We start from the raw sequence: 64,659 nt of genomic DNA, 5'->3' as shown, positions 1-64,659 counted from the left end.
ATTTTATTTGTGGCACTTAACTCCTGGGCAGGGTCACATGGTTCACAAATTCTGTATGGAATTTTGCAGACTCAGTCTCATGACATGTTTGTAAAATTAGCATAAAACCTGCACAGACTATGAGTCAAATTGTAGTTTTAACAGCTTTAGATTTTTAAGATTATGTCATGCTCACATGCATGATGTTCCCATTGAAGTTGTATTTACACATTTGCCTGAGTAACTTTATTTATATGGTGTTTGCACATGATGTCACGTCCCCCTGAAGATCTGCAGATGGGGGGAAGGAAGTGATTTCTGCATGTTGTGCTGTTTAGAGCTACTTTTAAAAACTGCAACATTCTGAGGATGTTTTGGTGATGTTTTGAGGTGACGGATCATAGAATGTTCTTTTCATGAAACGTTTCCACAATGTTACGATAACAAAGGAGGAACATTTTCAAAGCACGTTCAGAACATGATTTTGAGACCTGAGATTACAGAGCATTTTTTATGCAGCATTCATGTAATGACAAAAATAAATAAATAAATTTAACATTTTTTGGTGTCCATATAAAATGTTACCCTAACTTTAAGAAGAACATTTTTCAAACTAAAAGAAAACTTGCTGCTTACATTTTTTTTTCTAAACTGCACATGATTGAACAGTATTTTCATAATTTTTTTTGAAGGTCAGATATGTTAATGTGAAATCAACAACCCCGTGGCTGAATTTCACCTTTATGATTCTTCTATTTGCTCTATTAATATTTAAAAAAAAAAAAAAAAAAACTATAAATGATTAAGCTTAGTATTAAATTAACATTTCTTAGCTCCCTGACTAGGCCACATTTTCTCTTATTGCAAATTCTGTATTTGACAAATAAGCATGCAATGATATGATCTAAAATCTTTTATTAATTTAATGTTAAGATCACAGTTTATAAATCACCCTATGTCTTCCAGAAGAAGTGTCTGCAATCAGTAAGAACTACTCTTTTGCTTGGGTAGATATTTTTGTGGCATGCAAGTATCTAAGTTGTCTATTAGACTAAAAAAGCTAAGAAAGCTTGTGGAAACTGTGAACTCACCAAATCGGAGTGTACAATAAGTTTCATACCGCACAAAAACCAAACAGAAAAAACAGTGTATCGTAATCTTTATGAGTTGGCCTAGAAGGAGCTGCAGCACCTTTCTAAGATCAGGTAGACCAGGACCCCTCCTGGAGCCAGTCCTAGGAGGGAGATGCAGGGATAGACATTGGTGTTGCGAGCACTATTAGCCAAGTGCCAGGCAAAGGAAGAAACCCAGGCCTCTTTTGGAGAGGGGCCAAACTCTCTCTTTTCTTGGTGGGTGGGTGTGAAGACACTCATAACCCCTCCACAAATGGCCTTTGTGTGGTAGTTCTCCCCAAAAGACGAGACGCTCACCTCCATGGGACTGTGAGTGACTGAAACCAAACATACACTGTACAATTTTAGTGCGTTTTTTACCTGATTTTGGGGCCACAATGACCATTACTAAAACATTGCATTGTGCCATTCCCAGAACATTTTTAGAAACAAAAATTGCTAGCTGGGGCAGCAGGTGGCGCCACAGACCCACTGAAGCTGCATCAGTCTGCACATTCAGGCTCACACTTTTGCTCTTCAACCTCATTTTGAATTCATTTTATTTCCTGAGCTATACTGAGTTGAGTTTATTTACCTTTAAATCATTCTGATTACCTTAAACAATTTTGATATTTTTTTTATTTGATTTGAGTTTTACTTGTTTTGATTTTTTTTTTTTTAAAAGTTAGATTTTTTAAAATTGAAATTAGTTTAATAGTTTTGAATAATTGAATAATTTTGTTGCTGTTGTTTTAATAGAGTTGACTTGCTTTGAATTAATTGAACTGGCTTGATTGATTATTTGAAGATTTTAAACATTATTCCATTTTGTCTGCTACTTTATGAATTTTTTAACTACATACATATGACACTTTAATGATTTTTCATGTAGTAATGTCATAGTATAGTATGTCACCCAAAACATGATGAAAATGTCATAGTATAATATGTCATTCAAAAGAGGATAAAAACTTAATATTAAAAGATGTCATATAATTTAAAAAAAAAAAAAAATGTCATAGTCGAGTATGTTGTCCAAAACATGATTAAAAATGATAAAGTGTTATCGCTGGAAAAAATGATAAAAACATCACAGTATAACACTACAAAATTACATTTTTATGATTCTTTAAATGGCATACTATACTATGAAGGTTTTATGATTTTTTGAATGACATAGTAAAGTATGACCTTCTTCATTAATTTTTTAATGAACATGTGCTGTTTTTATCATTTTTGAAAAACATATCAACATTACAAATTGCTAAAACCATCATAATATAGTGTGTCATCCAAAACATGATAAAAATGACAAAGTATAGTATGTCGTTCATATATTCATAAATTCATATCATTTTTCAGGCGACATACCATACTACAACATTTTTATAATTTTCTTGAATGACGTACTAGACTATGACATTTTTGGCAGGTTTTGGATGACACACTATATTATGATGTCTGTCATTCAAAAAAAAAAAATCATAAAAAGGACTTAGTATAGTATGGTGCTCAAAAAATATGTAATTCAAAAATTCACAATTTTTTTGAACGACAGACTGTACTGTGACATTTTGAAATTTTTTAATGACATACTATAGTTTGATGCTCTTATGAATTTTTGAACTATGTTCTATAATATGAAGTTCATGTTTCTGGTATTTTGGACAAGGTGCTATAGTATGACATTTTTATGGTATTTTGGACAAGGTGCTATAGTATGACATTTTTATGGTATTTTGGACAAGGTGCTATAGTATGACATTTTTATAGTATTTTCAATGACAAACTATAGTGTGACATTTTTATGATATTTTGGACAACATACTATAATATGACATTTTTATGGTATTTAGGACGACATACTATAGTCTAACATTTTTATGGCATTTTGGACAACATACTATAGTGTGACATTTTTATGGTATATGGCTGATATACTATAGTATGACATTTTTATGGTATTTTGGACGATATATTATAGTATGACATTTTTATGGTATTTTGGACAACATACTATAATATGACATTTTTATGATATTTTGGATGACACGCTATAGTATGACAATTATACAGTATTTTAGACGACATGCTAAAATATGATAGTTTTATGGTATTTTGGACAACACTTTTGTATGACATTTTTATGATATTTTGGACGACATACTATAGTATGACATTTTTATAGTATTTTCGACGACAAACTATAATATGACATTTTTATGATATATTGGATGACACACTATAGTATGACATTTTTATGATATCTTGGACAACATACTATAATATAACATTTTTACGATATTTTAGACGACATACTATAGTATGACATTTTCGTGATAGTTTGGAAGACATGCTATTGTATGACATTTTTATGATATTTTGGACGACACTCTTGTAGGCCATTTTTATGACATTTTGGACGACATACTATAATATAACATTTTTACGATATTTTGGACGACATACTATAGTATGACATTTTTATGATATTTTGGACAACCTACTTTAGTCTTACATTTTTACGGCATTTCCGTCAACATACTATAATATGACATTTCTATGATATTTTGGACAACCCTCTATAGTCTTACATTTTTATGGTATTTTGGTCAACAAACTATAATATGACATTTTTATGGTATTTTGGACAATATACTATCGTATGACATTTTTAGTGTATTTTGGACGATATACTATAGTATGACATTTTTATGGTATTTTGGACGACACATTGTTAGACATTTTTATGATATTTTGGGTGGCATACTATATTATGACATTTTTATGATATTTGGGACAACCTCCTTAGTCTTACATTTTTATGGTATTTTGGACAACATACTATAGTATGACATTTTTATGGTATTTTGGACAACATACTATAGTCTTACATTTTTATGATAATTGGATGACATACTATAGTATGACAATTTTATGATATTTTTGACAACCTGCTATAGTCTTACATTTTTATGGTATTTCCGTCAACATACTATAATGTGACATTTTTATGGTATTTTGGTCAACAAACTATAATATGACATTTTTATGGTATTTTGGACAATATACTATAGTATGACATTTTTATAGTATTCTCGACGACAAACTATAGTATGACATTTTTATGATATTTTGGACGACACATTGTTTGACATTTTTATGATATTTGGGACAACCTCCTTAGTCTTACATTTTTATGGTATTTTGGACAACATACTATAGTATGACATTTTTATGGTATTTTGGACAACATACTATAGTCTTACATTTTTATGATAATTGGATGACATACTATAGTATGACATTTTAATGATAATTGGATGACATACTATAGTATGACAATTTTATGATATTTTGGACAACATACTATAGTATGACATTTTTATGATAATTGGATGACATACCCCCCCCCTCCAGCAATGAGGCAGCTCATCAAACAGTTTGATTAATATTTTTATTGTTGAAAAAATAATGAATATCAGGTTTGTAGTTACAGAGGGACTTAAACTGTTATGTTCCTCTCCTTATGTACACTAATGATATTTCCTGTTCTGTTTCAGGCTCATTTCTAAGACATGTTAAAATTCATTCAAACACTTCAGAATCCATAATGAGGAGCTCACTTTGCACTAAAGAGCTCAACAGGGACAGAGTTGGTTCATCTCCTCACTGAGTTCCACGTGTTGGACTTCAGCCGACATCTGTGTGTCTGCAGCCGATTCACCGAAACCCAACAGCTGCACTGTCAAATCTGATCTAAAAGCTGATCTGTCATCAAATAATCTTGGAAACCAGTTGCCTTGAAAAAGGAAAGTACATGTACATATATTAATCGAAATTTATGTCTGTCTAATTGTTAAGTTTACTTTAAATTTAGCTGTATGTTGCAACTTCAAAATGAGAAGTGAAATTAACCTTAAGATAATACAAATATGACTGACTACTTTACACCCAACAGCATACAGATATATAGCACAGTAAACTTGGTTTACTGAAGTTACTAAAACTTAGAAAGATTGATTTAATTAAACTTGTACTTGCAAAAACTTCACAATATCAAGTAAATATAATTTTATTTAATGTAGACTTAACAATTAGATATAAAGTTAACATAAATTATAATTAACATTCACAAGTGCTTATATTTTTCAAGGCATTCACTTTTTTTATAGTAAAATCAACTTGTCAGATTTCACAGTGTGAAGTGAACTTTCAATCCTTTAACAGGTTTTGTTTTGTAATGATGGTAGCGACACCACGCCACAGGCACTCACACTGCTCAGCTTTTACACTCCATGAATGGGATTCCAGTCAGCCGTACTCATCATTTACACCTCAAAGTTCCAACCAGGCCACACATGAAGACACTGAAGTGGATGAAAAGCTGAAGAAAAGTGTTGAGGATATCACAGCCAGTCCAAGCCAGAGATCATTTTTAAGAATGTTTTTGCTGGAATGCTGCATTAGACTCAAACAAAAGCGTGTGTATTTATTTTGAAAATGCAGCTCATCTCTGCGTTGAGCTGGTGAACGCAGCTTAGGTAATAAACATCTCGGATAAATACAGTGAAAGGTATGATGGTCACGAGGAGAGCAGCTGAACTGTAAACAAATGAGTGGAGCACAAAGAGCAGCGTGCACTGACACCTCACACAGGTTCACTATGTCTTATCTCATCACCCGGCAGGTTTCCATTACAGATTGCAAAAAATCTGTGATATTTTCTAAATGTCAATAAAACACAATTGCAAGATGACTGTGTTTCCACTGAGTGATGTTCTGCAACTTCTCCTCTGGTGATAACATTCCAAGAAGCATGGTGATGGATGTTCAAAACATTAGCAGCTTTATTTCTACTGCAGCCACCACACTTGTCGTCATTATTTCCAATCCAAGGCCACGCAGGCGTGTTATGGAGCCATAATGGAAAGGAGAGCCCCTTATACGTGGGAGCAGCCACGTATGAGGGATTTCTGGAAGGTCATAGTCTACGGTTTCACAGAGGATATAAAAGCCAAAAAGTGTTTCCATTGCAGTTTTGTGGAATATAGCTTTTTGGAATTGCCTGAAATGCGAGAGTAAGAACTTTTTTTGTGATAAATCAGGGTTTTTTTCAAATTGTTGTTTCCAATAAGTCTGTTTTGGTGAAAAGTCAGAAAACAGGTGAAACACCAGAGCAACAGTTTGACGTCTGCTGACCACAGCTGGACTTATTCCACAGCGTTATCAGCAGTCTGGAGCGCTCGGTGTGCTCCACTCTGAGATGACAAATATGATGCATATCTGTAAATGTAATGGGATCATGTTAGCCTCCAGTATAGCTAAAGGTGCTGGAACAATCAAAGACAGAGGAGGCGGGCAGTGTTACTCTTCCTACATCCACATTTTGTCTTTGTTTCATCTGGCTACAAATGTCAAATTTTAAAGTGAGCAGAGCCCAGCGGTTCACAAGCAGTCTGATCAGATTGGATCAAATCTTGAAGATGAGTTGTTCAAAAGAAAATGAGGATTCTGAAATCAAATTACATCATAGAAGGTAGAAGGTAGATTTATTGGTCTTTGTTTTTTAAAGTTTAAAAAAATGAAATTACAATCCTGATACATCTGCTACATCATTCATGCAATCTTGGTTTTGATCTGGATCAGATCTTCACTTTGTGTTTGTGATTGGGATACCTCTGATCCAAAAAATCAGGATGATCCTGATCCCAGGAGAAGGGTGGATTCGGGTGGATGTCAGGAACTAAATGTAATGAAACTTTTAAATTGGTCAAATATATGCACATTTATTTCTATATTGCTAATGATTTATTATTCTGATAAAGTAGATCAAGTTTGAACCAGATAAAAACCAGGACTGGATTACATGATCTAATCTGATTTTGAGTACAATTAATTCAAAGTGTGAATGTTGTGTGAACAAACTGACTACAAACTGAATATAATTTAGAAGAATTATTTTGTCTTCTGCTCTCTCCTAAGCAGCCACTGGTGTGAATCCACTTAACTGCACTATGAAAATTAGCTCTAGACCTTTCTTTAGACAAATTATCCATCACAGTGAGCCTGGACTGTGCCACTGAAATGATGACAGACCTTTACAGTGTTTCATTCCAATCAATGCATCCTTTAAAGTCTACATACACTGATATGCATTTAAATGGATTATGAAAGTTAAAAAAAGTCTGGAGAAAAAAAAGGCAATTTATGATTCAGTTTCCTTATTTTGTCTTTAAATGGTGAATAAATGACTGGGTTTTCAAAATGGAAATTAAAAATAAATCTAAAAATATCTTTAAAATTAAAATAGCTAGCAGCACAGAAAAAGACAACCAGGATTTTAACTGATATGGTCTCATAATGATTGATCAAAATTATTAATATAAAATAATTATTATTAATATTGTGGCTTACTGTGTTTCAGCAAATATTATACTGTTGTCCAAAGGATCAACATATCTTCTCTTGATGAAACATGAGATTTACAGCTTTAGGTTGTTGTTTTTTTTAATTGATAATTTTACTATTTGATATAAATATTATTGCATACACTGTAAAAACCTTAAATGGCACACTCTGCTGCTGCGTAGTGATTCACTGATTCAGAGTTTTTCAAACCAGTCTGCATTTTACATGAAAACAGTAAAAGGCTGACAGCATGTGGAATGGAGACCAGTGGCCGCCTGAAAATCAGTTGGTGAAACATATCCAGCAATAAAATGCACTATGTGGTGCTTCAGCTGAGATAGAAAGCAGGAATGAAGTGAAACAAAAAACCCCTGTGTGTTCCTTCAGGAGGACTGAGGGAACACGGTGGATGTGCTGTTGGTGAACGTGCCCGCCTCCACTGACAGACAACATGTCAGCAACATGAGCTGCTCTCCTGATTGTTACTGATCAGAGGGAGTGAAAGTCAGAGGTTGAATCACTATGAGTCAGTCAATCATTACATCAATACCATGAACAATGCCCTGTATACAAATGCATGATATGGTGTCTGTTAGTTAGCCATGACACAACAGGCTAGAAACACAGAGGAGATTCACAAAGCTGCCGGAATGATCAATAATCAATATTCAAAAACACAGAGACAACACGGAGACATCAACCGAAAATAAGGCAGTGATAAAAAAAAAAAGAAAAGAAAAATCAATTCCCTAACTTCTGTAAACATCCGTAAAAGACTTCTTAAGTTTCACACTGATTTTAAAAAAAATTATGAAAAAGAGACATTAGAGAAAATATTATTTTCTAATAGTCTGCAGTCTCTTTAGGTTCAGATTAAAATCAAAATACAATTAAATCAAAGTTAATTTACAAAAGATCAGGATTTTCATATTGTTCATTATATTCATAGATTACAAGCTACATAAAGGGAAGAGACCTGTGCATATTACTGGTTCAAATCAGAGTGTAGTCCTTTACTGGAGCATGGCTTTTAAAAAGGAGCTCCAGTGTCAACATCGAGAGGTGAAAGCGATGTACAGCAAATGGTCTTAAAAAACACACAGTTGACTCTCTAAATGAGAGTCATCAAATCATTAAAAAGTCAGTCTTATTTGAGCAGTTTGTAAAGACAGAGACATCACACTGGACAGTAGGGATGGACTAATATATACAGGACTGACATCAGACTGCTGTTTTAGTGGTGTAGATTTGGACTTTTAAAGCCTCCTGTCTGGAATAAAATACCATAAAACTTCTATTAATAGACCCAATCACAGTGTTTTTTTACAATAGCTTCTGGGGAGAAAACCGCAGCATCGTGTAGATAGAATCAAACAGCACTGCAGCAGCCTCCACTAAGCTGATCAGCTATCCATCACTCCGAACTGTCACCAGAGTCATTCAGCACACTGACAGTGAATATTCACACATCTTCTGTGCCTTAGATGTTTGTGTGAACGCTTTGGTTAACCCGCTGCACAACAGATTCTCAGCATTCTCTCCCGATGTGACAGCGTCTTTCTTTCACCAATAGGGAACGTGGCCATGGCAATGGCGTGATGCCAGATCTTAAATTAGTAATTCAAATAACTGATTTCACATAACATTTTATATGTTTTGGGATATTTATAAACAAATTTTAGCCTATAGCCAAAACAACGTGTATTCAGAATTCTGTCAATTGCAAACCATTTCCAGGTCTGAAAAAGTGTTTTTCTAATTTCATAATTTTTCCAGGAATTCATGACCACACGTTTTGGGTTTTTTTTTCTAGAGTTTTTAGCCACATCTTATGCTCCTCAACTGTGGATGAAATACAGTCTGTTGATGAAGGCACTGAGATGTGACTGAAAGCTCCAGACAAGTGGACCACGTGATAAAATGTTTTGTTAAATTTAGCTTAATTTGTTTTCTAGAGAATAAGGGATAGGGAGCTCATCATTACAAGAAAACACTACATTATCTCAAAAAAGTATACAAATATTGTAGGTGGTTTTGGGCTTCCATAATTCACAGCTAGCTTTGGTCTGAATACAGATGCCGTTTGCACGCCAACAGTTCTTGCAAGAAACAAGGTTTGAAATGATGTTTGGCCTTTGGTTTACATAACCACAGCGTTTTAGGGTCCTGAAAACACAAACTTCTGAAACCAGGTTCCAGAGTGTAATCTTTTATAAAGCCCACCACTTCTGTAAACTGGCAATGTGTGGATCCTGTGTGATCGGTGATTCCACAGCCGCACTCTGCGCCGGCACGTGGTCTTCTTCTGTGGTGTGTCATTACAAAGTTACAGCAGCAACTGGCATGCATGCATACTAAAGCGTTTTCAGTTGTTTTTGTGGATCCGTGTACACGAGGATCTTCTCACAGTGTTCTCATATGAACACACATTTTTTTGAAAACAAAAAGGAGAGTATTTTTTGGTCAGGCCATTCTTGTCTAAACATGGCCAGTTTGACTTTACTTAAAATATTAGAATTGTCAATCGTATACAGAATATCTGATCAGCCTATAAACACATATTAGTCCACCCTACCAAATAAGACTTAAACAATAAAAAAAAGTTAACATAGATCAGTTGAACTTGTTTCTCGAGCTGAGATTAGTGTGAAAAGGACGTGCTGACTTGTGTTTCACTGACTACCAGTTCGCTGGCACTGTGTCCACCTGCTCCACGCCGAAATAAACAGAACACAACAAAACATGACATGAAATCATTCAGTCGCTGTCTTTCTTTCTTTAGCACTCTGTCACTCTCTGCTGAGTCTTTCAGCCGACTCACATTAAAGCAGCATGTTTGAAATATCTACTACAATCTTCAAATCCTTAAGTTCTATCATGAGAACCACATGCAGCACATCGTCTGTCACACAGTATAACATGTTGCTACTGTCAGCCCCCCCCTAAACACTCCCAAATAACCATCTTCCAGAATTTGGAGGGAACTGCTTGAGTTTCCTATTGTTGCCCATTTAAAACTCAATTAAAGAAATTAAAATAACTTCAAATCAAATAGTCATGGCTAATGCTTGAGCAATGGCGCTGAAGTCCAACCCATGAGCAATTACTCTTTGATATAAATTCAAAAAATAAAACAAATCTGGAGTACAAGGTATGACTTCAGCAATATAATGCCGTTCCTAAAACTAGGACAGAAAGAGGGCGACTCAGATTAAACACAGAGGGGGGAGGGGGGAGATGATTTGGCAGCTGACCAGCAATGAAAACAGCCACGGTAAAAGATCAAACAACATGAAAGGTCACTGTAAGGTTATGCCGGTCAAAGGTCAACACGGATGAGATAAGGACAATCATGAGATCAAATCAACGTTAAGACGATATAAAACAATCATGAAGAAATGAACAAGCAGACAGTATAAGGATCATCTTGCTGAGAGGATAAAAGTATTAATATTAAGTATTTCTTCTTACAGTAAATTTACCTGAGTTAGATACCTGTCGAAAGTGGTTTAAAAAAAAAACACAAAAAGACGACCCCGCTTAAACCTCAACATCCTCCAGACTTCTAAGTTTCAGCCAATGCTCACACACTTCAAGAAGACGTTCTAAGCCCTCGTTTAACTCTTCATCTGGTGGTCTCAATAAAGATTAATAGAAAGTGTTTCTCAGCCCTGGCTTTTTGTTATGTGACAGTCCACTGTAAACCTTAATCATCCAAATCCAGTTAACAACTGTGGATGCCCAGGATGAGAAAATTGTTGGGGTTGAATTGTGCTGACAGGTACTGCAGGATGGGTAGTTTTCTTGGCAGACGGCATAATCCAATAGAACACCTCGTCTTCACCAAAACACACACACAAAACTCTTTCTTGCTGATTCTATTTTCAGCATATCACTTTTAAAACCAGTGGATCGGCCCAAATCCTGATCACATAATTTATCGACCAGCCATGTGACATGATCATTGATGATTTTGCCCTGGGGAGGGACATTTTTTGAATTCTGCTGACAACAAAATCTCCAGCTGTACCCACACAACTGCTAACATGACTAGCGAACATGCTAGCAAGCAGTGGATGTAAAAACTGTGCACGGTGCCCTTTGACCTTCTGGCGTACGTGACGTAGGCAGTGATGGAATTCATACCCAAGTGGTCAGCTGGAGATGCTCACAGACACAAGTGTGAATGGCAATGTGCCTCAGCTGTCCACTTGTGTTGGGATCACTGAAACACAGAATAAGATCAGCTGCAAAGAGCCTCTGATATACAGATGAAAAAGCTGGTGACTGGACCTGCAGTTGAGATTGTTTTGTTGAAATATATTTGAGGTGAGATGGATAAAGTCTGCTATCACAGTAAAAGTAACCATATTCTCTTACTTACTGCAATATTGATGCATATTTATATATCATGAAATAGTATATTTCTAGAAACTGTTGGTAACAGATGAGAATGTCTGTTTCTAGCTTATCTAGTGATTTGCATAAAAGAAATTTTCCTCAAGTGGATTCAAAGATATAAAACTATAAAATGGATGCTGCCACAAAACTGCAGCCTACAGCGGTCTACCAGGCACAGATATAAAAAAGGGTCAGCTACTACAGTATGAGTGATATGGAAAAATCTAACACAAATTCTTATCATCTCGTGACATACATTGTCATACTGCCCAGCCCAGACCTAATATGAGGTGTATGGAGGTGCAATTTTAACAGAAGCCCACCAGCTATTTTCACTGGATATGATATAAAAATATGTTTTTTCTGAAAGCATTTTAAAAAAGACTGAGTCCCATCTAGTCTGAGCATGGGTAAATCACGCAGCTGGAGATGTTGTGTTTAAGTGCAGGGTCGCAATGCCTTCATGGACTGATTAGTGCATGTAGTGCTGCTGATCACAGGAAAACACCACTGTAAGCCTCTGCTACCTCGCTCACACAAACACACACACACACACACACACACACACACACGACTGGTGGAGCGTCACAAACAGGTGAGATGATGATGATGATGATGATGATGATGATGATGTTTTGATATTCACTTCTTTGATTCTTCCCTCTCTCCTCTGAAGGTTAAAAGTCTTTTGAGCAGACAGGAGGCTTGACAGAGGGGAGGCAGAGGTTCACAGAGCAGGTCAGGAGGTCCAGGGAGTGTGGGGAGGAGTGGGAACTCTAGGCGGCGTCACATAGGATCTGCTCCAGCACTGTGATCAGGTGTTTGAGGCCGTAGATGTAGCCATGATCGTGGCTTTCACTCGGGAAAACATGGGCAAAATCGATCATCCTGACCTCCACCTCTGTGTCTCCTCCGCTCCCTGTTGCATCACCTCCTCGTTCTTTCGCCTCCTCCTCCTCCCCTTTCCTCCTGCCTCTGTCCTCCCTCTCCCCCTCCAAACCCTTCTCTTCCAGTTGTGATTTGTTTCCGTTTCCGTTTGGCGGTTGTTGCGACTCGCCTGTTCGTTTCCATGCCGAGTTGTCTTCTTCACACAGTGCTGAGATGTTATCTCCAGAAACTGAGCTCGCCGTCATCTCCACGGCGTCACCGTCTCCACTGTTGCCATGGAGATGACCCTTGGCACAATTGTGGTGGCCTCCTTTCCTGTGGTTGGTAAATATGGTGCTCAGGCTGAAGTCCCAGGGCACTGGCACCTGAATATTGTTGTTGTTGTACTCAGCCACATCCTCTTCTTGCCCCGTCCCTTCCTGTCTCGCTTTCCCGTCTCCGCCCCGGCCGCTGTCACCTGCCGATGGCAGCTTGGCGATTTTCCCCGCAGTCGGGCTGATGGATGGGGTGCTGAGGAGGGACGAGAGGGAAGATGAGGAGGAGGAGGAGGAGGGGAGGCCCTCATAGACAAAGAGAAGGGAGCTGGCGTAGAAGGTGAGCTGGTGCTGCGACTCAAACCAGCGGAGGATACACTGGACTCTGCGGATGCTGGCTGACACCGCGTCCTTCCTCAGACTCACACCGTTATGGAAGAATTTAGCCAACCCTGAAGGAGAGCACAGAGTTACACATGCTTTTGTCTGATTGGCTGTTCTCTCAGCATAGAGACAGAGTGCAATTAAGAGTGTTTTTACATAAGGCACAATTGATTTGTATAGTCCCCGAATACAGATGCATCGTCATCTCCGTGACATTTTTGTTGTTTTTGTTGTTTTGTTACAGTGCAGAAAACTGCTCCAGTGGATGTTCACTGCTGCCCCTGGGACCAATGGAGCAGCAAGGCCAATCTCTGCTCCTAGCTGGAGGAGGAGTCACTGCCGCCTCCACCTCCTGCCACAGCTGTGACTGTGTTAGAAGGTGACAGCAAAGCAGGATCTGGTTGAGACACAAGTAATTCAGGAGATCGGTCACCACCGCCTCATTAAATGCATGGCTGCGGGAAAAAAATTCTAAATTAGATCTAGATAAACCTTTTACGTTGCAAACATAATTTTTATGTGTTGTGTTGACATAATAATGTTGATGATTCTGTCAACTAACTACTGAGTGCAATTTAAACTCAAATGTATGTGTTAATTAATTCAAGAAAATTTAAGTTGTGGTAGGGTAATGAAATTGGCTTGGCAATTTAACTTTTCTCCACCCTCACGTCAGGATTATAAGTCCCCTCCTATGACCACTTAACATGAGCAGCCAGCCAAACAACTATGACATAAAGGACATTTCCTACTTAAAAACGTGTGTTTTGCTATCACTTATTAAGTAAACACACCTTCAAAATGCCTTTGATTGTAAAAGAGAAACTAATTCCCCTAACTCAATGTAGTGCACTCCTTGCACAGTGCACAGTGTTCACACTAATCTGACAAAACAACTTTGGGGTCCCTGATGTGAAAGCTCTGCCTACAGCGGAGAGGAAAAAAACTCCATTAATTTTGTATTGCCTGAAGGTGCCTCCTTGTCACTTGTATCTGCTAGCAAACAACAGAAAAAAGCAGCTGAGTGGTGGGGTGTAGTTTTACCAATGGGCTGAAGAACCCTTTTATAAGCTGCTAGGAACCATAAAGACTGAGCCTTTAAGAGCACAACGGTGGATGCAGGTGATCAGAGGTGAGATATCATCCCCGTTATAGGGGGAGTTTTTCCTTAGTCAATGTGAGGGTCTAAGGACAGAGGGATGTTGTATGCTGTAAAGCCCTCTGAAGCAAATTGTGATTCGTAAAAATGGGCTTTAATATAGAATGCACTTTACTTGACATCAGCAGGAAGACTGAGAAAACTGTGGGATCCTGACGCTCAAACAAGTTTCTAGCTTCAACATCTATAATTTGTCTGGCTAAATTAGCACAGTGATGTGAGGCCTGGTTTTGATCTCTGTTAGACAAAATTATGATCTTATCTGGTCAATATTTAAGTATTTCACTTCTGGCTGTTCAGTGTGATCATTTTCCAGAGATAAGCAAGGTAAGGAGGAGGGACACTGAGCCGAGATACTGAGCTTGTCAATATACTTTCTCCTCACTGATCGACATTAGAGCTATAAAGGATAATGTTTTCAGCCTGTCAGATATTGTGATTTCCTGCTTTTCTGTTTTATTATTATGTAACTGAATGTGTTTGGGTTTTGGACTGACAAAAGAAGGCATTAAAATACTCTAAGATGGAATGGACACTTTTCACTATGGTCTGACATTTTATAGACCAAAGAATTACCTGAGTAATGTAAAAAATAATTGTTTTTAAGATTATGACACGTTGCACTGTCAATGTAATTACAGAGCAACTAAACCCCCAAACCACTTTTTAGCTGCAAAGCAATATATATATGGGTATTTAGTGGTGTTGTTGATTGATTCAGGTCCAACACTTGATGTTTGAGTATACAAATATGCATAGTGACTGCCCTCTAAAGGTTGAAACCTGCTATTGTAATTGAATTTTGCTATTGGCTGATCCTTGTAGCAGGAGTTGCTTTCATCACCAACAGAGCCCCCTGTCACTGCCCTGTCACCGCCATCTCACCACCAGACTACTCTGTGTATGGGGGGGCAGGGAGGGGCTGAGGATCGAGAGGCACGAGCAAGAGACTTTTTTCACACTCCCGGGAGGAGGCACTCAAGCCAAAAGTTGGGGGTTTAGTTCCTCTTTATGCATGTGATCACTTGAGAGATATTCTAGAAGGGTCCTCATTTACTTCACTGTCATTTGCAGTGAGTCACATTTTAAATCTGTTAGTGACCTTTGACAAAACTCAGAAGTCATGCACGCACACGCACACAAGCACACACGCACAAACGTACCATCTTTTATGGTGTCCTTAACCAGTCCCCTCCCGTAGTGCTGGTCGTATGAGTCAAATGTGTCACTGCACATCTTATACACCTGAGACAGAAGACACATTGTGTTAAGAGTGTGTGCGTACGGTGTTTGTGTTGCTTCTTGTCCCTAAAACACACAATATGTCAATTTGAGTTTGTGCAAACAGACATGTAATCTTTTGCTCATGACTAAAAAAAGATTTGTTTTAGCTGTGCCTGACACCAAATAAAACAAACACAATAAAGGCTGGTTCACTCTGAAGAAAAGCCAGTGCACGTTGTAGTCATCCTGCTGACTGCTGTGTACAGTCTGCTTTTCTGTTATTTGCATTCATCTCTCAAAAGTCAGAACTTGCTACAAAATAGCAACAGATGTGCAAGGATGTATGCTGAGCACAACTGATTACTGAAGTGCTGATTCTCTAACTGATCCAACACTGACTCCTCCTAGTAGTCCATAGCTGCACTCACACCTGTTGCCAGTCAAACTGACCAGCTGTGACTGCAAACCACAACTACTATCAACCTGTTGCATGCTGAGCCATATCATGATACTCACTCACTGCAAAGTGACAAACAAGTAGACAGAGCAGAGTGGTGTGGCGTTGCATAAGGGTAACACCCCACATTTTGAAGCATGTTTACACATGTGTTACACCTGCTGCCTCAGGGATGAAGTCTGGATTTTTTGGTTTCTTTGAAGCTTTAACACAGAAACAAGTCAAACCAGTAGAACCTCCTCCACTCTGCTAGGACAGTGGTGTCCTCAGCTGTTATTACTGTATTTCAGAGGCTGTGGTGGGCTGAGTATTTATGACAGAGGAAAAAGATACTAATGTTAGAGATATCCCAATCCGATCTCAAACATGAGTATCGAGGCCAATCAAGGAATTTTTTGACTGATCAGAATCAGGAATATTTAGCTTTTAGAGTGATCCTCTTATTGTCAGCTGTCTCACGTGTTTAACTTAAATGCACAGCAATGAGAAGCACATCCTTCATCACCTCTCCTTCACTCAGCTGTCTCTGTCTCCCTGCTGTTAAGCTTAATGTGCATGTAAGGGCAGCAACTAAGCCCCGCCCACCACAAAACACCACACCATAAACAAAAATGCAGGATGAGACTGTTTATTTACATTGTTTTCCATATTTATGAACAATTGTTTTGTTTCAGCTCAGTGTGAGAGTCTTAAGTTTTGCCCTCAACTATAGCGCATGATGTTTCTCTGCCCTGCTCAGGGGAGAGAGGAAGAAAGGAGAGCAGTGCAGTTTACTACCTCACTCACCTCTGCAAGTATGGCAGCTCCACAAGCAAAAAGCCAACATGTGAGGATGACAAAAATAAACACTCACAGGAATACAGTTTATTCAGGTAACTCAGACACAGGCTGCACCGACGCAACAAACACTGGAGAATACTCTTAAAGGGACAGACATTCCACCCATTAACGCAATCTTTGTGTAAAAGGGTCTTAAATGTCTAGGATAATCACAGCCCCATGAAACTTCACAACCCCAGACAAAGGGCCTGGGGCATTCAGAGGATGTCTGGCTTTAACAGGTATTTTGACAATAAGGGTCTTTTTCAGCAGTTTCAAGAACTGAAGTGTTTTCTATCCAATCAGTGAAAAAGCAGCTGTTACAGAATTGTCCAAAAGTCAAAAGTTTTTGATACCAGATCATGTGGTTGACCACATGGTAATCTTGGTCTTGGTGTCTCAATGTGGTATTTTGGAATGGTTTTGTTAACTTTAATCAAATTCTGAGTGGTAAAGTGCTAAATCTTCAACTAAGTCTGTGTAAAAAAATGCTATAAACCCAAACTGAAACAAACTTATGAGACATAAATGAGCATATGAATGGCCATCACATACTTGCATCACAATATTCTGAGCCCCTGTACACTCTACTCAACTTTCTAAATTGGAATTTCATAATTTGTCACTTATTGATGTCTTGAAAACTTTTACTGTTGACCTGCTGTCTCCCCTCTAAAGTTTCCTTGTTGCCCTTTAAAAAAGTGTTAATTGTAAGAAGGAACGCAGTAGAAGAGGTCTGCTGGATCATTGATCATGATCAAGACATTTTAAGGTGAGAACATTAAGATTATTGGAATGTAAGTGTAATCATCATAATTTAATTTTAATAACGAGGAGTTACCTATATTTATGATAAAATATTCAAAAAATAGAAGTGACCAATCAAAACTGACCCAACAATGGGAGTTATATCCAGGAATCTGTTGCCCAAGTGCAATGTGGGAGGGTTTCCAGCATACCTGCCTCACGTAAGTGCAATCACATGATCATTTATCACTCAGGCAGTCATATGAATGCTGATTGTGGTTTCAATTATGAACTCAATTAGCCTTTATTTCAAAATAAGCGCATGCTATCATTCAATTTAACTTCATCCAGGATTTAATTATCGCTCCTCTTCCTGAGTTCAAAGAACCAGATTAGCTGGATGAGAACGAGCGTGATCTTTTTTGCCTGATAACATGCATGCTGGGTTATATCAGAGCCACATTTAGAGAAGAGGGCCCAGGTCTCTGCTGTGTGCTGGACTCTGCAGAATGACAAGGAAGATTCTCTCCTCAGCACTAAATCACCTCTTTTTATCTTTTACTTTAAATCTTTCTCCACCTCTCTCCTCCCACACTATCATCCCTCCATCAGGAAGATCATTACCACTAATTGGGCTCCTCTCTATCTAAACAAACACATAGCACAGTTAAGTATGGGAATTTTCCCAGCTCAAGGCACCTTCTGTTCTAAACTTCCTGTTCTAGGGTACAACACAGTCCATCTTTAATGATTTGTCTGTTTCCAAAAACTGATTTAAATTGCAGCCTGGGCGAGAACTATTGCTCTTCAACTCCATTCAACCCAGTTCTGGAGCAATTTTCAATCTCTTGCTGTGCTAGAAACAATATACACACAAGGCTTGGCATTATCAAGGTATTACAGAATACCAGGGTATATAGAAATCCTGATGGTCTGTTTTTCAATATCCCCCTAAATACAGGCACTCCTCTTTCTATTAAACTCATTGTATGTAGTGCACAGCATGCACCACTCAGTGTGCAGTGTCTACTGGTGGAACAGGCAGCTGAGCTGAAAGGTGGAGGGAGAAGTTACAGGACTGTTAACAGCTGGCGGCCAGCAGGCAGAGAGAGGCTGTGGGGAATAACAGCATGTTTTTTAACATCTTACTTGATGAATTAAGGATTTTTTTTTTACCATATCTGTGCTGGTGATTGTTGGAACAGCGGACATAAGAACTAGATTACTAGTAAGAGTGATCAAGATAGTTGGGGTGAGTTTTATTTTGTTTTTGTCGTATTTCTATGAAGTGTGTTTTATGATGAGTTAATGGGGCAATTAAGCCTTGTCAGTTTTGACCAAGAGAGACTTGAGTTCAAAAGGAATACAGTTGTATTTCTCTGTTCAATAAGGAAAATCAGTGTAAAAATATATCTTTCCCAGCATTTTGTGGGTTTCTATTTCGAAAAGCTTAAAGCAAGTGGCTCACTTACATTTCAGCAAATTTGAGTGCAAATTTGAGCACAAATAAAAGAATCCTAAAGATTAACACAGGAGTTGACTCTTTTGTGTTTTTGTCCTCTGGAGTGCTGCCTTCTTTGCTGACAAATATGCATCTCCTGTACATTGATCTCCACAAGCTTCCACAAAGATCATAAGTGCAAACATCCGAGCAGTACGGGAACAGTACCTTTTAACCAGTTTACAAAGGGTGGGGACATGCAGCCATAAAGCTTATGTCCCATCAGTGACTTTACACTAAAGATCAGGTTAGACAAACACTAGCAGGCCTTTCAGGACACATCATCCATCAGTGGGCTGTCTCTTTACTGACACAGTCAGTAAGACTGTCAGTTAAAAGTATATATGACTTATTTCCTCAGAACACAGTTCATGACCTCCTCTCAGGCTTGAGCAACACCCACCCTCCCCCAGATCTTCATCCACACCTCACACTGAAGAGGCTGCTGTTATCTGTCCTTCTTACATAAGCTCATGGTCAATTGTGTGTTGATCAATGTGCGTATTTAAAGCCTTTGTATATTGTTGTTGTTTTTTTTAAATCTATTTTCATCAGCTAAAACCGTGTCTTTCAAATTCAGACATTAAGTTTGCTTTTTCAGTTTTGACTAAAGTACTCATTATCAATCTGAAAATAAAAGGCCACTGGTCTGGTTCAGTTTCTTAAGAAATATAGCAGGGCAACACTGTTGAGTCTTTAGATCAGTGCACAGTAGATCAGCTCAACATACAGAAGTGCCAAATGTGTTCAAGCTGAGCAAACAATTCGCCACATGTGAAGAATACCGTTTCCACTAATAATAAAGTAAATGGACTGTCCTTGTATAGCGCTTTTCTAATGCTTTTTCTGCCACCTACAAGGTAGTAACCATTCATACGCATGCACACTCCGATGATGCGGCATCAGGAGCAATTTGGAGTTCATCTTGTCCAAGGATACATGTTACCTGGAGGAGTCGAGGATCGAACCGCTGACCTTCCAATTAAAGGACGACCCACTCTACCTCTGAGTAAATAGTGGTTTATATAGAGCTTTTCCTATTATCTGAAAATAAACAAATGTTCAAAACTGAAAACCAACTAAACTTTCTCAGACTTTGTCTATATACATATATATCTTCATGATTAGTTAAGAAATACATTTTTCTTTCAAAGAAAAATCAAATGGAATTATTGTGAAAAGATACATTGCTATTGAGTTTTTAATTTGTTTTGTTTTTTTGTGCCATCTAGTGCCATTACATTGGAGAGAAATTGGATATCTCCACACCAAATATCTCTACAACCAACACAATCTGATAATTAGCACTACAGGTAAAACGAAAAATATCTATTTTTGACTATGGAGTAAACTTTCCTTTTAAAAGCGCATTACCATCAAAGTAAAGTCTTAGTTTGAGTGAATGATTGTCAATCCTGACTTAACCACATGCAGGATAACAGAGTGCAAATAAAGGACTCATAAACCAACCAACACTTTTAAAACAAATTAAAGATTTACTGGCCGAATATATGTACAATAAAGACTTTCAAGAGAAGAAATATAAATATTGGCACAAATAATTTTCTGCAAAATTTTGAAATTCATATTCAACACTAGTGTTCATAAAATATAGTATTTGTATCTATAAATTCCAATATTACAATTCACACATTTGTCTAAAGGTGCTTCACAATCTGTACAGCATGCTTTTTTTGACATCTTCATTTCAGTCATTTCTTCTGTTGTGTTTGTCTAAATATCTTTTTTAAGTAAAGTCTTATGATACTGGCAGGCTATGTGAGACACAATGGTATTTTTCAATGTTGTAGATAGTCAAATGATTAAATATATATAAATGACAAGAACAGCTTAACGAAAAACATGCATGTTGTGTAGGAGAAGTTTGACCTGCTTTTACTTTTAATTAATTATACATTAATTAAATAAATTGTTGAAAAATTGTGCTTTTTAATGCATGTCTAACTTTGCTGAGAACGTTCTGGTATCTGTATTGAAACTGCTGTGCAATACTGTCATTAATAGTATTATTTGGAACAATACCCAGTGTTCCTAATCACTGCAAACATACCACTGACTGCATAGAACATACATATACATATAGACAGAAAGAGTTAATGTGGCTCATAGGGTGTTTTTTGTTTGCTTCTTGCTGCAGGACGGAAAACCCGAGCCAGGACACTCACTAATGATGATACCAACAGTAAGCTGCGATGGAAACTGATCAAAGCGATAAAGGTTTCGCTATTTGACTCTCTTCCTCTCCATCAGATAAGAAGTTCTCTCTTCCTTTCCTGACATCTATCTGTTTCACTCATGAGAAGTAAATAATGACACACTGACATGATGCATGTTTCCTGCTCCACCGCCTTAGGTCAGGATCAGCGAGTCTACAGAGACCCAACAAACAGCTTCATATAAACAGGTCTTTACACGGATGGTCATTGTGTACGTGTGTATGTATTTACTCAGACACATGAGAGGGTGAATCATGTGCTGTTCAGCTCAGTCAACAACATAAACATATTTCATATATCACACGGGTTAAACATTGACTCATTTCGGGGATGTTGAGCCAATTACTTCTGTTATCACTATCCTTCAGGTAAGGTATTGAGATGGAGACATGTTTTCTTTCAGTTAAGCTTTTCAAATATATTAAAGCTATGAATATGCTTTTGTTTGTAACGTTCTTAAAGATTTGTTAAAGATTTGTGTTAATACAGCAAATATAGTGAGTGGAGATGCTGGGGTTGCTTTCCCTGACATTTTGGCTGGAGACTGTGTTTACAAACAGTGACTGACTTTTTTGGATTTTCTTGCTTCTGATGAAAACAGTTGCTAAATGCAAATCTTAACGTAAAAACATTATCTTAGAAGCCTACAGGATGCACATGGATTGTGTGTGAGTGATGTCCCTGATTTCTGGTTTTAAGATTGTGTCACCAGGTGGTTTTTTTTTACTCATTACTGAGGCTATCAAACAATTATTTTTTAAAATCCTGATTAATTGCAGAATTTCTACAGTTTATTGCGATTAATTGCAGGTCCATTATTTTGCATTCCAAAACAGTTATGAAGTCCATATTCACAGGGTAAAGCAATACTTACCAGATTGTCTTGATTAAGAATCCAAAAAACTGCATGGGACTATCGTATAGTGGACATGTCCCTAAAGTTGAGACTTATGGGTACCCACAGAACCCATTTTCTTTCAGTTATCTTAAGGTCAGAGGTCAAAAGACCCCTGTGAAATGGCCGTGCTGTTTTTCCTTTGCTGAAATTTAGCCTAACTTCAAGCGTTATTGTGCCCCCTTCCTGAGACATGGCATGATTGGTAGCACTTGATCCAGCTTAAACTCAGCCCAGTACAGCCTCCTAAAGACAGGAATGCCGTCCGTCAAGTTGTCGTCCGATAGCAAGAATTAATTCTGAGAATAAAACAGGGTACTGGTGAACTACAGCTAAAGCTGTCCTTCATTTCCGTGAAAGTCGGATAATGTACGCAGAGAGTTTGGACCCTGGAGTGAGCTATTTCACATGGTGTAGTACTTTCAGCGGCCACTAATTGACAGCAGAGGGGACACAAATTTCATGTCATCTTTGTGTATCATTTGTAGACCAAACCATGTAAATATCATGTAAATCCTATGATAATCGTCCCTCAAGGCTTACTTCCTGTTGTCAGTATGGTGGTGCAGTTATGACTAGTGAATATTGTAATACAGATGTGTTCAGGGCGGGACCCTTATAAAACCGATGAGGTTTCAGGCAGATCAGATAGTGTACACCAAAGTTACAACAATGTCCTGTTTTGTTGCGAAACATTAGAATTGCATGCTTAATTACAGGAAAACTGTAAAGTTTTGTGCGGACCATTGATAACTTTCAATCAGGAAGGTCTTAAGATCATACAGACAGAATTTTAACTGGATCAGATTAATTGTGTAGACCAAGTTGATAAAAGTATTTTAAAAAAAAAACTTCCTGTGGCCACTAGGTGGCGGTATTACGACTAGTGAATATTGATATAAAGATGTGTTCAGGGCGAGACCTATAAAGTTTAAGGCAGATCGGACAATGTAAATCAAAGTTACAACAATTTCCTGCTTCATGACGAGACACCAAAATTGTACGCCACATAACGGGAAAACCGTAAAAGTTTTTTCGTGGACCTGTGATAACTTTTAATCACCAATGGGTTGAGAATGGACACACCAATTCTGAAGTTGATCGGATTAGTACTGTAGGACAAGATGGAAAAGGCCTAAAATCACCAAAATTACTTCCTGTTGGGTTTGGGGGTGGGTTCAAGAGGCTTTATTGTGCGTCTGGGCATGATACATAAGTGTACCAAATTTCGTAATTGTAGGTGAAACAGGCCATTGGGGCTACGCGTTAGGGGGCTGTGGAGCCATTTTGCCATGCCCGTTTCTGAAACCACCAATATACAAAATTTATCGCCAAGCCGGACGAGCATTCCATTTTACATGAGTTTTTGAGCATGTTTAGGCCTCCACAAACGCAATTAATTTGGCGTCATGGTCAGTCGTGGTGATGTTTTGTGTGTAAAAAAAAGCAGTCATTTTCAAAATTAAAATGATAGGCTGCTACATATTTATTGTTAACAATATGAAAAGGGGAAATAAAACCAAGCTCATTAAGAGCATTTCATGACTCAATTTTATATATGAAATTCATGATTTGACTTCATAATTGGTCTGTCCATGTCTTCTGTTATTTCTTGAGTTATTTTTATCCATTCTCTGCATATTTCCCACATGTGTGGCCTATAAGCCGGTCTGTTGCAAAATTCAGTTGCATTTTTTTTTTTTTTTTTTTTAAATTAGCCTTTGATTGGGGTGCCTGGTGGCTCAGTGGATAGAGCGGGCGCCCCATGTACAGAGGCTGTGTCCTCGCCGCAGCGGCTGCCAGTTCGATTCTAGCCTTGGCCCTTTGCTGCATGTCACCCCCTCTTTCTCTCCCCCTTTCATACTTGTGCTGTCCTATCAATTAAAGGCCAAATGCCCAAAAAATATCCTTTTAAAAAAACAATTAGCCTTCGATTGTTTTCTAGCCCGCCATCTAATTGTTTAGGAAAAAACTGGCCCGAGGCCAAACTTACTTGCCAACCCCTGGCTTAAAGCTTCTCCACACCAGCACAACTGGTCGAACTCACCCTCATGCCGAGGACCAGGAATCCTATCTCCTCCATCAGCGGGTACTTTCTGATCTGCTGCTCCCGTTTCTCCTGCGTGGCGAATGGATCGTAGCTCCGCTGGCCCAGCTTCACGTCCATGATGCATGGTTTGACGAAGCGTCGAGTCACATCCTCCAGCTTCAGGTACAGGTCTGAGGCAGTGACACAAACACTACAGTGATGACGAGTGGTATGGAGTTATCATTAGTTTGTTCATGTTTGGATTTTTGGATTATTTTAGCTGATAACATATTTCTCATATGATGTTATGATTGAGGTTCATCTTTTCAACATGAGACTTCTGACAAAAATGTTTACAGTGTGATGTGGGACGACTTTATCTGACAGTTTATGAGACCTGCAGTAAAAAGCTCACATATATCACATCAGTGATGTAAATGAACTGTGTTAGACTTCCCTCCATCCCAGTGACTAGATATCCCTTCTCTCCCCAGGGCAAAACTTTTCCAAATGATGTTAAATACCTTATTTGGAGAACCTTGGCTGGCTGTTGGGCTTCTACAGGCTGTACTTTGATATAGGTCATGCCAAATAATGTCGGCCAAAATTAGGATTTTTAAACCCCTGAATATCAATATCTGTCCATGTACACAACGGCCAACAGATTTTCATTTTACGATGAGAGAACCGAAATTGGTAAACAAGCGGTTTCCTTACTGCCATTTAAAATAAGGAAAACAAAAAAGGAAAATAATCAATTTTCTGGTTGTTGGATTTTCTTATTTATCTATGCATTATTTAAACTCGGGAGCCATTGAGGGAGTCCCTCATTTTCAGTTTATGAAGTATAAAGTTGAACTAAATGAAGTTGCATGGAATTTAAAGTAGCAGAAAATGCAAATACTCAAATAAAGTGCCAGTACCTCATAACTGAACATAAGTACTGTACTTGGATAAATGTGTTTATAACAAAACAAATTTCATGACAATTGGTTCAGAATTAAGTGAGTTACAGTCGATTTTGTAGTGAAATACATGGACCAATATCGGTATTGCCTTCAAAAATCCAGTATTAGTCTGACTATAATTTCCAGCATATCATAGACATTCATAAGAAAGGCCAACTCAGATAACCTGTATGTAACTTGAACTGAATGAAGGGAGAGATGGAGACACACTCAGAGTTCAGTCTCTCACCATTGGGGCTGTCAGGAGAGGACCAGGTGCCATAGTACTTTGGCAGATGGTTCTGGAGCTCCAGAAGGCATGGATCACAGCAGCCCTCTGCATACACCTACAATAAACACACACACACACACACACACACACACACACACACACACACACACTATCACCATCATACTACAGAGCGCACAGGTTAATACTGTTAAATTGGGGTCTTTTCACACTTGGTCTGTTTCAGCACCATTAGTGTCTGGCTGCAACTCGAGATAACTGTCATTCTGGTTAATCTGTGGGGGTTTTTTTTTGATTATTCTATTGATGGATTAGCCTATCAAATGCCAAATGTTATTGAAAATCACACAACTCTATGATAACATCCAAAGTTCTTCTTTTGTCTGACCAACAGTCCAGGTTTTTCCATATTTATAAGAAAACAATTCTGATGAAAAGTGAAAAATTTGAAGCATTATTAGCATTATTAGCATGAAAATGGTAGCAGTTCAGCACAGCAGACAGTATTACAGCCGCCTCATGGTGTTCAATATGTCCTGTTATAGTTTTTTGTCTTCCTCCCCTGTGCAGGAAGTCAGGGGGGTGCAAAATGTGTGTGCTGTTTGAATTAGGTTGGACTGGTTTGGTCAAGAGACAGGCGGACATGATGCCATGGCTCACTGTTTGTATGGGAGTTGCTGAGGCTGACAATGCTGCTAAGCTTTAAAGCAAACACAGAAGCTCTGAAACAACAGACACACGTGTGCCACTGTGTGATTATATGGACCCGTATGGAATGTCTGTTACTGATTATTAGGAATTTACATTTCTCCATGCAACCACTTTGTACTAAAAGTGCTGTTGAACGAGTCAGTATGAGAGTGGCAATAACCATGTTCATACAAAGATATTTACAGCTCTGAAAACAGGCTGCGAGACCTTACACAAGTCTATTCATCACTGCATTATGAGGAGTGGTGTAACACTCTATCAAAGAAAGATATTACGCAATAAAAAATGTGATGAAAATTTTGATAATAATTTAAGGATTTCAGTTAACAAATATGCTTTAGATATGAAGATTTTCTCTGTACAATATCTTTGTAAATTCTTTGAAACAAACCAAAACATTTGAAGATGTCAGTCTTTACTATACTCAGACATTTCACAGCAAAAAGTCAACATTAATTATTATTCATTAGTAAAAAAATAATAGAAGCCTAAATATTAAATATCAAAAATAAAACCAAATCTTACTAATTAAGTAGCAAACAAAAACTATGGTATTGGACTACATTAATAGAAGGAAGCTTTTTTGAAAAGCTTAATTTTTACACTCTTGGCCAAATCTATACTAATACATTTTTATTTTTACATTATTTTTACATACACATGTGCTTTCAGAAATAATCTATGTCCATATAACACACCTGTAAATGCATATCACATGACCATTCATGCACACTGGGTATGTGTGTGCCAGTGTAAACAGGAGGAAGATTGTCTGCTCCGTAGTTGGTGAAAGCTCTGACAGCTCAAGCACTTAAGAAATGGTGAAACTACAAACTGTTCATTCCTCAAATGGTTTTAATATTTATAAAGACAGTATAATGGGATTGTGTGAGTGTGGAGGTACAGAATGCATCTGTATTACCATGCTGTAAAACTGCATCTCTCGTGGACCTCTGGGTGGAGGCTGGAGCTGCTTCAGGACTGTTCCATCCGGATGTTGCAAAATACCTGCAACAAAAACTTAGATTAATTTAAATGAATATAATTTAGTGCTTTAGGCCGTTAAAGAATAGGCAGCATACAAAGAGCCAGCCATCTGCCTTCAGCTCTTGTTTCAGTGTATCAGTGGTAGAATACTGAAGTACAGACACCTCAGTTTCATGCTGGTCAGCGGTTCATTCAGAAGTAAATCACTGTAAATGGAAAACAGCCTTCAAACCTTAGGTTAACATTGAACACTGAATCATAAACTCTGACATTTACGAAACACACACACACGAGATGGCAGGGATAGAATGCAGACATGAGGACAGAGAGCTCTGTGCTGACTGGCTGTGCATTCCAATACCCAAAGTACTGTTTATACCCACACTACCATACTATTAGCACTCATATTGCCATACTACGGTATTTATACAACAGAAAAAGATTCAGCATGCCCCAGTATTTAGTATGGGTGCCAAAAATACCAATGTTCTGTGCAGCAGGAGATATGTAACACACACTGAGCTGCAGACAGATGACAGCTCACTGATTGCTCATTGACAGCTGACAGAAGCCCCAGTGACCCATGACAGCACATTCAAGTGACTGATGACCAGTCAGATACATAGTAAGAATGAGAATAGGTTAGGTTTAGGCGGTATCTTTTTTTCTAACATTTCTGACATTTCATCAGGGTATAAGATATGATGGCATGTGTGTGGCGCCTGCAGCATGTCGACAGGAAAAAATGATATCAAATCCAATAATCAGGATAGTGTTATAAATAAATATAACAAGGCTGTAACATGAAAAATGAGAGAACAGCAGGATGGCTGTCAACAACATTAAAAATAAGAAAGAGCAAGAAAATGCAGTGTGTATCAATATTGCTAAAAATGTGTACTGAAACCATGTCAATTTTAGAATCAAAATCTATAGATAAATCAATTTTTGACAAGAGTAACTGAGAAATAAATCTTGACATTTGGGCCTGTCACTATTTCAGAGTAGGAAATTAGTCCTGACTGACCACAAATTCTAAGTCACAAACTATTCTGTTAAACTTTTGGGAATAGGACTGGTATTTCACCAGCTTCCTAAATATTTCTATCTCTGCCAACAGTTACATTTTTAACGTTAGCAGGTGGGTGTTCAAATGCTGTCCAAGTTGGTGGGGTTGTTTTCTTTCAGGCGACGGCAAAACAACAAAACATAATCCAGGAAGGCAAGTTTAAATATGAAGTTTGTCAGACGGCAGAACACTGCATTGAGGTTAAAACACTATGAGACAGATTGATAAATAAGGGAGATGCTCTGCACACAGGAAATATAATGAAAAATAATGCTATGCAACTCTTAAATGGACATCTCAAAACTCTGTGCTTGAAAAGGGCTGAAAAAAATTGTTACAAACAGCTGGGTTTTCAGTCAGTACCTTTACATGATAGACAAAAGTCGAATTACTGTTAGTCACTGTTAGTGACTTTAACATAAATACACAATAAACAATTAGGTAGTTATTGTTTGTACAGGCCACACCACATGCGATTATAAGGGATCCAGCCATTAGTTGAGATAACATGAATGCAGTTATTTATATAAGAACTGTTCATTGTTTTATTGTTTTGTGTTGTGCTCGTGCTGTGGCTGCACTGATACTGAACACCCCCCCCCCTTGCCCTGATCGTGAGTGCATTTGATAATTTCATACCTATCGTTACTGTAATATGACATGCATCTGTTTCTATTATTGCTGTGCCTCTCTTGTTTCTACTATTGCTGTGACCTAAAGTTACCTTCATTTTTGCCTTTGCCAGCCTATAGCCAGTATAGAAAGAGAGATGCAATAAGGAAACGATGAGTGTGCTGTTACATCATCACATGCTGACCACAGCTGATTACAGATGGACTGAGTGAACCTGCGCTGGAGGGATTAGTCTGCTCTTTGATCTCTAGAGTCTTCGAAGAACACACAGATGTACAAACCAACTTGCAAATACTGAAAAATATCCAAAAACCTCAACACGCATGTAAAAATAACCAGCACACAAAAGGAGGGGGCGTGATGTAAGCCTGCGGCTGGACATCTGCTCTGCGTCTGTAAGGTCATCAGTCTGAATCCTGAGCCTGAGGAGGCAGCCATCCTTTACTCTACTGCGACTGTCACACTGCTTCTGGAGGCAGTAACAGATGAAACCTGCTGTGTGAGGGAGGGGCACCAAACAACCCAGCATCAGTCCTATCCTCACACACTTCACTCACTCATTCATGTTCCACAGGCTGCGTAGTGAGAGCAGCACATGAGCAGAGCTTCAGTGCTCTGACTGTGTCTACATGGGATGTGTTCAGGTACAGAAGGAGTGCTCAGAGCAGAACACACAATCACTGTAGTTGCACATAGGGACAGTTGCAATCACACACACATAGAGCACAAGTAAATGCTGTTGCACACCTGCACACACAGCTACATTGATGCATCTGCTCTATTAGATGTCAGACTGATGAGCTCAAACTCCTTCTGTGCTGACAACTCTATATTCTAGCTATATTATTACATCTTCAATTTATATATACTTTATAACAAGTAAAAGTCTACACACACAATTGCATTTAACAGTTTGAGGAAATACAGTATAAAGCCATGGATAAATATAAAAATGCTTATTTAAGTGTTTACATAAAAAAATTAATAAAGTATATTTACACCTTTGTGTATTTATTCTTTATTATATCAACCTTTTTAAACCTGAGCAAACAGGCTTGATATTTGGAAGGAAGGCAATGTGCAACTCGCAAGAAATTAGAAGGAAAAAAAAGTAAAGTAAAAAAAGCAAACAAAACAGCAAACAACCACCGACGAAGCTGAAATTTAACTTCAATGAGTCGTGCGGCTCAAAAATCTGGTCAAAAACTGGCTAAAATGTTACAGAGTTTGCTTGGCTTCACCGAGGGTGACTATTCCATCTTATAATAGCATAAGCGCCATGCAGGCAGGGACACACCGGACGAGGAATTGATACGAAGCGCAACGAAAATCGCGCGCGAGCCGGAGCACTCCCGTTCACACCAGATGCGCATTTGGCTGCCCCGGTCGACAAGCGCTTCTGCTCTTCAGCTGTTGTCTACTCACATTTGGAGCTGTTTTTTCATATATGTTCCTTTGATGACTTCCTGCCCGGCTTGACGCGATCGCTTGCGGCTCGCGCACAAAATAGACCAGATGCCGAAACGATCGCTTCCACGGAGATGCGCTTCTAGTGTGAACGACACAATCGGTTAACATAGGCGCCGAAAGGACACTGGTTCCGCTTCTCGTGTATCCCTGGCATTGTGTATATTGCTGACTTTGTGGATTTGGGATATCTGTTTATAGATATTTGTACTTGCACCTTTATTGTTATTTTATATTTGTACTCTTTCCTACTTTCAACAGCAACTGCTGTACAACAATCTTATCTTATCTTACAACACAATACCAGAGTGAGACTGACAAATGACAGGCTGATATTGTTGGCTGATTTTAGCTTCTTGCAAATATCACTCAGTGTATGTGCCAGCTAAGAAATGTATTTTTGCTTTTTTGCATAAAATGACCTGGTCACTAGCCTATTTCTTAAGGGACTTTATCAAGTGTTTTGCTTTTAATGCAAAACTTTTTGTATTGGTCGATACCTTGTCATTGTTTTATTTTCTTAAATCCCAAAGCAAGTGAAACATGAGACCATTTTTACATGGAAGTTGTGAAAATAACTCTAATTATGGTGAGATTCTCTGTCCTGTTGCATTTTTTTTTCTGTACATGGTATGATAACCGTCAACTTCGCCACATCACAGTACACCTTAAAACTGGTGTATCGCTGCAACTACAGTGAGAGAAATTTGATGGACAATATCAAATGCTTCTGGCTTGAGGGAGGACAGTGTTTTTTACCACCATGAAAACCAGAGGCCATCTTTATTTTAAGGTAGTTTCGGCGCCCAGTGATGTACTGTAAATATATCCGGCTGCCTATAGCCAGGCTGACTCAGAGTCACAGCTCCACAGAGCCTTGTATTCCTTCGGCCTTAACTACTATTATAACTATTCAAGATATCATCACCTCTTGCCCTTAACTGACTTGACCCTGACCTCAGGTAGCTTTGATATGGCAGCAAGGCCTGGAATTTATTTGGATCATTTTTCCCCCATTGACCTTTGCCGACTCGCTACTCTGATTTCTGCATCTAAGCTCCCAACATGCCTGCTAGACCCCATCCCAACTAAGCTACTTAAGGAAGCTTTACCCTTATTGGACAATTCTTTATTAGATATAAACAATGCGTCTTTATTAACAGGCTATGTACCACAGTCCTTTAAAGTAGCTGTCATTAAACCTCTTCTAAAGAAGCCCACTCTCTTTAGCTAACTATAGATTGATATCTAATCTCCCCTTTATTTCTAAAATACTTGAGAAAGCGGTTGCTCATCAACTCTGTGACTTTCTCCAAGATAATAGTTTATTCGAGGATTTTAAGTCAGACTTTAAACTTCATCATAGTACAGAGACAGCACTAGCAAAAATTAATAACAACTTATTAATTGCTTCTGATTCAGGTGTTTTAATCCTTTTAGATCTCAGTGCTGCTTTTGACACCATTGACCATCAAATCTTACTGCACAGACTGGAACAGTTAATTAGCCTTAAAGGAACAGCACTAACCTGGTTTAAATCTTACTTATCAGATCATTCCCAATTTGTTCACATCAACGATCAACCCTCCGCACATACTAAGGTCTGCTTCGGAGTGCCACAAGGTTCTGCTTGGACCAATCCTTTTTACTTTATATATGCTTCCTCTAGGCAACATTATTAGAAAACACTTTCTAAATTTTCATTGTTATGCTGACGATGCGCAATTGTATCTATCTATGAAACCAGATGAAACTGATCAGCTATCTAGACTTCAAACATGTCTTAAGGACATAAAAGCCTGGATGAGTCGTAATTTCTTGATGTTGAATTCAGACAAAACTGAAGTTATTGTTCTTGGCCCAAAACACCTCAGAAACTCCCTTTCTAACAATGCAATTTCTCAAGATGGCATTACCTTGGCCTCTAGCACATCTGTAAAGAACCTCAGAGTTTTATTTGATCAAGATTTATCTTTTGCCTCCCATATAAAACAAACTTCAAGACTGCTTTCTTTCACTTGCATAAATCCCAAAAATTAGACATATCCTATCCCAGACAGTCGCTGAAAAATTAGTACATGCATTTGTCACCTCTAGGCTGGATTATTGTAATTCCCTTTTATTCGGTTACCCCAACAAATCACACAGGTCTCTCCAACTGGTGCAGAACGCTGCTGCACATGTTCTAACGGGAACCAAGAAAAGGGATCATATTTCTCCTGTTTTAGCTTCTCTGCACTGGCTCCCTGTAAAATCCAGGATTGAATTTAAAATCCTCCTCCTTACTTACAAATCTCTAAATTGTCAGGCTCCATCCTATCTGTCACAGTTAATAGTTCCTTACCAACCCTCAAGATCACTGCGCTCTGAAAATGCAGGATTACTTGTTGTTCCCAAAGTTTCCAAATGCAGGATAAGAACCAGGGCCTTCAGCTACCATGCTCCTCTCTTACGGAACCATCTTTCAGTTTCGGTCAGGGAGGCAGACACCGTTTCCACTTTTAAGGGTAGACTTAAGACCTTTCTCTTTGATAAAGTTTATAATTAGGGCTGGCTCAGGCTGCCTGGACCAGCCCATAGTTAGGCTGACATAGGTTTAACCTGCCGCTACTTTCTATAGGGGTCAGAGAGCAGTGGGATTAACACTGCTCTCTGACCTTTATATTTAAGCCATAATAGCTGATTAGTGACCCTAGTTTCATTAGTGTGTATATTCCTGGAGCACAAGTTTTTTGTGCTCTGTTGAAATCCCCGTCCGTGTGATGGGGAGGAGGGGGAGGTGGCAGAGCTTTCGGCCCGATCCAGCGGGGGTGGTTTTGAGTCTGTTCAGACCTGCCACTCTGGCTCTGCTTCCTCTCTCTTTCTTTCTTTTCTATTACTGCTCTCTGGCATTTATATTTAAGTCGTAACCACTGATCAGTGACTCTAGGATCCTTATTGAGTGCTTATCCTTTTTACTGCTCATCACCTTGGGTCTGTTGAACTGCACTACGTTGTCTCTCCGGAGCATTCCTGCTCCCTTGTTTCCTAGCTTTCCCGGATCCTGGCCGCAACCCTGGCTGTGCCTGATCGTGATGATATCTATGCTGGCGCTGTGACCCTGCCTTTGGTTGTGCTTGTGCGGCACCCCCCGCTAACCCTGATCGTGGTCTTGGTCCTGGTTGTGCCGATGCCTTTGGACACCTCCCCATCAATATATGCATGAGACTCTTATCAACACCCACAATATCATCATAGAGTGCATTTGATAATTTCACATCTATCATTATTGTAATATGACATGCGTCTGTTTCTATTATTGCTGTGCCTCTCCTCCCCTCTCTCTTTCTCTCTCCTTTTTGCCATGATTGTATTTCATTTGTTATTTACGTCATCTATTGCACGTCTCTTTGTCCTGGAAGAGGGATCCCTCATCATCCTCTACCGCTATTCCTGAGGTTTCTTCCTTTTTTTTCCCCCCGTTACAGGGTTTTTTTGGGGGAGTTTTCCCTTGGGTGATATGAGGGTCTAAAGGCAGAGGGATGTTGTACACTGTAAAGCCCTCTGAGGCAAACCATGTTTTATGATAATGGGCTCTATAAATAAAATTGACTTGAATTGATAAATATCAAATTACAAAATATCAATTGGCAGCAGCTTTTTTCCAAAAGTACTATTACTGGTTCTCTAACCCATATCAGTCAAACCATAGTGACCAATCATTCCTCGGAGTTTCTCTTCTAATCTGCTGAAGAACTGTCAATTATTTCTATTCTTAAAAGTTAAAATGTCCTGCTGCCCCGCCTTGAACATGAGGAATCAACATTGTGCAGCTGACAGGTGAGGACTATCGAGGAACACAGCCAGACTTTCACCTTTGCCTTTCTGTCTTGCATCAGACTCCGTAATGACATTATGATCTAACTATTTTACACACACACACACACACCAACAGTGCTGTTGTGGATAAAAAGCACGGCCCCGGGGAAGTGCATCAGGCTCTGGAGGCAGTTATGCTGAGTCCAGTTCTCTTCATACATCCATAACACACCTCAGAGTTGCGTTTAAAGGTCCACATTTCCTGACAGTGCTGATATTAACTTTGGGCCCTTTCTAGCTTATTAAACACATTTCTTTTAAATTGGCAGGGTTGCCCAAGAACTTAGGGGAATCTGACCGCCTGCTTCAGTGGGTGTATAATCCTGCTAAGATGTTTACATGGCTAATGAAAATGAATATTCCACTAATATTTCTGTTTACATGCTACTGTGCACACAGCAATGATGCTCAAACACGTCATTCATTAAAATATGGAAAAGTGGAATGGCTGGAGGAGCTTGTGTCATTTTGCTTGTTAGGCTGCTATTCCACCAGCAGGGCAATTTGGTCAAGTTCAAGTCAGTTTGGTACCTTTTTTTTGACGTTTCCATTGTGAAAAGTTGTGGATGGTACCTTTGGTATAAAGGTTAAATAAATACAAAAAAAATGATATTTGGTGGCCTCTAGCAGCAGCTGTAGACAGAAAAAATAATTAAATTCACTTAATCAACTGTGGGCAACTTTCAAAGAGAAACGTTTACTTGTAATGTTGCTCAAGTAGTTAACCATGTGAATCCATTAACACACCTTAAATTACAATAACTTGATGTAATAAGTAATGAGTAGATCTTTAAGTGTTAAAAAATGGTATTCATTACAGGCTTATCATGTGAATTGCATATATTTTAATCCTCAAATGGAGAATAAAAACTTATTTTTTTGATTAATCAATGAATCAGATTTTTTAAAAATTAAAATAGAAATAATATGATAAAATAAGCATTTTTTCTCCCATCACTTTGCTCAAAAACATATTATCATTGGCAACAGTGCAAAAAGTGCAGTGTATAAACTGGGGGTTGCTTGAACATCCTTGAGCTGTCAAAATAATATTAAATTAAAGCTGCAAGCATTGATAAACAGGCCCTCGCACCTCCGCGCATGTCGGGGCTACTTGCTGGATGCCAACTAATGTGACCACGTCTCTCTGAGAAAGTGCAACACTGCACGCAACAGTGAATTAGTGCTTCCTTCATGTAGTGGTGGAGCTTGATACTTGTGAAATTTTATTTAGAAGAGGTGTTTGTGACTCTCTGACACTCCCTCTATGTCTGTGTGTGTGTGTGTGTGTGTGTGTGTGTGTGTGTGTGTGTGAGTGTGTGTGTGTGAGAGAGAGTGTGTGTGTGAGAGAGAGGCACAGCTGCAGCTGTGACAGGTGTGAAAAAGGGAAGCAGCCAGCCTGTGTGATTGTACCTTGCTCTGCAGTGCATGTGATTTACTGTGCTCAGAGTAGTGTCAACAATGGAGTAAGAGTGCATTCTGCTGGACAAACTATAGAATGCAACCATTTCAAAACCACCCCCCTAACCCTAACCCCCACTGTCATTAACTGCTCTATCTGGTCTGTGAACAGTTTTCCTATCAGCGTGTTTGGAAAAAGTATGTGCAGAGGCTAATTTTGCTCTATTAAGTCTGTAATATGGTAAATGGACTATACTTGTATAGTGCTTTTCTAGTCTTATTGACCACTCCTAACAAGAGTTGCTAGAGAAATGGTGAGTAATAATCACGCGACACAATGAAACGATAATTTTATTCGTTGCCAACACATTTAAAAATCGATTTTATCGATTCGTTGTTGCAGCCCTAGTCATATTCAATGCTTACTGAATTATAGCACTTTCACATTAGTTGTCACATTCACACGCTCATTCACACACTGGTGGCTGAGGTTACTGTACAAACTAACACCTGCTATTCAGTTTTTAATCATTCATACACATTGACACACTGATGGAGCAGCCATCAGGAGCAATTGGGGGTACAGGATCTTGTCCAAGGATACTTCTGGAGGAGCTGGATGAACAGCTCTGCCTCCTGAGCCACCGCTGCCTCGTACTGGCAAAATGCTTTAATAGGAATAGGGCCAAATTCCAAATATCTAAAGAGAATATGCTGTTTACATGATTATTACTAAGAAAAATAGTAGAGCATTAATGTGCATGTAAGAGTAGTCAGTGAACAATGGAAACCTCCACACTTTCAGCCCTTTGTAGCACATAACTGCACATCATTAATACACATGTAAACACAGACCAGTACATTTGAGAGTGTGCAGAGAGCAGTGAGAGGAGGAGTGAGCAGGATCATTTTCAGTCAGCACGCTCAACAAGCTCAACAGGATTCCCCTGCTTGCTCTACAACTGCCATGGAGACTGAAGGAGAGTGCTGGCTCAGTCTCAGTACTACATTTCCCTGCCTGCTACTTTAAACATATGTGACCTCAGTTAATGATTGTTCATAACCACGCCCAGGGAATGACTAAGATAAGATCATTCCAGGTAACTGTTAAATATCCTGTATGGCTGCTTCTCTGAGCGCCTGGGGGGGGATTCCAAACAAGCAGTCACAGTAATATTTCAAGAACAAAACTAAACTGATATATCTATGATATCCACAGATGTTTACAGCTGGCATCTGTCATTAAAAAAAAGTAAAAAAGTGTAAAAGTGTAGTTAAAAAAGCAATTGTCGGATAATTGTAATGTAATATTAAACATTTAGGGCTGCAATGTCTATTTTCATGATTGTTACTTTATCAATCCTTATTTGAATTGATTGATTGATTGAATTGTTTGGTTTCCAGAATGTCAGAAAATAGAATGGAAATTTCCAATCTGAGAGGCCAGGGTGATGGCTTAATGTCTCACAGACAGTCCAACCCCCAAATAATACAGTTTATAATGATATAAAACTTAAACACAAGTGAAGCTGAAAACAATGTATGTTAGTTTTAATAAATGAAGAATCACTGTACATTAATTTTCTGCTAATACATTTGTGGCAGACACTGATAAGAAGAACAGAGAGTGATGGAGCACAACAACTCTTGGATATTAGACAAGTTGATCCAGGTAAAGTAACTCTTCTGATGATGCTTTTGCTAGTTTTGGTATATGCATTTTAAATTTGGGAAAAGGAGAGTTGAGGTATTACAATTGGTATCAGTGTAACCCCACGACTCATTGAACCTCTTGATTCAAATACTTACAAAAACATTTTCAATTTTCTATAAATCATGTGATCAATTAATTTATCTGAGCTCAAGAAAAGGTGATACATTATTACCTTATGCTGAAGTTCTGCTCCATTTTGTGTTCACATTGACCAATCAACTGTTAACCCACAGAGGGAATTCTCACCTAACTGACTGACAGCAGGTCACACAGCACTTAACCTGATGTACTCATTTAAGGTTTGTGGTGTCACAAAGAGCTCATGAAGTTGTATCTGATTATACACATTATTAGCCAAGACTGAAACTAGAGCTCATATACTGTGTGAAAAAATGACAAACAGGTCAGAACAGGAAACGTTTGTTTACAGTGTATGCTACACCAAAATAGCTTGGGTAAAACACTTCCGTCAAAAAAACTTAGGTAGACAGGTTTGTCCTGGATGCATCCTGTTTGGCTGCAGGGCAGCGCACTGGAGAATGCCTGCCCCACAACATCAAAATGCATCTCCCAGGACGTTACGATTCATCGACATAACTGACTGACCAGCAATGACTCATCCACCTAAGAGGAACTGTAGCTACCACCAGCTGCTGAATGTATCATGCACAATCAATTCAGCATAGCGCCTAGCCTGATAACACACAATGGAGGCTTTAATAATGTCAGGTGTCCTGTGTGCATGAGAGTGTGTGCCAGTGAAGACTAGTGGGAGACCATGGAGCAGGGATGTCATGGTTACATCCACAAATTATAGCTGTTTGGAGGAACTCACATATGAAGATGTATCTGCTGTAGAATAGTAGTGACAGACTAAGAAAAACAATCTTATCATTTCCACCAGTGTATGAACCCCTACATATATCCGTGCTGCTGTGTCATGTATGAAAATCACCCTGTGAACTTCTTTTACTAAATATGCTAATGTAGTGTTCTTGCTAATGGCAAACATTCCTGTTAGGGCAAAAGCTAAAATACTTTCTGAATTGCTATCACTTCTGGGTTAATGGATCTTTTCATAAACCTTTACCAGTGAAGCACCCTGGGCGGCAGTGGCAAACAGCATAAAGAACGTTATGATAAGAAACTGTTGGTGTATTACTGGTAGGCTGAATTTCCCACTGAACCCAAATATTTCATATAATGTCACGTGTGAGACACAAAATTCAGTTGTCAGGTCTTAATTTTAAAAAAAAATTAATAAAGGAAGTCATATTTTGTGACACAAGCTGAAATGCATTCAAAGGGGAAAACCAACTAAAATTAAGAATTCCATTAATAATGTTATTCCCATGGCCTGGGAGAGTCCAATCAATATTTCTGAACACGAGCTACTCTCTCTCCAAGCCAGAAGGCGGGATTCCAATAACCCTCAAATTGCACATATTTAAATTGTGAAAATAAAATATGCCTAATGGAAACACTTCAATTTCGAAAAAATTCTCATTTATCAAAAAATAGTTTTTACGCTCACATGAGGTGGTATTTCAGGCAATTCAAAAAAAACAAACATATTTCACAAAACTGTAATGGAAACACTTTTTTTAGTGCTTGTCGGTAAGAATTGGCTCCCTTTGGGCATGATGCAGCAGGACCTACAAGAGGTGTTATTGCATCGCAGAACTATACAAAAGTTGAGCAGATCATCTGAAAGTTTTTCATCCACAATTCCTCTGTGACATTGTGGACTATCACCTCCCAGAAATCCCTCATACTTGGCTGCTCATACATATAAGGGGCTTGCCTTTAAACTATCGCTCACATAACACGCCTACATGGCCTTGGATTGGAAATATTGACGGCTATTGTGGTGGCTGCAGTAGAAATAAAGCTGCTAATGTTTTGAACATCCATCACCATGCTTCATGAAATGTTATCACCAGAGGAGAAGTCACAGAACATCACTCAATGGAAAGGCAATCATGTCGCAATTGTGTTTGATCAACATTTTTAAAAATACTGCTTAAGTTTTGCACAAATCTGAAATGGAAACCTGTGTAGAGACAGAGAATTAAGTCTCAAATTTGAGATGTCATAGGGTTTAAAGTCTGGAGCTGCTTCAATGAATAGGGGCCTGGATTTGTGAATTTTGTTTTTATACCCATATGAGTCCGTTCTACTGTAGTGTTCTCAGCTGTGAAACAGAAAATGTAGCCTACCCATTTACTTAGAACATTCCCCTGGCTGCTCTCATCTATTATCTGTCACCATTGGCAGCTCCAGACTTTATACCCTATAACATCATAAATTTGAGTTTTGGCACTCGAGATTTTGGAGGGTGATGTTTATGTTTGCTAATATTTTTGGACTGATTTCTAACATATGGATAAAATGTGTGGATTAAAATGGTGAAAATGGCCGTAGTTCCCCTTTAAGTATGCAAAGATATCTCGACTCACCCACTGTGTCCACTCCATACTTGTGACCCGCCACCTGATGTGACAGCGGGACACAGCCGTTCAGGTGAGCCTGGCCCTGTGTCCCCAGCGGCCGCTGAGCACACTTGTCTTTCACCGGGAGCCCGGTTGAGAGCCGGGGGGTCAGCGGGACCCCAGCAGCGCCTGAGCTGGGGGTCAGTTCCAGTTTTCCAAGAGCTAGAGAGGACTCCATCATCACTTGACGCTGAGTTGTTGACATTTGTAAAATATATTTAAAAAAATGTGAAAAGCACAAAGTCTTTGTCCAAGAAAAAAAAGTCAACGATTTGGCTCTATCGATTCACATACTGTTATTACGTAAGCACAGAATACAGCCCCGCACACAATTTGTCAGGGCGTGAGGTTGAGAAGCCCTCATGGAAATGGTCCAGTCCAGACGAAACCCGCACAGCAGCTTTGCTAGTGTTGGCCGTTTCCGACCACCGACAACAACCACAACGACTGACAGCGACACTGCCGTACCCTGCGCTGTGCCCGGCAGTGAAACAGGGCTCCCAAAGCAGCGCTAAGTCAATGATTTTCATATCTTAAACACAGGCATTAATACATCCTGGCCACATCCCACTTCCTACCAGAGTCTCACACCTCACAGCCGAGAACGACTTCCGTCCGCAGCTTCCAAAATAAAACTAATGGAGACGTGTCGATACTGTCGTGTACCACTGTTATAATAAAGGCGATTATGTCTATTACCAATTAAAATTCCTCTGTTGAGTAGTCTAAGCGTTATGTCTTCCCACTCCCAAAGTCGCCATTAACAGTCAAAACAAATCTATTTTGCAACTTTATTTTGAAGGTAATGTCAGCCAACCTCCGGCGTGGTCTTTAACGGGTTCAGTTAGCCTGACCAACAGCTGCACTTCCTCGCGTCAGAGAAGTAAATACTGTTGTCTGTCTGTAATAGTGATGTAACGACACTCTCAGGAGTGATATCCAGTTCAAGGCAGCAAATGCAGAAGCAGACGGGGCGAACAAACACGAAAACCTTGAAATGTCACAAAGAAACAATCCAGTCCTGGTTTTGATTGCTAAGTCATCGATCCAGTCTATTAGGTTGCGGAGCCATCCCTTCCCCGCGTCACAGTTGAGTAGAGCAGAGGGACATCACACTGTCCTCACTGCCGCCTTCAACACTTACGCCTGTCCGATGTAGAGTAGCACAAAGACCATGCATTATCGTCCTAAAATCCATGCTATCAACAGGGCTCGGCAGAGCGCAGCTCAGCTGGAGATATCCAGGTCAGTGTAGGCGGCTACCTTCTACGTAACGAACAGCGCCCAAAGCCTCCTACACGTTTGCGACACTTGCCATTACTGTCGTAAAACACACCCTGGCGGCAGCAACCTTAATTTCAGAGCAGAATCTGCATGTGCCGTACATACGTGAAATAGGTCTCTCTTTTCATTCATTCAGTCATTAAGTTCTAGTTTATTTAACGCATTAGAAATTATGCACAAGAACCAGATGGCCCTGTTTAGTCTTTATAGCAAGACGCTGATTTGCAACATCTGTCCACAGGAAGGAATAGAACATAAAAAAGAAATGAAAAGGCATCCGCAAGCACATACACAAATAAAAAAAGGATCATAAAGCTATACAGAAAATACATCCACAAATAGGCCTATCATAAATACATCCCCAAAGATACATCCACAAATAAAGACATAAAATATCCCAGAATCCATACACAGAAGTACAGCCACACAATTTACAAAATACAGGTGTGTCTACTTTTGTATTAAGAATGTAGGAATGTGAATGTTTTTTTTTGTCTTTTAGCCATGATTTAATACCTCTCTTAAATGCTCAAATGCCAATGTGACCTATAAAAAATCATTAAATCAATAATAACAAACATTATACAGTTTCTTTACATATTTGTATGAAGTTAAATTTAAATGTTTACCCTGTGGGACCAGATACCCTACACATGATCTACAAACATACAATAAACTGCAAGACAAATAAATTATTATAACATGACAGTTCACAAAAACATAAACATGGATAGCAATATGAGAAAGTAATTCTGAAAAAAAGACCTATCTGTGTTGTTTTGGGCTTGTTTTGATTGTGGAATTATCGCTTCCTTGTGACCGACGAGCTCTAAGATTATTTTGAAACCTACTGCTAAAACAGAAAAATGACTTCACATAGGCTACAGCATGTATCAATCATATACATTCACTGTCACATCAGTTGTTAGAGCAAGAATTAAGGAAAGTAGATCTACATTTGTATGCTTTATTTTCGGAGAGGATTTGTTATTGTAATTTAAGAACTACATCATGGGTTCAAGTGTAGTCTCGTAGATGGAAAATGTTATACTGATATAAAATATCTTCATCAAGCACCTGTTGCCTGAATCATTTCCCAAACAATTTTGGTGTGAAGACACTTTATTACTGATGTAATTTTCTATTGATATTAATAATTTTGTTCAAATGAAATTTTGTTGCTTTTGAGGTAGCCTAGATGATTAGACTTTTATCATACTACTTCATGCAGATGACATAATCATACTTGTGGAGTTTGAAAAGACAAACATAAAATGCTTTATGTTGTGGTTGAATGGTGATGGAACTAGAAATGGAAACTAACAGTAAACCAGGATACAATCAAATAATAGGTCTACTGTTCAGGCAGCAATTCATTGCAAAGAGCACAGTTAATCTTGATTCAGCAGTGATGTCATATACAGACCAATATGAAGATTTAGGTTTTATTTTGAATCAGCATGTGACTTCTGGCTATCAGGGTTCCGTGATCTTGTATATAGGCGTGTATAAGATTACAGCAGTTGTTAGAGTCAGTGGTGTTGTAGGACAGGAACCTAACCAAATATCAGATGATGAGATGTCAGGCTTTATAACAGTCTTGTGAATATGTCTAGTCTGATGTTCACTATACAATGTTCTTTAGATGGTACATTTAAGATGAACATCCCTGGATTAGTGCAGCTAAATCTTAAGTGTATTTATTATTATTTATTAGCTACCCATATGTGAGTAGCTATCTTTTCCCTCCCATATAAAACAAACTTCAAGGACTGCTTTCTTTCACTTGCGTAACATCGCAAAAATTAGACATATCCTTTCTCAAACAGACTCCGAAAAATTAGTACATGCATTTGTTACTTCTAGGCTGGATTAGTGTAACTCGCTATTATCCGGTTGCCCCAGCAAATCTCTGAAGTCTCTCCAACTGGTACAGAATGCTGCTGCACCTGTACTAACGGGAACCAAGAAAAGGGATCATATTTCTCCTGTTTTAGCTTTGTTGCACTGGCTCCCTGTAAAATCCAGAATTGAATTTAAAATCCTCCTCCTTACTTACAAAGCTCTGAGTGGTCAGGCTCCGTCCTATCTGTCGCAGCTCATCGTTCTTTATCAACTCTCAAGATCATTGTATTCTGAAAATGCAGGGTTACTCGTGGTTCCCAAAGTTTCCAAATGTAGGATGGGAGCCAGAGCCTTCAGTTACCACACTTCTCTTTTATGGAACCCTCTCTCAGTTTCGGTCAGGCAGGCCAACACTATCTCCACTTTTAAGGGTAGACTTAAGACCTTCCTCTCTGATAAAACTTATAATCTGGACTGGCTCAGGTTGCCTGAACCAGCCCCTAGTTAGGTTGACATAGGTTTAATTTGCCTGGGCACTTTCTATGATACACTGAGCTCCTTTTTCCTTCTCTTGCTCCCTCCATCTGCAAATGCTCATGTCTATTTACTGCATTACACCAACTCTGTTGCCTCTTCGGAGCATTCGTGCTCCCTTGTTTCCTAGTTTTCCTTCCTAGTTTTCCCGGATTTTGGCTGCAATCTTGGCTGAGCCTCGATTGTGGTGATAGCTGTGCTGATGCTGTGAACTTGCCTTTGGCCATGCTCGTGCTGTTGCTGCATTGATACTGTACCTGCAGCTCACCTTGATCAGGGCCTTGGTTTTGCCATTGCTGTGGTCCTGTCTGAAGCTGCACCTGTGTCATGGGCCATGGTTGCACAGATGCTTTGATCCTGCTTGATGCGACTTTCTACTGCCATTATTATGAGTCATGGCTCCACTATCAGTATACGCATGGGACTCTTATCAACACACAATATTTGAATGTAGCATCACATGTTATCATTGAGTGCATTTAGTAATTTTACATTTATCACTATTGTTATATGCAAGCTATTGTTACCATTATTGCTGTTGCATCTCTCCCTCTCTCTTCACCTCTGTCTCTCTCTTTCTCTTTCCCTTTTGTCATTATTGTAATTTATTTGTTATTCACAACATCTATTGCACATCTGTCCATCCTGGAAGAGGGATCCCTCCTCAGTCACTCTTCCTGAGGTTTCTACCATTTTTCCCCCCATTACAGGTTTTTTTTTGTGGAGTTTTCCCTTAGATGATGAGAGGATCTAAGGGCATAGGGATGTCATATGCTGTAAAGCCATCTGAGGCAAACTGTGTTTTGTGATTATGGGCTTTATAAATAAAATTGACCTGACTTGACTCAGTTGACTCTCTGCAGTCCATCTACTTCCTTGGGGTCTATTATCACCAAGGAGCTCAACAGAGGATATTCTTCCCACTGCAGCTGAAGAAGTTCAACCCACCAAAGACAATGATGGTGTAACTTCCACTCTGCCATCACTGAGTTCATCCCTACTCCTCCATCACCGTCTGGTATGCTGCTGCCACTGCCAAGGACAAGGGCACAGTGCAGTAGATCATTCAGTTGGTGATTGTCTGCTATCTCTCCAAGATCTGTATGCCTCCTGGATTCAGAAGGAGGCAGAAAAGATTGTGGATTGCCCCTTCTGTCCCATTCAGGACACAAACTCTTTGAAACATTCTCTTCTGGCAGGAGGCTGCTACCAATCATGACCAAAACCAGGGACCATATTTCTCCTGTTTTAGCTTTATTGCACTGGCTCCCTGTAAAATCCAGGACTGGACTTAAAATCCTCCTCCTTACATACAAAGCTCTAAATGGTCAGACTCCATCCTATCTGTCGCAGCTAATAGTTCCTTACCAACCCTCAAGGTCATTGCGCTCTGAAAATGCAGGATTACTTGTGGTTCCCAAAGTTTCCAAATGCAGTGGTGCGGTGGCAGAGCTTTCGGCCTGATCCAGCAGGGGTGGTTTTGAGTCTGTTCAGACCTGCCACTCTGGCTCTGCTTCCTCTCTCTTTCTTTCTTTTCTATTACTGCTCTCTGGCATTCATATTTAAGTCATAATTGCTGATCAGTGACTCTAGGATCCTCACTGAGTGCTTAACCTTTCTACTGCTCATCACCTTGGGTCTGTTGAACTGCACTACGCTAATCCCGCTGCCTTTCTGGAGCATTCCTGCTCCCTTGTTTCCTAGCTTTCCTGGTTCCTGGTCGCAACCCTGGCTGTGAGTGATCGTGGTGATATCTGTGCTGGCGCGGTGACCCTGCCTTTGGTTGTGGCTGCACTGATACTGTACCCCCCGCTCAGCCTGATCGTGATCTTGGTCCTGGTTGCGCCAATTATTATGCCTTTGGACACCTCCCTATCAATATATGCATGAGACTCTTATCAACACCCACAATATCATCAAAGAGTGCATTTGATAATTTCACATCTATCGGTATTGTAATATGACATGCGTCTGTTTCCACTATTGCTGTGCCTCTCTCTCCCTCTCTCCCCCTCTCCTCCCCTCTCTCTTTCCTTTTTGCCACAATTTGTATTTCATTTGTTATTTACGACATCTATTGCACGTCTCTCCGTCCTGGAAGAGGGATCCCTCATCCCATCCTCTGCCACTCTTCCTGAGGCTTCTTCCTTTATTCTCAACCAGTTTATGTTTATGTTTATGTTTATTGAGGATCCCCATTAGCCGACGCACAAACGCCAGGCTAGTCTTCCTGGGGTCCTATTTAAAAAGTACAATACAAACAATACACGACAATATACAAATCCAAATACGATATATACACAGATTCAAATACAATCAAAAGAGAAGAAAAGAAGAAAAAGAAAAGAAAAAAAAAAAGAAAATATAACGTTTCCAAAATGATATGCTATTAGCTCTCAAGTCTAAAAAATGAATTTACATGTTTTTTGAATGCTTTTTTGTTAGTAATGGTCCTAATATTTAAAGGTAGAATGTTCCATAATGAAATTGCTCTATAAACAACAGTGTTTTTCATTGAGTTAGTTCTAGGTCTTGGTAATGTAAGTTGACGCTGAGTTGAAGCTCTGGTACTGTAATGATGAACATCTGAATTATAACCAATCTGATTTGAGAAGGCAGTGGAGAGCCTACTATGAATAATGTTTCGAATAAATAACAATAAACTGGTAGATAACCTATGATTCACCTTCAGCCAACTAAGACAAGAATGCATTCTGTCAACGCTACATCTATAAGAACAATTAAGAACAAGTCTAGCTGCCCTATTTTGAGCAGTTTGTAATTTTATCAGCTCAGACTTGGGTGCAGACGCCCAGATAACTGAACAATAATCAAGGTGACATAACACCAGTGTCTGTACTACCTGTCTACGAATTTCAGGAGTTAAATAATGAGCACATTTCCTAACAGCAGCAATACTTCTACCCATCTTGGTGACAATCTGATTAATATGGTCAGACCACGAAAGTGTGTTACTAATGATAATTCCCAAAAGCCTGACTTTATCATCTTGTTTGATAGATTGTCCTGAGATTTGTAGGTCAAGTGTAGGATTTTTAGCTAGACTATGATGTGTACCAAAAACAATACTTTTAGTTTTTAAAATATTCAGAACCAGTCTATTACTTGTAACCCAATCAGACACTGCATTCAAGTCCCTTGAAAGGACAGAATTAACTTCACTTATTGTAGGTGCAGAGAAATATAGTGTACTGTCATCAGCATATAATACCAAATTGGATTTTTTAATTACAAGTGAAAGATCATTTATGAAAATAGAAAATAAAAGAGGACCCAAACAACTGCCTTGCGGCACCCCACAGCTTAAGATTTTGCTGTTGGAAAGTGTACCATTTAAATATACACGTTGACTTCTGTTATCTAAATAGCTTTCAAACCATGAGACAGCCATTAAACCAAAACCATAACATCTCAGTTTATCAATCAGCAATTCATGATCTATTAGATCAAAAGCAGAAGTAAAATCCAATAAAATTGCACCTGATAGCAAGCTCTTGTCAATTCCCATAAGCCAGTCATCAGTCATTTTAACTAGTGCTGTACATGTGGAATGTCCAACTCTATAGCCATGTTGCGAATTATCCATCAAATTATTTGACGTAAAATAATCTTGAATCTGTTTGAATACAATCTTTTCAAGCAGTTTACTTAGAATTGATAAGATCGTAATTGGTCTGCTATTCTGACCATCCATAGGGAATTTAGAGTCTTTTATTATTGGCAGTATTTTACCTTCTTTCCAGAGATTTGGACAAATTCCACTCAACAGACAGACATTGAATAAGTGACATACAGTATTAGATATGTGAATGGCAGCTGTTCTTAATAATTTACCATCAAGACAGTCCGTACCAGCACAATTTTCCACAGAAATGGTCCTTAACAAATTCTCAACCTCCTCTATTTTCACCAATTTGAACTCAAACTTACAATTTTTATTTCTCATAATGTGATTATCAATTAAAGTACATGATTTACAATTATACTCCATATCCATTTTATGCCGTAGTTTATTAACTTTTTCAACAAAGTAGTTATTGAAATAATTGGCCATTTCCAATGGTTTGGTTATAAACACTCCATCAGATTGAATGTAGGATAAATTCCCCTTGGACTGTCTACCCATTATATTGTTTAACACATTCCACAGCTTTTTGCCATCATGTTGGACCCCCTTTATTCGTTGTTGATAGTACATCTTCTTTTTCTCTCTGTTCATCTTAGTAACTCGATTTCGTAGAGTACAATATTCTTTTTTGTCACTCACTGAGCTAGAGGCCATATAAGTCTTTTTTGCTTGGTCTCTTTGTTTCATTAAAATAGTCAAATCCTTATCTATCCAGGGAGCACCATTAGATCTTACAGTAAATTTCCTTATTGGTGCATGTGTATTAGCTATGTTCTCAAAATATTCCACGAAAATTTTCAAAGCAATTTCCGGGTCAGATTCATCTCTAACATTAGACCACTTCGCCTTTTTTATGTCTTCCAGAAAGGCATCCTCACAAAAATTTTTATAAGACCTAGCACTAATTATTTTCATTCTGGCTTTAGGTACTTTGGATCTTCTAGACACCCCTATCAGATTGTGGTCACTACAACCAACTGGGAAGGACACTGCTTTTGAACATATGTTAGGCACATTAGTATATATGTGATCTATACAAGAGGCTGATAAAACACCTTCCTTGCTAACACTCACCCTTGTAGGTACAGACACTATTTGAGTTAAATTGCAAGTTCTGGACATAAACAGTAATCTGTTCTTCATGGAGCAATTGTCTGACAGCCAATTTACATTAAAATCACCCAACAAGTATGTTTCTTTGTTTTCATCAGTCACTCTATCAATCATTATGCAAATGTCATTCAGATATTCCATGTTGGTATCCGGAGGCTTATAGCAGCAGCCAACCACTATTGGTTTAATATGTGGTAAATGCACTTGTATCCAGAGAGCTTCAATATTTTTGTTCATTAAGTCATATCTAAGCTTTACTGGTAGGTGATTCTGTATGTAAATTGCTATGCCTCCACCGAACCTGTTTCTGTCCTTGCGAAATGCAGAAAAACCATCAATAGATATTAGAGAATCATCAAATGAACCATCAAGATGTGTTTCAGTTACAGCCATAATATGAATCGAGTTGTTTTTTAGAAGTGTTTCAAGTTCATGTATTTTATTCCTCAAACTGCAAATGTTTAAATGAGCTAGAATTAAACCTTTAGGTAAGTTCATAGTGAGATTATCTTGTCAATGGTTTGGTACAATCCATAGTAATCTAAAATAAAACAGTCAAAAATGAACAAGCAAACAAACAAACAGGACAGAAAACTAGGCTCTAACTCCATTCCCTTGCTTCTGGGTAGGGGGATGAACAATGAGCTTGTCATATCGAATATAGGCTATATCACCTCTTTCTCTGGCCGCTTTCATGGCAGGGATAAGTTCCCTGCGCTTTTGTTTGACACCCTCAGAATAATCTTCATTCATGTAGATACTGGTGCCTTTGAGTTCCTTGGCTTTTCCCAGCACAGCTATTTTATCTTTATGACTGAGAAATTTAATCAAAATAGGCCTAGGCCTCTTACCAGAGTAGCCAGATGGATTGCCAGACCTGTGTGCACGTTCAATCTCCATCCGACTGCAGTCCAGATGAAGTTTCTCAGTGATCACACTCCTGACTTTGTCCTCAGTCTCCTTCCAGCTCTCATTTTGTGTCTCAGGAATGCCGTCCACAACAACGTTGTTCCTTTTTGATTGACCCTCCAGATATTCAGCTTTATCAGTTATTTTTATCATGGTCTCACACATAGTCTTGATGTCAGTACGGGCAGATTTACTCTCCAACTCAATCCTCTCATTATTCTTTATAAGATCTTCAATATCTCTCTGAGAAAATTGCAGGCTGCATTTCAGTTCCTGTGTGTCTTTGGTCAGTTGATCAATCCGTTTGTTCACATTATTCACCAGTATATCCACAACCGTCTTGAAATTACTTTCCTGCTGCTGTAAAAGTTGCATGAACCAATCCTTCTGTTGATTCAGTAGATCTCGTACCTGAGAAAGCGACACAGCCTCTTCTCCATTGTTTTGGGCCTTAGGTGGCATGGTGTAATGAGGTCCACAACACAGGCTTGAGATTCAGCAAGTGTAGTAGGCCGAGAGGAGATCCACCAAAAATCACTGCATCAGAAGGTCATCCACCTCTTTTCACTTGATGTAACGTAAAAAGTAGCGTCTTAAATTAAGTTGTTTAAAAATTTTTAAGATCTTGAGTTAAATTAAAACACTTTTAAAAGAATAGCAGGAGCAGGAGCAGGATCAGATGAGATCAGATCAGTTCCTGTGGGTTGAACCAGTACAACCAGTCCTCATTATTCCTTATTATTATTAGTTCAAGGACCAAAAATAAGATCCATTACTAGGTATTAAATTGTACTTCACAAAATATAAACAACATGTTCAGCTAAATGCTAAGAAATAAAACATATAGCAAGAATAAACAGAAATGGCACCGTACTACAAAATGAAGCGTGTTTTTTAGGTACGGGACACATTCAGGAGTCACTTGCGGTTCTTTCAGAATGGACCTAAGACACACTTTTTGACTGGGACCCACCAGTTGGGAACCACTGCTTATAGCCACTACAAGTTACATTAACATTAAGTCTCAACATCAGTAAAAATGTATTAGATCTTTGTACATCCTTTGAACTATCATTTCTATACATAAGTGTACATAGTTGCTACATTATACTGTGAACTTTTGCCCATTCCTTTTCTTTTTCCTCTTGTTGCCATTCACAATATTAAGACCAACACAGTCCAGCTGTTAAAAGGCTGTAGATAGGTCTATTATGTTGCTGTTTGAATGTTACAGTTCTTCCTGAACTGAAACTTAATGTGTGAATGATTGTGAATATCGACTATGAATTAGCATATGAACATAACTTGTAAGAGATGGTATTTAAATCTTTTTAGCTGCCTGCTGCCTCTGATTTGTATTGGCTTATTTGAGGTGGGGTGTGCTTCATAACCGTTCAGTAACAAATCTGATGAATACAGATTAATGTGTGACAAAGAGACTGAAAAAACTGTTTATTAAAATACAGCACAACAGCATGGTAAGTGATGGAATGCATGTGAAATACATTATCTTAGGGCCTCCTCAACCATAATTACAGATGGATCCATGTCCCTAGTTGCACTGACAATTACACTTATCTGTTGGAAAGTTTGTGATTGGCAAAAAGTCCCATAAACACTTTGTGGGATCAGTAAACAGATCACAGCTCTGTTTACAGGGAATTGAGGTGAAGTCCAGTCTGCTCTCCTGCTCCTAACAACATAATGACTGTTTATGCTTTAGGCCGTCTGACTTACATAATTACAAATGGCAGCATTACTTCTCTCACGATATCTGTCTGTATGTTACAGGCTGAATGTAGAGACCCAGAACTCAGTGTGATATTTTTCATATTATCTGCAGAAACTAAATGAATGGTATGCAGACCTGCACTTGTATAGTCCTCTTTTGTCATTTGACCACTCAAAACACTGTTACACACAGTCACCATTCACACAAATATTCATACACTGTTGGCTGAGGCCACTGTACAAGGTGTCGCTTGCTACTTAGTTTTTATCTATTCATACACAGCCAAACGCTGATGGAACAGCCATCAGGAGCAATTTGTGATGCAGTATCTTGCCCAAGGATACTTCGACACGTTGTTGAATGGAGGAGCAGTGAATCGAGCTTCAGTCCTTCGGATCTGCTCTAAGATCTGAGCCAAAGGTGTAAAAGTATGTAGAAAACTGAACTAGAGCAGACAATCAATTAAAAAAATACTTTAGAAAGCTGAAAAGATAGATGGTAATGTACATGCGCACACCATGTCTTTACAGATAAGTATTGACCAAATGCATTGTTGATACTGATTATCAGTGGAACCAGATACACTGATAAAATTCTACCACTAATGTGAATTAGTCATTGTGAACAGGAGATTTCTCTGGAATTTTGTGACTGCTAAACATTTTTTGTTCTTTTTTTTAGTCATTGTTAACAGCTAGTGATGATTAGGAATGGGTATTGCACATCAGTACTTTTTGTTACCAACCAAAATATGTCTCAGCTTGTGGAGCTTAAAGTGTCAAAAAATACATTATAAAACTCAACAGCAATAAAAAGTAAGTAACATACTTTCTGTCACATCAAAGGCTTTAATATGATGGATGAGTTTGGCAGTTGACCTTTGACCACGCCCCCTTGATGCCCCAGTGTGAATCATAAATAATTAGGGTTCCCATAACCTTTTAACCTTGTGTCCCCAAGCACATGTGCGCAAACACATAGGCCTAACCCCTTTTGCTCACAAGTATTTTAAACTATCAGGTTCTTTCTCGAGTCTGGAAAAAACTGCTGCCGGTTGTTGATCAAGACGGTTGTAAAAGCTGTGGGGAAAAAAAGAAAACATGCCTAAGATAGTGTATACCTCTGCGGTTATCAGCAAGACCCTGATGACAGTTATTCAAAACTCATCCATGTGGAAGGCCCTGAGAAAATCTTTGGTGTGCAAATGCAGAATTCAAGAACCTCCGGCGGGCAACCTGCAGGCTGAATGGATCCTGGAAGAGAATGAAAAGTGGGGTTACCACTTTAACTACTATGTTAGAGAAGTGCTTTTCTACCGTCTTTACCGGGGGAACAATTTGGTCCAGGGACAATTGGAGCTTGGATCACCTCAAAGGATTGGGAAGTCCTGTTCTCCATAGTGTTGAGATGGTTGAGAGGTGAGGCAATACCATCTTCTGACAAGATTCAGAGCCATTCAAACAACATCCAAACTGAAAAAGTGGATGGACCGGTCCAGGCAACGCTGATTGAGAGCCCAGGTGAAGAACAAGAGTTGGAAAAGACTGTCAGAGTGATTTGGGAATCAAAGTGTGACGTCTCCACCCGATGGTTCTTCAGAGTGACTTTTCAAATGATTGGAAAAACTCCTGTGGGTCAATTCATTGTGGAGAGTTTCAGCTCTGAAAATGGGGTATTTTCAACTTTTTTTTTCTGATTAATGAGCGTCTGTATTTTAGTATGTGTTATAATTGTAATGTGTGTATAACATAATGTGTGGATAGAAAAATATAAAGAGAAGCAGTATTCTTCTATATTATTCTATACAGTATTCTTTTAACGATGCAGCTTGCAGATAGATGGAAAAGAAATTCGAGAGTTTGATAAAAAAAAAAAAAAAAAAAAAAAAAAATGCAATTAAAAATTAAAATCCCTCCCATCCCGGCAGTTTTGGGGGAGTGGACCGTTTTCACGGGGCTGTGCAGGATGCAATGGGAAGTAAAGTCAAAGTAGATGGGATGAAAAAGTTTCTAACCGAGCAAGATACGTATACCTTACATAAACCTGCCAGGATACATTTTCCCAGAAATAGAGTATTTGTATCCCGACCCCTAAATCAATGTCAACTTGATCCCTGCGACATGCAGTTGTTGCAATACAACGATGGGTTCAAGTATCTCTTAACCGTTATCAACATTTTTTCAAAGAAAACTTATGCCAAAGTGCTGAAGACAAAGAAGTGAAGTGACCAAGGCATTTGCCTCAGTATTAACAGACAGCAAAGTGCCTGAGAAGGTGCAAACCGATATAAAGAATTTTTCAACAAAAATTTTAAGGTGTTAATGCAGAAACACGTTATTGTTCAATTTGCCACCGGCAGTGATCTGAAAGCTTCCATGGTTGAGAGGTTTAACCGTACACTAAAGACTAGAATGTGGAGATACTTTACAGCTAAAAATACACGTCGTTACATAGATGTATTACAGGATCTGTTAAAAAGTTATAATGATAGCATAAAAATGAAACCGAGCAAAGTCACTCCTGAAAACATCCCGCAGGTATTTCAAAACTTGTATGGGACATTTCCCCTTCGGCGCAAAAACAAGTCAAAGATTAATTTAAAGGAAGGTCCAAACTCAGTCCTTGTGTCCTTGTGCATTGGAAAAATTGGCCAGAGAAATTCAATAGTTGGGTGGGGAACAGTGTTGAGGAAATAATTTACCTCCAGTCCAAACATTTGCTGTGGTGGTGTGAGTTTATTGAAGCATGCTGTCATACTGGTGAACTGACAGACACAGAGCAGGTCTGAGTCAGTGAGCTGACCCCGAACAAAGGCAATGAAGACATTTATATGCAGTAAAGGCAATGATGTGGCAGGATGTAAGTCAAAAGATGAAGTGAACAGACATAATGCAGTATACAAAAGGGACAAATAGAAACAAAGAAAAGGGGGTGGGGTGTGTTTAAATATAGACCTGTAGGGAGGACTGGGACACACAATAGTCAGGCTATCAAATTAGCAAATTGTGAAAGGGGGACAGGAGACAGGAGGATCACACATTTGGCATACAGCAAGATCAAGGCCCAGACCAGTGGGGGGCTGAAAGCTGCCCCCAGACTTGGTGATTGGCAAGTGTGCAGTGGCCAAATGTGTATTTGCTTCATCAAGCAGTCAGCTGACTGACATATAAAGGCAGCACACAGCTTTTGATACAAATCACAAAGAGCCAAGGACGCAAAGTCTGAAGAAGGATTTTACGTGATTCTGCCTTTTAACACCAGCCTCAGCATGAATACAGAAAACACCAGTTCTGACGTTCAAGTGGCTTTGGCCCAGCATCTTCATTTGGAGGGTCCCTGGCAAGAAGCTTTAACAGAGATTTCATACCCTCACACTTTTTATAATGTTAGCGCTAAGGAGGCAAGTTTTGAATGGATAGACACTTGGGAGCACGGAGGTCCAGAGTTCAGCAAAGTCATATCCCAGAAATTTACCTACTACAAAGCAAATACACCATCCACAGGGAAAGATTTAAAGAAGGCTATTGCGATGATACAGAAATCATTTTGAGACAAGTAAATGCGTGATTTAAAAGGATGCAATCTGACGTCACTCTCAGGTATATCCCCTTAAAACACGTGTTTCAATGGACGGATAGCCGTCGCTATCAAGTGCGTTTCTTCCCACCAATGCCATACATTTTAGGCTTAAATGCCGGTGAATGGTTCATGTGCAGTCCCAGCCCTAAAAACTCTCCTCATTCGTCTGATATAAAAGCCAGGAAGTAACAGTTCTTCTGTTACTGTGATCTGGTGCCGCCGCAAGTGGTCGGAGACTGGTACACTCCACTTTTACAAACGGTTCGAATAGATGGGAAATTTTGTGACATAGTCACTAAAACCTTTAACCCAGCTTACTACTTACCGGTGGCACAGGCACATATTGAAAACGTTGGGGTAGAAATAAAGACGAATCAAAACCAGCCAGTAAATTTTAAGCCTGTTAAAACGTTGAAGCTTGCTGAAAATAATTAAAAATGGTGCAAGTAGACCCTCATCCCGATCTTTCACGATTTGTAAGTTATTATGAAAATCAAGTGGGAAATGGGATGCCTGGGTTCCATGGGGCTCCTATGATGTACGGCAAGGGACTGTGATTCATATTTTCAGAATTATTTCGCTTTGTTACACCGATACTTACAAAAGGTTTCACCATTGCTTAGCCGCATCTTAAAAGCGCTGTGCAAAATATTCCGTCGGACATGATCAACAGAGTCGTCAGGCAAGTGACTCACAAACAAGCTCCAGTCGCGATAGATCAAGATGGCGTGGGTCTTATTCTTCTAGCTTGTAGACCTGGAAAAAGACCCCAAGGGCATCGTATAGGGGGTCATAAAAAGCGCAAGACCAACAGTCGGGGCAAATCAGTGCAGAAAAGACAGGCCACGAGAAGGAGGTCCAGCGATATATTCTCTTGACTCATGAAAATATCGCGATGGCTCTTCTGCATTATAAATCTCCAGAATGCAGCATGTCGGAGCTGGAGTTATTTGCGGCCCCGCCCACTCAGCTCTCTATCGAACAAAGCCAGTATGTCGAAGTCACACCAGTCTAAGCTCTCACTAACTTTTCGCCCTTGGAGTTTGTGTTTCAAGGTCAAGGCGGTCACTGCGTGGATCTCAGTAACACTGTTTCATTTGCATTTGCAAATTGTCAACGGGGTAGGAAGAAACTTGGAGCAGGATGCCCGTGTAGGGGCGATAAACTATACAATCTTCTCACAGGTGGATGTAACCCTAGGGGACAGGCTGATTTCTTAATCCAGCGCCACCCACCCACACAGAGCTATGATTGAGACTTTGTTAAATTTTTCTGATGATTCGCTGCAAAGTCAATTCACAGCGGGTCTGTTTACCTTGGAATCAAGCTGACCAGAGCCAGTGACGCATTTTGTGTAATCGGACAGCCCATCTCTGATTTCAGATTAAAAATACTAGGGGCTTCTCTTTTTGTGAAAAAGGTGGCAGTTTCCCCAGTGGTGTGTCTCGGCCATTCAGCGGCCCTGCTGAAAGGCAACCCGCTCTACTCGTTATCCAGAATTAATGTGAAAACCTACTCTATCCCCCAAAATATGTAAAATATGTAACCATTATAATGTCCTTTCTGACTTGTTGCCAAAATATTTGGTCATCACTCTTGAAAAATAATGACGCATTTACAGGGAGAAGAGATCTCTCACCTTTCGACTTTGCCCACTACAATGTGGAGTATTTGGCTCTCTGTCAAAACGGTAGACAGATTCCATCAAAAGCCTTCCAACCTCAATTGAACAACAGGATTGCTGTCAGAGATTTTTACAACCTCTTCACTGCCACAGGAAGACATCTCAAAGATTTACCTCTGTGTATCAACAGAGAAGATTTTGAGCAGGGTTTCGGCCTTCTTGTTTTTAATTTAAATCCCAATGAGGACATTGGGTTTGTTGGTCTGGGAACCGGTGGTGGGGCAAGGACCCAGGAGCAAACTCACAGGCAAATTAGCGATGAGTGAAAACATTATATTTTAATGAAAAATGGATGAGTGAGGAAAGGAAAGGGAAGGAAAGGGGGATCCTCAATGTCAAGAGAGAAGGGTGAGTGGATGGGGCTGGTGAGGCTGGCGATGGTGGAAACCAGAAGGGAATGGCACAGGTGGTGGCACACGGAGGCAAGAGACTGGGTCGTGAGGCGCTGAAGCTCGCAGAAGACACTGGAGAAAACACATAAAAAAATCAATAAGCACTCAAAAAAATCTTCAGAGTCAAAATAACACTGATTGCAAAGAAATCACAATAAGTGAGGCGGCCAATCTAACCACGGGCAGTTGGCAACAATCTGGCAATGGAGTCAAGTGAGGTTGAGTGCTTTATGCCAGAGCTGATTGCTGAGGGGTTGCAGGTGAGGCTGAGCTCCAGCACCCGGAAGCCACGCCCAGCCCCTGCAACATAACCATATAAGGGAAAACACACCACAGAAAACCACAAACACAGTCCCAGGAATTCCACCCAAAGTCCTGATCCACCCATAAACCCAAAACCACCATGGTCGGGGCTCTCTCCCCTGTCTCTAATGGTAATTTAAGGCTCGAGATGAGATTCCAAGTACCCCTATCTCACACAGTGATTCTTGTGGTTTATGCTGCATACGATTCTGTTTCAGAGATTATTTCAAAATGAAAGGTGCTGGTGGATTATTACTAAGATGAACACTGGTGAACTTGAAACACTGCGCGTATTGGGTAACATATTTTGTGGTGTTTGGGCTTCAGTTGAATTCAGCACCCTGCAACCCCTATTGCTACCTGCTTACTATATTGTAAACACTCACCCTCCACACTTGCCAGGAGAACACTGGCTAGCTATCACTCTGGGAGAAGGGGGGGGGGGGCTTCCTTCTTTGGCTTTTTTGGATTTAGCCCTTAATTTGACTATTACCCTAAAAGCATCCTCTCTTTCCTTGAAAATCACCGTGGGATAAAGAACATTTTTTTCCCATAACCGTCAACTTCAACATGAAGTATCCACCGTATGTGGGCAACATTGTGTGTATTACTTATGTCAGACAGCCTGTGGTTTATCCTACAGAGATGTCATATCTTACTACCAACTGTCGTGTTCATTACATCTGTTTAAAAATTGTCATAGACTGTCATAGACTGTGAGATGTAAAAAAAAAAAAAAAAAATCCATGTGTCTGTTTAATCGTATTTTATTGAATTTAATAAAATCATACAGAAAAAACATCAACCGATGTTACAGAGTCTTTATAATAATAATACATTTCTTCAATGATGCAATATTACGGGGAAAACCCTAGCCATGGCACCCTGGACACCTTTCTTTTCTTCTTCTTTTTGCTACGGTGTTTTTGTGAAGAGGGAAGCTCATCATCATCCCTTCGTGAGCAACTGTCTTAAGTATTTAATTTTCTAAATTGTTCACAAGCATGTGGGCTAGAAACAGAGGTCACTGGAATATTCAATTCTTATAGAGTTTCAAAAAACGTGGTCCAGCTTCTGGGTGAGGGGCGTTGGATTTCTTATAGGAACCGATAAGGTGTTTGATCAGGTCGATCATATGGGAATCTCTCACCGCTCTACCTCTGTAAATAAACTCTCCTCTGGGAGTCCACCCGCTCTGAGCTTCTGGTAGTTTATTCAATATATACTCTGCATTTTTACGATCATGAACAGGAAGGTTTTTCAATATCTCCTGTACGGCTGCTTCCTCCATGCTAGGTCATTTTTCCTCCTCGTATTCTGCGTCTTTTAATTCATCTTGCGGCAGGGTCAAGGTCAAGCAGTGAGCATCATTCTGCCCTTTTTTTAATGAGATTAAGAAAGGATTAAGGAAACATTTGTTGAGCTAAAATATTCATCTGTATTTTATCTTGCAGATTTTTAAACAGCACCAGGTCGTTACAATTCAGACTGATTGTGCGGCTAAATTTGCCCTGATGAAAAACATTCTGGGTGAGCATGATGATGCTCATATCTCTGTGATGATGGTATTGGGTAAAAATTCTCACCACCTCTGGATGATTGGAAGCTTGAAAGATGAGGTAATCTAAAATAACCAAGTGTTTGGAGTCAGAGGGAAAAAGGGTTTCATCTTCAAAAGAATCTGGTAGCCCTTTTACAAACAGGATGTTATTAATTTTCTAGAGAAGTATCTAAAGAAGTATAAATCCATATAATATTATCAGGAACAGCGTTCATAACATGCTAACAGATTTCCAACACTTTTTTGACAAAAAAAACATTTTTCTTGACCGGCTAGGACCTGCAACTAAACAAGAAAAAGGTAAACACATTCTAGGATCAAGATCAGTCTCCTTTTTATCTTCCATGTTCATTTTCAGAATAAAAAACAACAGTTTCACCCCAAATGATTTTTGTTTTTCAATCAATCAATCAATCAATATATATATGTATACCATATGTATATATGTATATTATATATAGTTAAATCCAAAAATACAATATTTACAATATTTACAACCAAAATAGAAAAAACATCAGCAGAGTTTAATCCAGAAAATACAATATTTACAATCACAATAGAAAAAACAGTTTAATGCTAATAGATATATTTTTTAATTGAAACAGAAACGCCTCTTGCCGTCTGGCAAAAGGCGTCTTTTGTCAAACACTACTAAGTTTTTCTGAAATGACGAATTTTCCAATCTGAAGCCTTTTTTAAAAATTTTTTATCTCTGACAATGTTTTGCTGAGGCGCTGTTATAGAGTACCCCCAGATGAATCTTCCATGTAATCCTCTACCAGTTGTTTATACTGTAAAAGTTGATCTTTTCGCAGCTGTTATAGGTCGGTGTGATTCCCTTAATGCATGTGGCTATGGCAATAGATCTGCTCAGTTTTAGATACAAGTGTAAAATGACTGACACTAGTTTACCATTAGAAAAGATCTGCTGACTTGAGTGGATGGAACGTGCTTGCTGTGGAAATATAAAAACTATGCTCTTAGTTATTGGCCGGATTAACCTGTAAAGTGGCTGTACCAAAATATACTATCACTGAGGCGAAGAATTAACTATTTTGAAATAAGAATTTATTCATTTCTAGCACGTTTTACAAACACACCCATCATGGAGTGTTTTATAATGTAATTTTTTTTTTTTAAGTTTACAGTAGGTATGTAAGAGGTTTAGTTGCCTCACAGCAGTATCTATACTGGCCTGTTTCTGTTGCCTGGGAGATGGCTTTATGTGTTCCTCACTAAGCCTGCCTGTTTGTTTGTCAGCCTGATCCTGCCTCTGCCCGATTTTTGACAAATGAGTAAAGACTAACTTGACTCACCTACTTGGTGTCAGCATTTTGCTTCTGGAACCAAACCGAACTTTACCGTGTCATTACTTTATTTTGATGGTCTCCTTGTCTCCATATTTAAATGTAGCAGAGTACTCATAGGTGGAGGGTAAATGGATGAATGTTTTTCATGAATGTTTTTTTTGTCTGAAAACTCCTGTTTCATCTTAGAGAATTGTTAATACAATGAACCCTTTATATTGGCTATAGTGTACATAGGGAAATAGCAATGGAGTAATGCACCTTCTCAAGCCGTTCTTGAAAATCATCAGTTTTAGGCTGACTTTCACTGTCAGACATCACAGAAACAATTCTAATAATTATAAACAGCACCGCCTGTTGGAGGTAAAGCAAAATTGCACTTTGACACCGCTGGGATTTTTAACTTTTAGTTCCTTAACTATAATTTAGGCCTATATATAAGAACGTATACTTAATGTATGTTTCAGATTTTTAGATGCATCTGATTAATTATTTTAGGGTGTCTTTTTACAAGCAAAAACAACTCTTTTGTTCACTAAGTACATGCAAGTTCTGCATTAAAACGGGTGATTATTTGCAACCTATATATACAGAACCCTCCAACTGGGCTTCATAAGAGTCAGAAACTGAGCTACAAAAGAAACTGCGTAAATGCAAGACTTCTTTGCCATGGACGTATCCCACGTCACAACAGATCGCAATATTCAGAACTACGTTTCCCATGGTCCACTTCGAACGAACGACCGTAAATAGGAGAAAGCGGAAACAAAAGAGGGTTTATTAAAAACACAAACACATCCTGGCTGCCGAAGTACTCAGGGAACAAACTGCAGCCATTGACTTCGACAGCAATAACACTAAAAGTGAAATACAGAGCGAGTGGCCGTGAGCTGAGGAGCAAACCGCGTCAGTCAACATGGCACTGAAAAGAATACAGAAGGTAAATGGGACTCACGAGCTAATGTAGGCTAACTGGCCCAGCTGAGGCTAATGTGAGAGTTTATTTCCACAAAATGTTACTTAACAATGATTCCAACGCTGTCCACACATTAAATCAACTTCCGGAGAACTTTGCAACGTTTTTGGAAATAATTTGTTCGCTGACAACTCCCAGAACAGATACAGCAGCCAATGACAACTTTAAAGTTTCGTGCTAGCTCGCTAACAATGTAGCTAGCTTTTAGTAACTCCTCTGGCAGTTTTCATTCAGTGTGTCACCGTCCTTACAGCTGTCTCTCTCTTTGTTCTCTAACTTGTCTTATAAACGGAACAACAGCCCTGCTGGACCTATCGTCTTGGCTGTAGACGATGACTGCAGTGACTCAGGAAAATTAGTTGACAGTATCATTCGTGTGCAACTTCGTTTTTATTGTCTCAGTTGTAAAGTGATGCTAGGTGTTACTGCTTTCGTAGAACATTAGATAGACACAAGGGAATCATCGGGCATCTAAACAAGTACAACTCCTCATAAAGGGCAGAATTTACATGGGAAACCAGGAAATAATAATGACGTGATTAAAAAATGAAAGCCTTAACATAAGAGGGAAGATGTCTGAGGCTCTTTTACACAGTGTCATCCCTTTCCAACCAGGGAGTCTGTCTTGGCAGAAGTCATTTCCCATTGAAACATTAATAGGGGATGTCAGTGAACGGCACTGTGAAAACTGATATAAGCCTATATCCCTATGTAGCCTATCATTCTTGAACACCATACCTAAATCAGCGTGCATTCTTTTCTGGGGGTGTAATGAGACATAGATTGGTTGGATATACTGATTCAAGGGATGCACAATATTGATTTTTTTTTTTTTTTTTTTACTGATATCAGAAATGCAGATAATTTATATTGATATTGATATATTTTCCCCACCTAATTTTAGTGATCATCAAGTCTCTTCTGTAGTGGAATTAACATCATTTAATGCAGACTCTTATCATGATGTCCCACCAGCAGGAGACATGAAATACAATTCTTTTCATTGAAAGTAATATTCATTCATTGTGCAAAACAAGGCTGATGTTTTGTACTTGTACGCTTTGTCAGTTAAAAAAATATATTGGTTTTTGATATCAGTAGGGATCGGCATGTTGGCTGATGCCGATATTTCATTTTAAAGCCAAAATCTGTGGATACCAGTGATGTGCCGATATTATTGTGCATTGCTATCAATGACCCATTGTTGTTGATACAAAGTGAAAACATCAGTAGACCAAATCACTATGTTTTTTTTATAACGTCTCCATAGAAACCGCTGTGTCTCCTAAAAAAACTAATATCAGTTTACACTATATTTCAAATATCTTCACCGCTTCACATTGCCTGAACAGAATCATCCAGGCCAGGAGGAATCTAGAATTTATGTTACTGTTTGTGTGCACTCTTTACTCCCACCAACCGCGTATGTGGCAGACCAGTTAATAGAAAAAGACCAGCAATGAAAAGCAAGCTAAAAAGCGAGTTAAATACAGCTTGAGAAAAACAAGAGTGAACATTAGGGTTGTAAATTTTAAGCACTTCCCTAATTCAGTTAATCAGTCAAATTAATAATCGATCTATCGAGTGATCGTTATTTGAAGAAAATATCAAAACTTTGTTTATTTCAGTCATACCAAATGTGTTCCTCCTTAGTCAAAGCTCACAGCAACATATGGCATATATTTTGACAGCATAGCTTATTAATTAGATTTCACATGTTCGATTAAATTCTTAACGACCGGTTAATTGATCATTAATTCATTGTTATCATCCCTAGTAAACATCAGAGTGACTATTCTGAGGTGGAGAGAGCTATAGGACCTGAAAGGATAAAAACCGATGTTGGCTCGGCCTTGGTTAAGTCTTTTTTTTAAGGCTTGCTTTTCGTTGTTGGGTTTCTTTTGTCTGTCTTTGACATGTGCACTGCTGTTGCCAAAGGGATGGGCAGTTTTGTCTGTTGCTGGTGGTTGTTTCCAGTAGGTTTGCCCCTTGATAGCTTGACAGTTAAATCATCAGTTGGAGACCCTCAGTCGACAGCTTCAAGTCGAGCAGTTATTTCATTTCTTTGCAGTGTGTTTCCAGGGACAATTGTATCACCAGATTTTGCTGCTCGACTTTTACTTTGCAGCTGCGGACATGCATGCAGCTGCACAGAGGGAGACTCAGACCGCACCATAAGGTGAAGAAGTGGTGATTTTACAGCTCACAGCAAGCTATTGAGATACATTGTCTGGCTTTTTTTAAATATCTAATGTTTGCAAAAAATGTTGTTGCGCATTTGTGACCCGTCATTAGTGGCATTAGCTAGTTTATAATATTTCGTAAAAGCTGCTGTCACATTGTACATGCTGCTGAGCCTTGTTCGAACTTTAAAACTCTGTATGGAAAACAAAATGAATCATCAGATATTTGCTTTGAACTGCTAAATCCAAATCAATAGGCATAATTCTGCGTTGGTCACAACCTTAGTTTCCAGGCACTGTGTTTGCAAAGCTCCTCCTGATGCCGTGAGCTTTGTATGTGGATCTTGACTGAGTGAGAGTATGCCGTGTGTGCATGAGCAGTGATTGACACTGCGTCAGAGACTTCTGCTGGCTCTGGCGGGTTTTTATCCAGGCATGGTGGATTCTTGCAAATTCCATTAAGAGCACTGTAGAAAGATCCAGAGAAAGCAGATTTTTTGTAGATTATACTGTTGGGGTATAGTTACAACTTCAGCAAATATGACAAAAATGAAAATGCGTGAATATCGACCTTGGATCCAGTAGTTGAAAAAATACATTACAATTTTAACTCAGGGTCCAGATAGTTGTTGAAGAGTACCATGAGATGTGGTGTAGAGGACCAGTCAAAGCTAGTTGACAATGAGCCAATTTTCCCATCTTCTTTTTTGCTGTCATCAGATACCTTTCTTGGAAAGCTCATGTGGTTCACATGACGTGAAGTCTTCAGTTTTATGATTTGATAGAGAAGCACAGCTGTGTAGATATAAGCAGCATTATTCATGGAGAGAACAGTGTCACTCAAACTTTAGTCATCAAACAGGAAATCCAGTAAAAACATTACAACAAAAAAAAGGGTTTGTACATTTGATCAGTACCCGTTTTGTGCCTGCAGGAGCTGAGTGACCTGCAGAGAGACCCTCCAGCACAGTGCTCTGCTGGACCAGTGGGGGAAGACCGTGAGTACACACACATTTCATTTTCTCACCTGAGTGCATTCCTACTGCCTGTTGGCAGTGTTATGGTTAATATACGAAAACAACACAAAATCGTGCCAAAATGTTTCAGCGACTTACATACAACCAACAAATAAGGCAATTTAAAAAATCACATTTTGTCCCATCCATTCTGATCACAGGCGATGCAGATAGAGCTAATTGAGCCACCACAAAGCTTTTTCAGCAGCTACCTTGAGTGTGGAAGTAATGTTAGGTGTAACAAATACCCATGATTCCACTGTTAGGAAATCCTGCTGTACTTTTAGTGGGACTGCAGGTACACAGTGAAATCTGCCTGCAGGTGCTGCCGTGTTAATCCATGTATCATAATGAAATCTCTCTATAGCTACACTAATCCAAAGAATTAATGGTCGTGCTTCATGCTGATGTTGTCTGGAGATTTATTTGCTCTCGTCTTTGTTTCCCCCAGAAACATCAAACACAGGCAAACACAGTGAAATCTACAACAAAAATAAAGACATTTAATTTCAATTAGCTAGACAGAAATGTGCTAAAATAAAACAAAATGACCAAAAATGCACCAC

At 39.0% G+C, this 64,659-nt stretch overlaps 2 protein-coding genes across 2 annotated transcripts in view; one reads left to right on the top strand and one right to left on the bottom strand.

Annotated features, from left to right (window-relative positions):
• Positions 1-6,000: 6,000 nt before the first annotated feature.
• ipmkb (inositol polyphosphate multikinase b) lies at positions 6,001-41,228 on the bottom strand. Its single transcript, XM_042507543.1, has 6 exons — positions 39,994-41,228; positions 27,328-27,413; positions 25,695-25,791; positions 24,516-24,688; positions 15,752-15,833; positions 6,001-13,497 (listed from the first exon to the last, which is right to left on the bottom strand). Exons 1-6 carry the CDS (start codon positions 40,229-40,231, stop codon positions 12,680-12,682), a joined length of 1,494 nt encoding a protein of 497 aa, XP_042363477.1. The 5' UTR covers positions 40,232-41,228; the 3' UTR covers positions 6,001-12,679.
• A 19,440-nt stretch (positions 41,229-60,668) lies between these two features.
• The window catches only part of LOC121958510 (ubiquitin-conjugating enzyme E2 D4-like), a 14,790-nt gene continuing 10,799 nt past the window's right edge, over positions 60,669-64,659 (top strand). The window contains exons 1-2 of the mRNA XM_042507464.1: positions 60,669-60,858; positions 64,012-64,075. Coding sequence (XP_042363398.1) covers positions 60,835-60,858; positions 64,012-64,075 — 88 coding nt within the window. The 5' untranslated portion in view covers positions 60,669-60,834. The remainder of the gene's footprint in view (positions 60,859-64,011; positions 64,076-64,659) is intronic.

Source organism: Plectropomus leopardus, chromosome 19 (genome assembly GCF_008729295.1).
Source record: "Plectropomus leopardus isolate mb chromosome 19, YSFRI_Pleo_2.0, whole genome shotgun sequence".
Classification (NCBI taxonomy): Eukaryota; Metazoa; Chordata; class Actinopteri; order Perciformes; family Serranidae; genus Plectropomus; species Plectropomus leopardus.
This window is presented reverse-complemented; position numbering and strand designations above follow the sequence as displayed.

Coding starts and splice junctions, on each gene's coding strand:
- ipmkb (XM_042507543.1), bottom strand. CDS start 40,231: ATGTCAACAACTCAGCGTCAAGTGATGATGGAGTCCTCTCTAGCTCTT. Junction 27,414..39,993: donor GTATGGAGTGGACACAGTGG/GTGAGTCGAGAT, acceptor TTTTTGTTGCAG/GTATTTTGCAACATCCGGAT. Junction 15,834..24,515: donor TCCTGGTCCTCGGCATGAGG/GTGAGTTCGACC, acceptor CTTCTGTCTCAG/GTGTATAAGATGTGCAGTGA.